At 32.9% G+C, this 72089-nt stretch overlaps 2 protein-coding genes across 3 annotated transcripts; one reads left to right on the top strand and one right to left on the bottom strand.

Annotated features, from left to right (window-relative positions):
- Positions 1-16825: 16825 nt before the first annotated feature.
- On the bottom strand, positions 16826-41203 carry LOC143066973 (uncharacterized protein CXorf58-like). 2 transcript variants are annotated; one of them, XM_076239862.1, is made up of 10 exons: positions 41116-41203; positions 35129-35464; positions 34565-34664; positions 34034-34128; positions 33692-33803; positions 29970-30101; positions 20538-20613; positions 19946-20099; positions 19112-19250; positions 16826-18605 (listed from the first exon to the last, which is right to left on the bottom strand). In XM_076239862.1, exons 2-10 carry the CDS (start codon positions 35416-35418, stop codon positions 18390-18392), a joined length of 1314 nt encoding a protein of 437 aa, XP_076095977.1. In that variant the 5' UTR covers positions 35419-35464; positions 41116-41203; the 3' UTR covers positions 16826-18389. The 2 variants fall into 2 exon arrangements, with proteins under 2 accessions (XP_076095977.1, XP_076095978.1); XM_076239863.1 differs by having other exon boundaries at positions 41119-41141.
- Positions 41204-41403: 200 nt separating this feature from the next.
- LOC143066972 (intraflagellar transport protein 80 homolog) lies at positions 41404-71229 on the top strand. Its single transcript, XM_076239861.1, has 19 exons — positions 41404-41544; positions 46610-46832; positions 47457-47567; positions 47931-47999; positions 48665-48774; positions 48992-49081; positions 53354-53491; positions 53820-53944; positions 54540-54713; positions 54988-55062; positions 55359-55522; positions 58388-58452; positions 59228-59363; positions 59584-59731; positions 63912-64083; positions 64413-64502; positions 65851-66023; positions 69353-69476; positions 69836-71229. Exons 1-19 carry the CDS (start codon positions 41506-41508, stop codon positions 69995-69997), a joined length of 2388 nt encoding a protein of 795 aa, XP_076095976.1. The 5' UTR covers positions 41404-41505; the 3' UTR covers positions 69998-71229.
- The last annotated feature ends 860 nt before the right edge of the window (positions 71230-72089 follow it).

Below are 72089 nucleotides of genomic sequence, written 5' to 3'. Positions count from 1 at the left end.
CGCACATTCTCTCGACACTCATGCATGCTCTTTTCCAAGTTTTCCGTCGTTTCAGTGCAGTCTGTGTTTCTAAAGGTAGCACATTATCATCAACACAATGATCAATGATCATGAATCAATGTCTTCCAATTTCTTCTCCGTCAGCAATTCGGTAGCAACATCGGTAGTAACAATTTTGTTTGCAAAAGGGAATTAAGCTTTCCTGTAAGCACCATCATACTGTCGCAGTTACAAAATATTAAACTCGCTTTTATGCTGACAAAGAGTATAGACAAACTAGGGATAGAATGAGATAAGATACATGTATATGATTCTATCTATATATATGAAATGGGTACAAGGGAATTGGAATGGAGTTTATAAATACTAGTCATGTCCCAGGAAACGATATCAGGATATGATTGATTAGTTGTTAACTAATAATGTTGTTATGTCATCGCTCTGCTTGGCTCAATTTCAGACCAAACATGTCCGCAGATCTGCGTATCATCATCTTCTGCGCTTGCCGTAGCCGACGATGCGCTACGATGTAGACTTTTTACGAAAAAGTCAGTACTTTTCAGTGATTTATCCATAAACAAATTAAGCCTAAAAGAAAGACTTTTATACTGCTTCGGAAAAAGTTAAACGCTATTCTCATATCCTCACTATTGTTACGTTTAGATACTAGTACATCTGTGTGTTTCTGCTGCGAACACGTGCAATTATACATTTATCTATTTTTTTTTTTTTTTTTTTTTTTTTTGTCAAAATGATGTGGATGCTTGAGCATCTGAGCATACATGCAAGCTACGCCACTGCCATAGCAGACAAAAATGATATTTTGTAAAAAAAATTAAGGACAGTTATGGTATCAAAGCAGGTCCAATTGACATAGTCCTTTTGTTTGTTAATTATTACTAAAAAATGACCTGAAAGAGTTTGAATATATATATATTCGCATTTGATTTTTTTTAAATGCACGTTCAATGCATGAGGTGTGTGATTTTTTTCTTAATAAGACTATGACCACAGAGGTATATAGGGTAGAAAAATCAAAAGCACCAATTATAAGCATGCAATTTATCAAGTACTTTGAACTAATTTTGAAACTCCAAAAGTAATTTATTCCACTATTTTCAAAGGCTATATTTGAACAATTTATTATCAGTTTTTTTTAGTGTACTACTAGTAAGTAGAATACCGTGGTAGTAAAGTAGTGGAACAATGGCTTGAAGACGAACTTAATCTTTGTTTGTAATGAGTTATGTGCAGCTTCAGAACCCAGGACATGGTTGGAACTTCAATTGTACAATGTATTTGGTTCTGCTTTGAAAAGAAACACATATCTGAGTCTGTGTACTTTATTATATGGTTGTAAGGACCTATAGTCCTTAATTGACATCCTCATCAGATATCCCTGGCCATATATTTCCTTTTTGTCATATTAATAAAATTGAGAATGGAAATGGGGAATGTGTCAAAGAGACAACAACCCGACCAAATAAAAAACAACAGCAGAGGGTCACCAACAGGTCTTCAATGTAGCGAAAAATTCCCGCACCCGGAGGCGTCCTTCAGCTGGCCCCTAAACAAATATATACTAGTCCAGTGATAATGAACGCCATACTAATTTCCAAATTGTACACAAGAAACTAAAATTAAAATAATACAAGACTAACAAAGGCCAGAGGCTCCTGACTTGGGACAGGGCGCAAAAATGCGGCGGGGTTAAACATGTTTGTGAGATCTCAACCCTCCCCCTATACCTCTAACCAATGTAGAAAAGTAAACGCATAACAATATGCACATTAAAATTCAGTTCAAGAGAAGTCCGAGTCTGATGTCAGAAGATGTAACCAAAGAAAATAAACAAAATGACAATAATACATAAATAACAACAGACTACTAGCAGTTAACTGACATGCCAGCTCCAGACTTCAATTAAACTGACTGAAAGATTATGATTTCATCATATGAACATCAGGCACAATCCTTCCCGTTAGGGGTTTAGTATCATACCATCATAACATATATGAGAAGAACATAACCCGTGTCATGCCAACAACTGTTTTTAGAATAAATGTGTTTAGTTCCGATGCAGAGACCTTATCAGTGACTCAATATTAACGTCAAAATATGCAATCTTTAATGACTTGACAACAGTATCGTAATTATATCCCTTCTTAATAAGTCTATTCAAAGGTTTTGTAAGTTTCTGAGGTGAATACTGACACCTTTGTGCTTTATAAAGAATATTTCCATAAAAAATTGGATGTGAAATACCTGAACGTATTAGAAGTCTGCATGTTGGGCTATATTTACGAATGATGTCTTTATACCGATGATAAGAATTGTTCGAATTTAATATATACGTACTGGAAACGAGGAACAATATCCCCATACAAAAAAACATACTACATAGATATAGGAAGATGTGGTATGAGTGCCAATGAAACAACTCTCCATCCAAGTAACAATTTATAAAAGTAAACCATTGTACATGTAGGTCAAAATACAGCTTTCAACACGGAGCCTTGGCTCACACTGAATAGCAAGCTACATGTTCATAAAAAAAATGGATTTTTTTACAAAGGATAATCATAAGATATACTGGAGATGCCTGGACCTAACCGTTCTATTAATATGTTTATGTGATGATCTGTGAAGGGTATATGTTTATGAAATCCTTCACCGAATACGGGACCACCATATTACTAGTGGTAGACCCCAATGTTCAATAATCTTCAATTTTTACCGAATATTGGCTGTCAAAACAAATGCTAACATTCCAATTTTCAATAACAGTTAACAGCAAATACATTATCACAATAACATATAACAAAAAATTCGTAAGGGTTCCACGGAACCCAGTGTCTCGCCTACTTTTGCTGTTAATCGCAGACTCAACAAAAATGAGGAAAAACATCAATAAAAATTTCCCTCTCGATACTGTCTTTTGATTGAAAGAAGCTTCCAAGTTTGGTAAAAAAAATCCAGGATAGTTTATGAATCTAATAAATGTTTTATAAACTTTAACTGCAGACTGTAGGTAATGTTAACTGGAAGAAAAACTAAGTCCATTTATAAGTAAAATACGGAAAAAGTGAATTTTTTTTTAACAAAATTTACTTCTGAATAATATCTTATGATCAGAAACAAGCTTTTGTCTAAGTTTGGTAGAAATCCAGGACAGTTTAAGAACATTATAAAAATTTTAAAAACTTAAACCACAGAGTGAATGTTTTGTTTCTGGCAAAAAAACTAAGTCCATTTATAAGTAAAATACGGAAAAGTGGAAATTTATTTTTACAAAATTTTCTTCTTGATACTATCTTATGATCACAAACAAGCTTCTGTCAGAGTTTGGTACAAATCAAGGATAGTTTATGAAAGTTATTAAAATTTTAAAAACTTTAACCACAGAGTGAATGTAATGTTTCCTCGCAGAAAAACTAAGTCCATTTATAAGTAAAATACGGAAAAGTGGAAATTTATTTTTACAAAATTTTCTCCTTGATACTATCTTATGATCATAAACAAGCTTCTGTCCAAGTTTGGTACAAATCAAGGATAGTTTATGAAAGTTATTAAAATTTTAAAAACTTTAACCACAGAGTGAATGTAATGTTTCCTCGCAGAAAAACTAAGTCCATTTATAAGTAAAATACGGAAAAAATAGAATTTTATTTTTACAAAATTTACTTCTGGATACTTTCTTATGATCATAAACAAGCTTCTGTCCAAGTTTGGTAGAAATTCAGTATAGTTTAAGAAAGTTATTAAAATTTCAAAAACTTTAACCACAGAGTGAATATTTGTGGACGCCGCCGACGACGACGCCGACGACGACGGAATGTAGGATCGCTTAGTCTCGCTTTTTCGACTAAAGTCGAAGGCTCGACAAAAACCTAATAGTCCAATAACAGCTAACAACGAATAAGACAATAACAGCTAACAGCAAATATATTTTCAGAATAACAGATAACAAAGAATCAAATTGCCCCATAACAGCATAACAGTTAAGGGAAGACACACTGGATCTGCACAGAACACATTTTTTGGAAAATGACGCAGTCATTGGAAAATGACGCAGTCATTGTTCCATAACTGCCGACCTGAACTTCATTACATTGCTCTGCCTACCGCGCTTGGTTTCGTATTTCCTATTTTCCAAACAAACTGGAATCTGCTTGTGTTATCATTATGCATCATTGTGTAGTATTAAACCAGCCAGGACCCAGTTTACACTGGTTTTTGCTTGTATTCCACTACACTCGAACAAAGTGTTGTAGTTTGACGGGAACCAGTTTTAGAATTTGTAAACTACAAAACGTAATCGGTTATTGTTCATTCCGTTTTGGTGTTTCATACCGACTTATATGGTTTGAATAAGCTTAAGACCATTCAAACATTAATGTGATAGGTATATTAAAGATTGTTTTACAAAAGGATTGAACTGTTTTACTTTCAAAGTCGTACTATAGGGATATCTGTCATATACGGATTTCCACTCTCACCGGTTAATTTCTTCTTTTACACGTGCTTTGGAAACTTCCTGTTTAATCGCAAGTTTTAAAATTGTTTTTGAGTGAATTAAACTTATTTTAACAATCATGAAGCGTTCCAGAATCATTTTAAAGCAGTTTCTTCTTCTCTTTGATGATGGAAAATAGGTTTTCTCAAGAAAATACCGCAAACGATCGCAGAGGAATTGAAACGTACAAGTCAAGTCGGCACCTGGTTAAATTTGCATCTAGTCAAATCAGCACCTATTCGACGTCAATTCGGCATCCAATAATATTTGATATAATATTTTCTATTCAATTAATTAATTACTGTTACCAAGTACATAGTGAATATGTTGTTGTGTATTTTGGTAAACCACGAAACGAAAGTGGATATGTAGTGTATAAAGGTAAACAACGAAGCCCTTACCAAAGCTGTTGTTTTAACAATTAGACAATTTGTGTAATTGTAAAAACAAGTCAGTTATTAAAATAAAATGGAAAACTACGAGTCCCTTTCAATAAATCAAACTTTCATGCCAAATAATTAGCAAATTTAAGGTGTTTGTTTTTCAGTAAAGTTTAAACAGCATTAAACCAACAATCCTGTAAAATGCTCAACTGGTTAAAATAATGCAGAAAAATACACAATATCTCATGTATTAGTCCAAATAATTATGACGTCTGGCAAGGCTATTTTATTATTTTTCTGGGACGCCTTCCTACGACGTTCAGGTGCCAATTTAACTAGGTGCCAGTTTGACTAGAATTCTTTGACAAATGTTTGAAACTATCTGAGTTTCATTAGACCTTTGATAGCAGTAACAAAAAGATTATTTACTTAATATTTTGTGGGAGAAGGGGGTTCAGACTGTGTGGCATCAGGTCTGTTTGTGCCCAATACATTTTCGCACCCTACACGTTCGCACATTCACACTCTACTCATTCACGCCCAATTTTAATTCAAATTCAAGTTGAATAATTGGATAATTATGGTTGTTGTTTTAAATTGCTTTGGTGTAAATACTGAATGTATTTATAGCTTGGTATGAGTAAAACATTGAAGATTTTAAAGGAAAAAACACAAAAGATAATTGTTTTTAACAGCTTGGTCCCATTGATCTGAAACAACGAAACAATAAAACATAGAAACCAAAATATAGCAATCCACTAATATAACCAAAACATGATAAAATTTATTCAACACGCAGAAACAAACATAGTCAGAATCTCACTTCATTTTGAAACAAGTCAATGAAACAAGTTATAGCAATACACTAACCAAAACATGATTAAGAGTTATTCAACACAAAATAAAACGTTGACAAAATACCACTTTATTTAGAAAGGATTATTATTATTTTTAGCAATACCTTATCCAAAACATAATTAAGATTTATTCAACACAAAAAAAAAATTGCTGTCTCACTTTATTTTGAGACAATGACAACAATTATACTTATAAGAAAACACTTGCTTACATAGTTATTAAACACAAAACCAATTAAGATTGGGTGCGAACATGTAGGGTGTGAAAGTGAAAGGGGTGAAAATGAGTGGGCGCAAACGTGAATGGAAGCGAACGGACTCAGATTCAGACTATGTACCAGTGAGAAATATACAAGCCTTTCTACGGTATTTATTTGTACAATTCAGCTAGTCTTGACCTATTCATTTGTCTTAAAAAACCAGCCAGTTGTCACCTTCACTTCACACACACACACATATACGAATATCAATTATATGCTTACGATACATGTTGCATTGTTAAACTAATTACGGTATGTGAAAATCAAGACTTGCATAAAAACTATCCCAATATTAGAGACAGTGGCGTCATTTTTCTTCAGAGCTTTCAGCTCTTTGATTGTTCCATAACTGCCGACCTGATTTCTCTGCCTACCGCGCTTGGTTTCGTATTTACTAATTTCAATACAAACTGGAGGAATGTGCTTGTGTTATCATTATGCATGAGCATTGTGTAGTAATCAGCCAGGAACCAGTTTACAAACTAACTGGTTTCTGTTTGTATTCCACTACAGTCGAAGAAAGTGTTGTAGTTTGACAGGAACCAGTCCAGAATTTTGTAAACTACAAAACGTAATCGGTTATTATCATTCCGTTTTGGTGTTTCATACCGACTTATATGGTTTGAATAAGCTTAAGACCCTTCAAACATTAATGTGATAGGTATATTAAAGACTGTTTTACAAAAGGATGAAACTGTTTTGCTTTAAAAGTCGTACTATAGTGATATATGTTATGTACGGATTTCCACTCTCACCGGTTAATTTCTTCTTTTACACGTGCTTTTGAAACTTCCTGTTTAAACATCGCAAGTTTTAAAATTGTTTTTTGAGTGAATTAAACTTATTTTAACAATCACGAAGCGTTCGGGAATCATTTCAAGCAGTTTCTTCTTCTCTTTGATGATGGAAAATAGGCTTTCTCAAGAAAATACCGCAAACGATCGCAGAGGAATTGAAACGTACAAGTCAAGTCGGCGGCACCTGGTTAAATTGCCATCTAGTCAAATCGGCACCTATTTGACGTCAATTCGGCTTCCAATAATATTTATTATAATATTTTCTATTCAATTAATTAACAACTGTTACCAAGTACATAGTGAATATTAGGTAAACAACGAGACCAAAGTGAATATGTTGTTGTGTATAAAAGTAAACAACGAAGCTATTGTTTTAACCATTAGACAATTATTAAAATTAAATGAAAAACTATGAGTCCCTTTCAATAAATCAAACTTTCATGCCAAATAATTAGCAAATTTAAAGTGGTTTTTTTTTCAGTAATGTTTAAACAGCATTAAACAAACAATCCTGTAAAAGACTTAACTGGTTAAATAATGCATAAAAATATCCAATAAGGCTATTTTATTTTTTTCTGGGACGCCTTCCTAAGACGTTCGTAGGAAGGCTTCCTAAGAAGGCGTCCCAGAAAAAAATTAACATAAGCCTTGTGGTCATAGGAAGGTGTCCCAGAATAAAATTTAAAAAGCCTTGCCAGACGTAATAATTATTTGGACTACTCATATATATCATTAAAAATACACCAAAAAATTCATGTAGTTGAGAAAAATAAATACATTCAAAATGTACATGAACATCCAAAAAAGTGAAAGTTAGTATTAACTCTTTTTGCTTTAAAAATTTACAACTGCATTTAAGTATTGAATGCTTTCTTTTGTAAATTCATTGAGGTGTAAAAGCGTTGACCGAAGTACTTTTTGTATGCGTAAGCGCTTCATTCTAAAAATGTGCACACGGTCAACGCTTTTGCAACCCTATGAGGTTACAAAAAGAAACATTCAATACTTATAATTACTTTTTTTAGCTAGGATCATGAAAACACGAATTTTATAACTTTTTTATTCAATTCATCTGTGCACTTTATTGTGGGACCACGTGTTATCATGAATGAAAAGTTTTATTGAGTGATGCAATTGCTTGAGGAATAACATGTGATGTGCAGTTAGCCAATCAGAATAAAGTATTATAATGAAACATATATCAAATGTAATTATAACAAAATACATTACGTTGTAAGAGTTATCTCCCCAAACACTGTTTTTCTTGTGGCCACCTCTCCTTCGTAACCGTAAAAGATTTTATTTTACCAAATTGCTCGTTACATATTTAGGATAAGAATATTCGTTTGAACCATAGCTCTATGGGGACTCCATATGAGAGTTATTCCCCCTTTTTCATTTGATTCAAGCGATATGCATTTTCAACTGGTAAACCATAACTGATAGAGACCTAGGGTCTTCATGAGGTCATTGGTACTAAAAATGAAAATGAGGTCAATGTCAAAGGTCAAGGTCATATTATAAATTTTGATTTTGGCTTATTTTCACTTCTTTTCAAATACTGTATGACATTTTGACAAATAATTTTTCATAAATTATTAGTTGCGACATGTCCTTACTTGTATATTTTGGTTGAAAGGCTGCGCATACAATAAAAGGGAGTTTTTGTCCATCTTACATTTAAAATTATGCGTCAAGTGGTAGTACTCATTAACCAAACATATTAAAGACCTAGAATATTTTGATTCAAGGTCCATGGTTTGTGACCTTGAAATTGAGGTCAAGGTCATAGATTAATAGGACGTCATAAAGCCATAGGAACTAACATTTTAAACTGATTTTTCATATTTCAATATAAAAATAGATCTTTTCTAGTGGAAAGACTTCAATTGTTCTCTGAACAATTTGTTTTTAATTTACATCATATTTTGTGGGAGAAGGGGGTTCAGACTATGTGGTATCAGGTCTGTTTGCGCCCAATACACTTTCGCACCTCGCACGTTCACACCCAAGGTCCGTTCGCACTCTACTCATTCGCGCCCAATTTTAATTCAAATTCAAGTTGAATAATTGGAAAATCATGATTGTTGTTTTAAATTGCTTTGGTGTAAATACTGAATGTATTTTTAGCTTGGTATGAGTAAAACATTGAAGATTTTAAAGGAAAAACACAAAAGATAATTGTTTTTAAGCCCTTTGATCTGAAACAACAAAACAATAAAATATAGGAACCAAAAAAATAGCAATCCACTATTATAACCAAAACATGATAAAATTTATTCAACACACAGAAAAAAAATAGTCAGAATCTCACTTCATTATGAAAGAGGTCAATGAAACAAAGTATAGCAATACACTAACCAAAACATGATTAAGAGTTATTCAACGCTAAATAAAACGTTGACAAAATACCACTTTATTTAGAAACGATTATTATTATCTTTAACAATACGCTATCCAAAACATGATTAAGATTTATTCAACACAAAAAAAAAATGCTGTCTCACTTCATTTTGAGACAATGACAACAATTATACTTATAAGAAAACACTTGCTTACAGAGTTATTAAACACAAAACCAATTAAGATTAGTTGCGAACATGTAGGGTGTGAAAGTGAAAGGGGGCGAACATGAGTTGGTGCAAACGTGAATGGGCGCGAACGGACCCGGATTCAGCCTATGTACCAGTGAGAAATATAGAAGCCTTTCTACGGTATTTATTTGTACAATTCAGGTAGTCTTGACCTATTCATTTGTCTTAAAAAAAAACCCAGCCAGTTGGCACCTTCACTTCACACACACACATATACGAATATCAATTATATGCTTACGAGACATGTTGCATTGTTAAACTAATTACGGTATGTGAAAATCAAGACTTGCATAAAAACTATCCCAATATTAGAGACAGTGGCGTCATTTTTCTTCAGAGCTTTCAGCTCTTTGATTGTGATTTACCAATCAATGATCAGGACCAACATCAGTCCACAAACACAAATGAAAAAAAAAAGCTATTTCAGTACATCAAAAGCACCAGAAATGATAATACAAAAAAAAAGAAGACATACTTGTAACAGACACTACTATTAAACAGTTCGTATAATCTTCAATATAAACGAAGCTGTAACAGTATGCCAGAAGAAGACAAACAAGAGAAGGTGTTTGTCCACTCAATATATAAAACTGTTTAAAGTAAGTGATATATATTGATCAAATAATTCTCAACTTTTTTAATGATCTTTAATGGTGCAAAGAAAAACAAGTATATTCTTTATATTTTTGAAGGTGAAAATTTAAGGCATTTTATAGTTCACTTTGAAGTATGGGTATATAATATTGCTCATTGTTAAAGGCCAGATGTTAACTTCTATGTAATTTGGTTTCTGGTGGAGAGTTGTCGCATTGGCAATTATAACACTCATCTTCTTTCCTAGCGTGACAAAAAACTCTTTCCCTTCTGGAGGAGGAAGAGTTTTTGTCGCTCAAAAATTTATTTTCTCTTTTGTAAACAATATTAATTTTCATTCAAGGTATGCAAGGCATTTATTTCTTATTCTTACCAGGCCAATGGTCAGTCATTTGTATCCCATCCCCTCCTGAAGACCATAAAATCCCTATAAAAGTGTAAAAAGGGAGACAATGTTCGCCTTGAAAGCAACCAGAGAAAATTTTGACGGCAGGAATACATTTATAAAATGTATCTCTCAATATGTGAGAACTTCTCACAAATAATCCAACTATCATAAAATTATTTTTCTAAACAGTCCCTATACAACAGAAACAAACCTGTGAATAAGATAATATGTATCCAGGTTTTCTATTTTCTGTTACATATAGACGCTTTGTACAATATTTAACGCTGCTGTTGCCTTGTCGCGTATTATGCGGTTTACATTGAGGCGAGCCAATGAAAAGGAGAATCCAGTTGTAAGGAATGATTTTTTTGTGGACAAAATTTAATTATAACAAAAAAAATTCTATTTTTTCATAATATACAAGTGTGGACACAGATCAGTGTGGATAGTATGTTTGGATGTTTGACAGTGTTTTCTGACAAAAAGAGTTCGCTGGTTTACCCCCATGCTCTGTGCTGAACTGTATTATACAAAGACAGACAAACTGTACCAAAAATAAAAATAACAGTTTGATATGCTATAGTGTATTGACCCCCCTTTTTCCACGATCCTGGTCCACTCTTGGCACACGTCGTGTCGCCTGAAAACTATTACAGGTAGAAAAGAATATAGCAATGACCAGCCAGTCAAGATCTACAAATGACCCGAAAATGTTCATTGACTCGAGTTGCTGTCTTTAAATTAATGATAAGTTTTTGTGTATTTTGTTTGTGTCTTTTGCCTCTTTATTTTGAAAAATGCTGGAGATGGATAGAAACATTAAAATGCAAAAATAACCAGCTATACAGGATTAGACTAACAGTTCTGCATAGATAAACAGTTAAGTTTTTTTTCTTATGGGAGTTATTGTCCTGACATGTCGATTTTGGCTTTAATCTATTGAAGTTAAAGAGGAACTGTTAACAGACAATTTATCAGCAAAACGCGATAAACAGAATGCAAACATGTTTAACCAGCCACATTAAATATATGCCAGTCTCAAAGCATGACTGTTGATTAACATTCAGTGGTTGTTGTTTGTTGCTGTACATCAGTTTTATTTGTTTTTTCTTTATTTATTTTTTACATACATATGATCAGACCTTCAATTTTCTTGTTTGAATTGTTTTACATTGGTCGAAATGCCATTGATAGCTTGCTATTCGGTATGGATTTTCTCATGGTTGAAGGTCGTACAGTGACCATACTTCAAAAGTTCTACCTTCTTCATTTTGGTCTCTTGTTGAGAGTTGTTTCAATTGCAGTAATGCCACATCTTCTTATTTTTATATATATAATGGTATTAAAACAAGTAAAAATGTTGATAGCTTAAAATCTTTTCATACTAAGAGTCTTTCTGAGAAACTGACTGAAACTATTGAACATACTTACATTTGATTACAAGGAATGAAGCATTCATATCAGTTACCTTCTAAAATATAGTTTTTTTTGCAAATGGTTTACAAGGACACCGCTGACTGATGGGCATACCTGTGTCTCTCATTTTACAATTTTTCGATAGCGGAGACAAAAACCATAAAAGAACTTGACCCGTATTGTATGGTTCATCACATTGTGTTAAAATAAAAAAAAATATTTGGTCAAGCATTACCATAATTATCACTGTCTGAAGTGCACACGCTAAAATATCTTGCCTGATTTACTGACTATTGACTATGTTGATAGTCCTTAATATGAAGTTCTACAACAAGTATAACCCAAACTTAACATGATTCAAGAAAATGAAGTCAAGGATAGATTAACCAAACAAGAAATACAAGTACACCTTACAATCATTTCATACACCAAATAAAGTTGGCATATTGCTCATAGTATGCACGACACATACCAGTACCAAACCATTAAAACTTGTATTGACCAACAAATCAAGAAAATGGTGTAAAGGTCAGATGATACCCGTCAGACAGACATATACATCTTACAACCATTCCATGCACAACATATAGTTGACACATTGCTTAAAATTTGAGAAAAAAGGACCAAAACACAAACTCTTTTCATTGAGCAATAATCCATGAAAATGAGGTCTGGGTAAAAAAAACCAAGCCAGACTGACATATAAAATAAGAAGATGTGGTATCCAGTATGTCATCATTAAATTTTCATACACCTAATAGAGTTGACCTTTTGCATACAGTAAAAGAAAAACAGACCAAAACACAAAAACTTAATTTAATCCACCAAACCTTGAAAATATGGTCAAGGTCAGATGACTCCTGTCAGTTTGATATGTTCACCTCACCATCATTCCAAACACCAACTATGGTAGACTTATTACTTATAGTATCTAAGATATGGATTTGAACACAAACTCAACCTCACTGATCCATGAAATGAGGTCAAAGTCAAGGAAAAACTATTGGACAGTCACAAGGTTGCACATATCAAATATATATGTAGGACTCTAAAGTGCGATGGGGACGCTAAAGTATGATGGTCACGCTAAAGTGTGATGGTCCGCCAAAGTATAGACGTACAAAACGTAGTTGGATTATGACGTTAACAGTCGTTTATACGAACCAAAAATGAGCATACCGGAATATGAAATAAATAATGGACATTTATGTTTACGTTTACATTAAAATATTGATTTTATTGAAGAGTATAAACATCGGTAAAATAAAGGTTCACGTTTTCAAGCGTAAATCAGAAATTGTCCATTAAAACATCAGTGTGAACATTTTGGTTAAATATAACATGTATTAATACTTGCTACAAAAAAGGGGAAAAATAAATTTTATTTATAACATATTTGTTACGAATACGTTGGGTTTTGCATATGCAATAACCTCAAAATTGCCCGGGGCAAAAAGACGATATTGATATTGTGCCCTGATTCCAAATGACGTCACGTCATTGCGTCCTTAACGACACTTTTGTGATACAAAATTTAAAATTTTACCTGTTATGTTTCATTAAATTGTAATAATTGAACTTTGTGTCTCTATTCTGCAGAACTTAGATATGTGATAATCTATACTTATTCCGTCCAGTGGCAAATAGTTCATGCATGTTCAGGACAAAGGGCGTATTGGATGTAGCTTGTCGTTTAAACAGCCTATTAATGTAAACACATCCCCTTGCCAGTTGCAAATACAAAATTAGTATTCTTAATTTAGAAACAGTCAGATAAGACTACCGGTAAAGTAAAAGCCTATCGCATTATATGTTATATCATAGCAGACTAGATTTTGCAAAAAGACTTGTTTTTAACATTAGTTCCCTTGAACCTTTCTCTTTTGTTCCATAGCACTTTAGCATGCTATACCATCGCACTTTAGCAACCAAACAACCATCGTACTTTAGCGTGAGACACCATCATATTTTAGTGTAGACCATCGCACTTTAGCGTTACCATCGCACTTTAGAGTACCATCGCTCTTTAGAGTCCTACATATATATATATCCTATTACTCATAATATCAAGAGTGAAATTAACATTACAAAAAAACAAACTATTTTTCAAGTAGTCGGCAGAGATGGGTCCAATTACTTTTAATGTAATTGATTAAATTACAATTACTTTGTCATTTGTACGATTAAATTAAATTAACGATTACATCATTTCTGAAAGTGTCTGATTAAATTAATGATTACATTGGCAAAGTAATCATGATTACATCTGATTACAATGAATTTAAAAATATAACAGATTTGAATGATGTGAATGAATTAACGTTTAAAACAATTATAGTACTTTTTAGAAAGGATTTTGTTTTATATATTATAAAATGATAACTTCAAACTTCATCTATTTAATAAACCACAAAAGTTCACGACATACATACATGAACATTGAATCACTGGTCATGACCCATTACACTTTGCCATCATTACAATTACAATTATCCCAAGTCTGGTAGTCGCAGAACCATGAAAATGAGATAAAGGGCAATTGACATAGCTTAAATTTTGCAGTATGAAGTCATCTCTATAAATTGATTAAAAATGTTTTTAAGCCCATTGCTAGTGAAAGATTGCTTGTGGAGAAAGTGCAGTGTAATATAATATATTCTTACCATTCTTTCCCCGTTATTGCATTTTTTTTGTTAAACAAAGTGGGCTGATTAAACAGATGGTTGATATCACAACCACTTTGTTTAAACTATTTTTATTACTTACATTGTAAACATTTTTCTACATCAATTTCATCCCAAAATGGTACTCAGAACAGAATCTTGTGCAGCTACTTATTGGATGATTTAAAATTATCACACTTATCCAATTATGTTTAACATGAGTTCACAGGCCACAGGCTGAAATGTCATGCCTGTTTTACTTATCATTATTTATGTTGAAAGTCAGTAACATGAAGGTTTTACCACAAGTATAACACAAGTTTTACATAATCAATGTTCTATGAGGTCATAGTCAGATGAAATGTGCACCTTACAATCATTCAATACAGTCTAAGTACACGGATGCCCCACTCGCACTATCATTTTTCATGTTTAATGGACCGTAAAATTGGGTAAAAAATCTAATTTGGCATTAAAATTAGAAAGATCATACCATAGGGAATATGTGTACTAAGTTTCAAGTTGTTTGGACTTCAATTCATCAAAAACTACCATGACCAAAAACTTTAACCTGAAACTTCCACTTTCATTTTCTATGTTCATTGGACCGTGAAATTGGGGTCAAAAGTCTAATTTGGCTTTAAAATTAGAAAGATCATATCATAATCAACAAGTGTATTAAGTTTCAAGTTGATTGGACTTCAACTTCATCAAAAACTACCTTGACCAAAAACTTTAACCTGACGGACGGACGGACGAACGGAGCCACAGACCAGAAAACATAATGCCCCTCTACTATCGTAGGTGGGGCATAAAAACTGACCTAATCACATAACTTTGAACCATGATCACTGATCCATGAAATGAGGGCGAGGTCAGGTGAATTCTGTCAGACAGACATATAAATGTTGCAAGAAAACCATATACCAAATTTAGTTATTCTTTAACTAGTAATAAGTGAGAAATTCTCATTACCAAAAAACTAGCTCCTGTTGAAGCCCCATTGGTGGCCATCGTCTGCTCTTTGGTTTGGTTGGTGTCTCTTTGTCATATTTCCAATTTCCAATCTCAATTTTATCTTTTTGTTTTTCAAGCAGTCACTGAACTGAGATATAAAGCTTAAAACCAATAATTCAAATGCATGACCATATATATTTTTTTGACTGATTTGCAATGCTGACATATCTAGTTACAGGAACTGCTTCTCATTTTTTGCTAGTGTGTGAAGTCTTCAAGAAATAAATTATAGAACAACAATGGTACCCTATTGAAAATGCATAACAAATATTTGTGCTCTTGTAACCTATAAAAATTGTCAAAGGGAGATAATATTAAGAATATTCACAAATTAAATTATCTCCCTTTAATATGTTTTCATCATTTAAAATAAACTGTTATCACAGAGATATGTCTCGCTTTTTGTAAATTCAAAAATGCAAATGTTGAAATTAAAATAGCAACATTTCAACATGTAAGTTTTGCAAATATTTAAAGTCAATGAAGCATGACTAAGGTACATGGCTTATCAATCTCCATGGAAATGAGATGTGCCAATGCTGATAAATACAACTGCATATACCAAATACCATTGACTTATCATAAGAAGTTTCTTTTAAACAAACCTAAACACTAACTAATTCATGTAAACTAAGCAAAATTTCAAAGTCAATAAACCTTAACTGAGGGGGCGGGTCAAATAATCTCCATGGTAATGAGATGTGCCAATGCTAATACAACTACATACCAATTATCATTAACTTTCTACTACTTATTTCTCCATTAACTGACCAAATCACAAACTTAAACATGAAAACTAAGCAAAAGTTTCAAAGTCAATAGACCGTAATGGATGGGCGCGCCAAATAACCTCCATGGTAATGAGATGTGCCAATACTTTTTAAATACAACTGCATACTAAATATCATTGACTTACCACTAGTGGTTCACCATAAACTAGACCTAATCACAAACTAATACATTGTTGACACCGCCAAGGCTGGAAACAGCCTACCCATGTCTTGCTTTTTTACTCTGTCAAGCAAGACAAAAAAAAACCCAGATCTCATTTTAGAATACATTACAATATTTTAATAACCATTTATATCCAAGTTGTTTTAGTTTTTTAACAGTGTTACTGATATCAGCTGTCTTCAATCCATATATATATTCAATCACTTGAATTAAATGATAAGAATAATTTATAGATGCACTGTATTTGCTTCATACAACCTTTCATTGGAATTGAGCAAACATATTTTACCAGTAAATAAGGTTGATTGAACGGATTGAAAAATTATTTCGTGATATAAATCAGGTTGATTTTTTTATACAGGTAGGCCTCTAATTAACAACAGATATTTTATGTAAAAAAATTTTTAATGTCATATATTATAAATAACATCAGAACCATAACAAATGCAACAAAGATTACAGGTAAAAAATGATATGTGATGTACTTAGTTAACACAAGTTTGAGATTATTACACCTATAAGTGTATTTGATCTTGTTTTGTTTACCAAATTTTCTACAGAATTCTGGTGATCTAGAGTAAAATTGAGAATTTAGACATCCATGGGCATAACTACTTAACCATAATAACAAAGAATCAACTGTATTTTGCAACAGATAAAAAGTTCATTATGCACACTTTTATCAGTCAATTGGTAAATTCAACAGCGAACCTTATGATAAACAGTTTTAATAGGTGGGGAACATTCTACCAATCAGTAACAGAATAAAGATTCACTTGTAAGTGTGGAAATAACAATACTGTCAATTATAATCCATTCAGAAGTATTGTAAAGTTACCACATTAAATAACATCAAATTACAACATTTACAAAGCAACCAGTAGAGCTTTATATGAATGGACAGCGAGCTAAAAAGTATGTAGTTATAAATATGCTATTTATCAACACTTTAAGTGTCAGAAAACAAACACATGTTCTTCATTATAAATATACAAAATATACATGTGTGTATATCAGTCTCTAAATATCACAATTATTAAAATTAACAAAAATCTGTTTTCAGCAGTATCATATGAAGCACCATAAGAATACATACATTTTGTCAACATTATTTTTTTATATATGAAAATATAAATAGATGTATATGAATATCACTCACTAAAAATGCAATTCATGATATATCCTTTATTCCTAGCACTTTATATGAAGAAATTTTCTCCTGGATCAAAACCTTTTAATTATTTGCCAGCACTGTACAGAATACTTATTTAGAACAATGATTTATCTAAAAGCCACTCTGATGTGTAATACATATTTGAACTTTAATTAAATTGAGTACGTGAATATATGAATATTCAAGCCGGAATTAAGAGTTCTTTTGTACAAAGAAAGAACTTTCTTAGGTTTATTTTCAGAAATATTTCTGCTGTTATCTCCAGTTTTCATATTGCAAAACACACAATTATTTATGTGTAAATGTGTATATATTAATTAGATGTAAATAATAACACATAAGTATATTATTTATAACAAATACAAATTCCAAATTCTTATCAATAAATATATAATAACAATAATAAACAAATTTGTACTTTAACAGTAACATAATCGATGTCTCATTAAATGTACGTCTGACATTTTTAATCACAGATGAAAATAGAAAAATGCAAATCTTAACAAATGATTTTGTACACAGACATCAGATCAACTGATTCATCATTAAGCTTAAATTCTTATTCTAAGCTTTTCCTTGTCAAGAAAATGTGCATTTCTCATTTTACTTATTTTGGATATAATCTTAAAGCTAGTTATTCACTAGTGCCACAATAAACATTATCCAAATTATAAAACCCAAATCACTTCAATCATAGCTGACACTTCTAATGTCCGCTATCAAAGCATATAAACATCACATGACTTGATTGAAGTCTGATATCAGTGAAATAAATGCTAGGACATAATCATTCCTGTTGGGAGTCTGGGTGTGGCTATTAAGTCATCGTTGAATGATAATTCTTGTGTCCATTCATAAAGTTTACTAGCTTCTTTTTCCCATTCTTCTCCATCTCCGTCGTCACCAGTGATACCGTACTTATCAAAATAGTCATCAGGTTCTTCTGAAACAGCTGTTGGCTCTCTTGAATCTAACTTTAAATTACTTCCCTCCTACAAAATACACAATTGTTTTTGCATGAATACTGTATAGAAGTCAGGTGATTAAATCTTAAATTAAATTGACATAAGAAATAATAAATTGGGAAACTAACTTGGATATACCTGTACTTGACTAAGTTTCATGACAATATTTCTTGTTTACGTTTGTTACACAAACACTGTCTAGACCACAGTTTATGACCAATTGTCTGCCTCGGTTAAGGTCATAAGACTTTTTTTTAACATGATATGCATTTTTTAGTGCACGCTTTGCTATTGGGTACATTTTCGGTTGGTGTCACTGAAAACTCAGTTACTAGTTATTCAGGGAAATTATATAAGTGCATTATAATTATCAGTAATTTGTTTGTGTGAATCTCAATTAAAAATTTCTGTCTATTAAGGTTTTCGGCATCAGTTCATTTTAAAGTTTCTAAAACTAATCATATTTCTAGACAATGAATTTTTTCCTTATTTTCACACAGGCTTACTTGTCTATTTACACATGTAATACATACCCTGTCTAAACCATACATTTTCCTTAGTTTAAGAGCCCTATTCCTGGCTTGTTTAGATCTACGACTAGATGGTTGACTGAATGACTGTGAATGTTTGGATTTAGGAGTGTGCATTGGAACTTGAGGTATAGATGCAGACCTGTAATTAAAGTCCATTAAACCATCAATTAAATACTCAACTTAGGCATGATTTATATATAAGTGTTTAATGTCTAGTGGTCAATATTTCATGCAAATTATGGTCAACAAATAAACAATAATCATTTGATAAGTTCTGCTAAGTAATTCTTCCAATCTTACATTATAAAAGATGCTAAACCTCAAACATGTATCATTTCAACTCAATTACATTGGAGAAAGTAAAGAAGTTAAGTAGTGATTCCATATATATGTCAGGATTGAGTTGCGGCTTTAAAATATTGATAGTGTAAACAAATGTATGTAATAACCTTAGTATCAATGGTTGTCATTTGTTGATGTGGTTCGTAAGTGTTTCCCATTTCTGATTTTTTTAATTTAAATTAGACTTGGTTTTCCTGTTTGAATGGTTTTACACAAGTATTTTGGGTGTCCTTTATGAACCAAGGCTCAATGTTGAAGACTGTACTTTGACCTTTAATGGTTTACTTTTACAAATTTCAACTAAGATGGAGAGTTGTCTCGTTGTCACTCATACATCATCTTCTTATATCTATGACAAAATGGTACAGTAATTTTTAAAATAATTCTTTAAGGTACCAAATTTTGTTTTTTTGCATCAGTTATTATATCATGCCTGTAAAAATACAGGAATAAACAATATGTCTTGTCCTTTCATCCATTAAGAGCTCTTACCGTAATTCTGATATTACTCGAATATGCTGACGTTTGATTTCTTGTGAAACAGGTCTTTGAACTAATACAGGTATTTCCAACTGCAGCTGTGGTGACATTCTTTGATTATATAAATAATCAACAATATCATAAAATATTGTTCTTCTAGACAAATCTGTAAATACACAATTGAAACATGTTATATTAAGTTTTATGTTAACCGTATCATGTGATATGTTCAAAGTGATCTGCAAAAGTGTTACCATAAGGTTAAATTTTAGTCTGTTCCAGTTTGTAGTGAAATTTGCAGACATACTTACAGAAAAAAACAATGGACAGACAAAACAAAAGGTTTCCATAAATTTTTGAAATCAACATAAATATTCATACAATTTACACATTTACTGATATTTGTAATCGACAATCAATAAAAATAAAATTGTCAGACTTTTTTAATGCAGAAAACATGTGCTGTTGTACAAGAAATTACCAAAAACAAATGTATTTCAAGACTAAATTTCACAAGTTCTATAAACAGAATCAATATTGTTTGACAATGTCTAGATCAATCCTTCATCTTTTAATATCTTAATATAATTATTTTAATACATACCATCTAATGTCAGTTTCCTCCAGTAGTTTTCTTTTCCACCCATGGTAGCAGGGGATTCATCAACATTTGCTAAATACTGAAAAGGACAAGAGGATCAGTTGTGTTCTGGGCCAGGGATGGGGTTGATTACTTTAAAATGTAATCGATTAAATTACAATTACTTTGCTTATAAAATGTAATCGATTACATTACAATTACACCTTATTTCAAATGTAATTGATTATATTAGATTACTTTTCTTTAAAGTAATCATGGTTACTTGTGAATACATTGTATATTGTAATATTAAAGAATTTCTAATAACTTTTTATCCTCATGAAAAAGCTTATTTTGGTGATCTTTTTTAAAGTTAATTTATTAATCTTATTTAAAAGAATTTAAACAAGTACAGACTACAGTGTAACGTGTAATTTGATAAAATAGCTATAGACAAGTGTCCTTTCTCTATGTAAAAGATATAACTTTGTTTTTTTCTACAAATTTTAACCAACTGCCCAATTCACAAAAAACCTGGACAAATAATGAAAAATTCGTAAGGGTTCCACGAAACCCAGTGTCTCGCCTACTTTTGCTGTTAATCGCAGACTCAACAAAAATGAGGAAAAACATCAATAAAAATTTCCCTCTCGATACTGTCTTTTGATTGAAAGAAGCTTCCAAGTTTGGTAAAAAAAATCCAGGATAGTTTATGAATCTAATAAATGTTTTATAAACTTTAACTGCAGACTGTATGTAATGTTAACTGGAAGAAAAACTAAGTCCATTTATAAGTAAAATACGGAAAAAGTGAATTTTTTTTTTTACCAAATTTACTTCTGAATAATATCTTATGATCAGAAACAAGCTTTTGTCTAAGTTTGGTAGAAAGCCAGGATAGTTTAAGAACATCATAAAAATTTTAAAAACTTAAACCACAGAGTGAATGTTTTGTTTCTGGCAAAAAAACTAAGTACATTTATAAGTAAAATACGGAAAAGTGGAAATTTATTTTTACAAAATTTTCTTCTTGATACTATCTTATGATCATAAACAAGCTTCTGTCCAAGTTTGGTACAAATCAAGGATAGTTTATGAAAGTTATTAAAATTTTAAAAACTTTAATGTTAAATTATTTGAATATATAGCATATAATTTGGTTTATAATTGTTTCGACAGCTGCATTTTATTGCTCGTTTGAGAAGTTCTTCTCTTAATGATCCATAACGACTTTCGGGTGATTGTTTTTGTTTCTGTGTCTCGTCGAGAATTTTATAGCTTAGCAGTCAGATAGCGGTCAGACCATAGGCGTTAAAATAATCATTATTGAAATTATTTTGATAGATAACGCTGTCTTCTTCTTTTGATCAGTTTCGTTAGCAGTTCTTGTCTTACCAAAAATAATATTCTGGAATTAATACAACACTTTTAATATATATGCAAAGTGTAGTTTTAACTTTTGAATGTTTTTTACGGATTACTTAACATTATGGCTTCTCGGAGAAAAAGGAAATCTACAAGTCGGTTTTCTCCGGATTCAATTGAAATCAGCAGACAAGAAAATGACTGTTCGTCTTGGACAGTTAAGAAGTTCAAGGAAGAACTGACAAATATTGGAATAAACATTACTTCAAAATTAAGTAAAACAGTGTTACAACAAATTTATTTTGATAATCTCAAATCAGTTTCCGAACCTGAACAATTGTCAAATGAAGACCAGGAAGTCTCGCCAACTTTACCTAATGTGACCAGTAATTCGTCTAATGAGCTTCCACTTTTGATCGGAAATTTAACCGAAGTTGTTATAGGATTAAGGGATTCAATGAATTCTAACACCAATAGGAATAATTCTAATACTTCTTAATCAGCGGATTTTTCCGGGAATATACAAGATTCAAGACGAAATAGATTTCAACAAGTGCACACAGCAGATGAGCATGTGTTTTCATTATACAAATGGTACGGTGTTTCTCCTAGTGAAAGCGATTGCGGGATAAATCCCACCCTTAACACATCTACAGCTACTATTAACGGAGTGCCGTCATCATCTGTTCCTTTTTTGGATATAATTTCACCAGCGCTTAAAAAGCAAATTATTGAAGGTAGGGACGTTAATTTAGCCGGATTACTTATGAAAGATTACGAATCCGTTCAGGCAGCTAGTACTTTACTTACTAGCAGTGGTCTTGAAATTAATTTGCCAGGAAAAAAGGATATCCGGCTACATAGAACGCTTACTATTAAAGAGTTCGTTTGCGCTTTTGGCAAATATAAACGCGTCATGTGTAGGGTTTTTCCTCAACGCAATGAAGAATTAGATTGTTACTTAGCTAACATTTTACAAATTGAATCTAGCTACGGTGAAAAATTTTACGAATATCATAAGCTTTTTGCTGCCAAAGCTGCAACTGCACTTCGCGATTTCAAAGTTAAATTTGACTGGGGAGTTAAAGACAATGACATTCTTACGCTTTTAGCACCTCATGCAAGGCCAGAAGTTTGTAGACTTTGTTACGCTATTGATCACGGAACAAATTTTTGCCCTCTTTCTTCTCAATCAGTAGAACGTAGTACTTATCCGAGGAATAGACCATCTTCCGATCGCGTCGATAGGAGGGGCAGAACACGAGTTTTGCACGATGGGAAAGAGGTCTGCAATAACTATAACACGGCAAGGGGGTGTGCCAGACCGGGTTGTTCTTTGACTCATATTTGCAGTTCTTGTTTCGCTTTTCATTCCGCCTTTAACTGCAACAAAGATACTCAAAGGAACAAATCTTCTAGAGGGTCGACTACAATCAACGAAAATACAAAATGACTAGTAACAATTCCTGTTATCGAAAATTCACCTATCAATGTTAACTTGTTACGTGATTTATTGCAAACGCATCCAGATATAAATTTTGTTAATTATCTTTGTAGTGGTATTAACGAGGGTTTTGACACTATGAATAAATGTACTGATTTACCGACACTTGAATGTAAGAATAACTTTTCTGCTCGCTCTCAACCTTTATCTGTGCGGGAACTTATTAACAAAGAATGTGAAAAAGGTTTCTTGTCAGGTCCGTTTAAAATTCCACCGTTTAACTATTATCGAGTCAGCCCTTTGGGACTTGCTGTCGGAAAGTACTCCGGGAAAAAGCGTCTTATATTGGATTTATCAGCCCCACATGACGATGATGATAATTGTAGTATTAACGACTTGATCAGTAAGGAAGATTGTTCAATGACGTATGTCAGAATAGATGATGCAATCAAAGTTATACGAAAATTAGGTCGTTTTTCATTGTGTTCAAAGTTCGATATAGAGGCCGCTTTCAAACAATTAGGTATAAGAAAGGACCAGTGGCATTTATTTTGCATTAAATGGTGTAAAGAATACTTTTTCTTTAATAGACTAGCGTTTGGTTGTAGAAGCTCGCCAATTATTTTCGATAACTTATCCAGAGCGATTTGTTGGATTGCTACTAATATCTACAAAATTGAATATATATTTCATCTTTTAGACGATTTCTTGACTATAGATAAACCTGATTCTTGCGCAGAGAGAACTATGGCATTAATGACTACTCTTTTTAAAAGACTTAATATTCCACTGGCTAAACACAAGGTTGTAGGCCCTTGTACAGTTATCGAATATTTGGGTATTATACTTGATACGGAAAAGATGGAGACCCGCTTGCCTTTAGATAAAACAAGTCGCATAAGTGAATTTATCAAGAAGTTTTTAAACAGACAATCTTGTACTAAACGTGAACTTCTACAATTGTTAGGGCATTTAAATTTTGCTATGCGGGTTATAATTCCGGGTCGTTCTTTTGTCTCATACCTAATATCTTTATCAACAACTGTCAAGGATCTCAAAGACAAAATATATTTGACCGATGAATGTCGTACCGATTTGCGTTTTTGGTACTCGTTTTTGGTAAACTGGAATGGCATTAATATGTTTTATGATTCTGACTATACTAGTGTTAGGGATATCGAACTATATACAGATGCGGCTTCTACCATTGGTTATGGTGGCTATTTCAAGGGAAAATGGTTTTGTTCTCCTTGGCCGGATGATTTAAATTCTCCATGCGAAAAGAAATTTTCCATGGCTTTTCTAGAACTCTATCCTATAGTCGTTGCAGCCATCTTATGGGGTCATTCATGGACAACTAAAAGAATCTTATATCGATGTGACAATGAAGCCACCGTACATATTGTTAATAAAGGTCGTTCCAGATGTTTATTGATAATGAAACTTATGAGAACTCTTACTTTGTATGCCTGTATAAATAATTTTTGTTTTCGCGCCGAACACGTTCCTGGAGTTCAGAATAATATCAGTGACTCTCTTTCTTGTTTACAGCTAGAGTGGTTCAAGATACTTGCACCTTTAGCGGACAAAGTACCTCACAAGTGCCCGCCAGTCTCACGAGTAATGTGGCATTAAAGTCTACAGTATCGGATTTATGGCGACATGTGTTATCAACTAGAACATCTCAGACGTATAAAGTTGGATATCGAGCTTATACTGCATTTCTGGCTAATAACGGGGTTGTCTGGTTAGGTAAACCTATGCCTCCGATTTCTGAGGATATTTTGATTTATTTTGTCGCACATTGTTACAAAAACTTGAGACTTTTACATACAACCATTAAATTGTATTTATGTGGAATTCGGTTTTATTATATCCAAAGTAACTGTGACCATCCATTTGATTATACAAATGAATCGACACTCCTTAGACTCAATATGATAATGCGCGCCGTCAAACGTATACAAGGAGAGCATAATTCAAAACCACGTCTTCCTATTACTTTTCAGGTACTTGGGAGAATTTGCAATTCTCTTAGAGCAGGTGTTTTCTCTACCTTTACTGATTGTATGTTAGAAACGGCCTGTACAGTAGCCTTTTTTGGATTTCTTAGATGTGGTGAATTTACAGTTTCAAAACATTTTGATTCTACTGTAAATCTAAGTGTAACGGATGTTGAGATTCTCGATTCTTATGCTATTTTACACCTTAAAACCTCAAAAACAGATCCTTTTCGTAAAGGTGTCAGTATACAGCTTCACAAATCCGATCATACCATTTGTCCTTTCTCTGCTGTCCAAAAGTATATTGCAATCAGGAAGGGTAGAGAAGCATCTTTTTGTTTTTCAGATCCATTGTTTGTCAAAGAGAATGGTAACGCTTTAGACCGGGACTTTTTCATCAGAAGTCTAAGACATGTACTAGATATTTGTGGGTACAACTCAAGCTTATACAATGGTCATTCCTTTAGAATTGGTGCCAGTACATCGGCAGGATCCGTTAATATTCAAGATCATCTTATCAAAACACTTGGTCGGTGGACATCAGACAGTTATTGTCGTTATATTCGTATTTCCAATGACACTATTCGAAAAGCACAGAAGTCTTTGACATTGTCTAAAAATACCTGAGTGATATTTGATATGTGGACATTATCGAACTTGAATGGATTACCAAGGACAATGAACTTTAATGTGAACTTGTTGACCATTACAGAACTTTTATGCGAATTACTATACTTGATATGAAGTATTCAGCCATACGAAGAGTTGCTGTTTGTCTTGCGATACACTTGGACTTATATTTGTACATTATCGTTTAGCAGAAGAAACAATGTATTTTAACTTTAAGAAACAATGTATTTTAACTTTAAGTCTTATCTATATAGTGACAATTATTTGAATTCGAATTTACCGATTTCATAGAATATTCAGCCGTTCGAAGAGTTGCTGTTTTCACCTGATACATGTTGGATTTATATTTCACTGTGTTTACAGAACTTGTGTCATTGAGTTTTTTGCCAAAAAACGTGTATTTCAATTTAGAGCCTGCTTGGAATGTGAAAAGAAACACATGTGAACCTTATAATTTTCTTAATATTCAGCCATGTGACGAGTTGCTGTTTTATTTTTCTAGATACATTCAAACTTTACAGTTATGTTTTGTGCATCATATTTGTATATATTCATTTTGTTTCTCTCTCTCTTTCTCTCTAATACCTTTTCAGCACATGCGACTTGAAGGCTCCCTTTATACCCCCTTTTGAATTCCACCTCACTTAAAATCTTACCACTTGGGGGATTTCTCAGCTCATATATATATTTTTTATAATTTTTCATATAATCTGAGCAATGGCCATTCATTGCATTTTTTATCACTGGTCAGTCTTTTAAATGACAATTTTTTATCCCCCAAGTTCTATCAACTTACAACTCACATTTCATTAGTTATACTACAGTTGATAGGACAAGTCACGTCGAATTTCCTGTCAACCACTGTTTCGCAAGCATCAATAGTTCGCGCAAACTACGCTTTACAACAGCTCAGGATTCAGGGAATTCGACGGGAAAATATTTTCATAATTAGCAAAAATATTTTCAAAATTAGCTGAGATGATTTCCCAAGGGCAATACCTATATAATTTTATTTTTTGTAATAAATTTATATATCTTTTATATTTGTCAGTTTTTCTCTGTTGAAATGTATTCGTTTCAGTCAGGCAGTTTGTCTCTGTTATAGCACCACCAGCCACTTAATTACAGACTTGGTACAGGTCATTAAGGTCAATTACAAGTGTATACCAGTTGTAACCTACAGACGGTAATCAATGAGTCCTTAACTATGTCACAACTTAGTTATTTATAGTATACCTTCATGGAGAAACTGTGTGGTATAAACCACAGATTGAATGTAATGTTTCCTCGCAGAAAAACTAAGTCCATTTATAAGCAAAATACAGAAAAAATGGAATTTTATTTTTACAAAATTTACTTTTGGATACTTGCTTATGATCATAAACAAGCTTCTGTCCAAGTTTGGTAGAAATTCAGTATAGTTTAAGAAAGTTATTAAAATTTCAAAAACTTTAACCACAGAGTGAATAGTTGTGGATGACGCCGACGACGACGGAATGTAGGATCGCTTAGTCTCGCTTTTTCGACTAAAGTCGAAGGCTCGACAAAAATCAATTAAGTATAGTTTTATTGTCTGTGAGGACATAATTGACACATCCATAAATGTTTTTACAGGTGTTAATCACTACTTCCATTTTTTTTTAACAAACAATAGGTGAGCTTGGGTATTAAAATTTTATTGTCTTAATTGCAATATCAATAAAGTTATAATTTGTTTGAAAATTTGGAATACATACATATCATAATATTTATGGAAAACAAAATTTATTAAAATTGTCAAAAAATAAAATATGATTTTAAATTCCATTTTAAATCAAAAGGGCTCATGCAATTGTGTATGTCAACCCTAAAAAAAAAAACTGAAAACTAAATGTTTTCTGCTTTTGAATTTCATTGCAGTTTTATAAAAATATTGGGCATACTTATATGAAATTGGAGTTAAAATCAGAAGTGTTCAATCAATGAACAAAAATGCTTTCAAGACATATTCTTATATCATAAGAGCTCAATCTCACAAACACTGGAAAGCAAATTCCTTTAGTAAACTGTTAACAAAATTTGTTATATAGATGATACTATTTATCACATTAAACAAAGTCCCATCATAGTGAATACTAGTTTCATGTTTTTTTATTCATGCTTTACATTTTCATATTGTCTATCAAATACTATTTTCCTATATACCAGTATACAAGATTTGTAATCAGCAAGTAATCATATGAATGTAATCTTACAGCTTTTACATTAATGCTAGCAAGACAAATCTTTGTTTGGCTTGCTTGCTTTGTTTGTATCAATGTTTGCTCAAGCATGGCAATTAAGATAGGCGGGGTTTCAGCTTGTATACATCATACTTAAATTTTATTGGACGTTATGTTTGAGGTTAAGGACACTAAATTTTAAAACATCACATGACAAATATTCTCATATGTTTCCTTACCTGTAAATATACAATACAGTCAGGATTCTAATTCGTCAAAATTATCTCCCCATTACGGCAGTTCATTTTCACAATCGTAGAAATGGAAACCAATTTTTTTTCGAACATATGCATTTTCATCATCCAACTTAAAGATTGTCGTCAAATACTTTTAGTAAAATAGCTATTCGAACACACACCTACTCTGATTTTGTGATTCATTGGATAGGTATTTCACTTGACCCCTACATTTCATCTTTTAGTATTGTGATTTTTTTATGTTATAAAGTCAACCTGTAGCTTTGCTATATAAAATGATAGAATCTGAAGCGAGACGATGTATCAAATACTCTTCCTTTGTACGTTTTCAAAACAAAATATTCATCTCAAACACACCCTAACATAAAAAAAGGTGCACTCGATTTTCTCTTTTCGATACAATTGTTACCCATTTATTGGAATTTTTTTCTTGAGTTACATAAATGAAAGGGCAGACACGGAAACAACTGAACTAATAGATTGATATTTTATAAAAAAACAAACAATATTAAGTTTATATTTTTCTTTCATTGACCAATTATTGCATTTTTACAGGTGAGGAAACATGTGAGAATATTTGTCATGTGATGTTTTAAAATTAAGTGTCCTAAACCCCAAACGTAACGTCCAATAAAATTTAAGTATGATGTATACAAGCTGAAGCTCCGCCTATCTTAATTGCCATGCTTGAGCAAACATTGATACACACAAAGCAAGCAAGCCAAACAAAGATTTGTCTTGCTAGCATTAATGTAAAAGCTGTAAAGTAATCTAAAAGTAATCATGATTACACCTGTTTTTGGCAATGTAATCGATTACATTACGATTACTTGTAATCAGAAATGGCATGATTACTGATTACATAGGATTACACTGCAAAATGTAATCGATTACAGCTGATTACAATTACTGACTACGATTACCCAATGCCTGGTTCTGGCAGGAATTAATAACACCTTCATATGCTACTCTTCATCTCAAATTAATTTGGATCATTTAATTTCCATAAAATTTAGAAAAAATATTTGCTTTGACCCTTTGATAAAAATAAAGAGATTTCAAAAAACCTGAACCACACACTTTATTGGAAATTTTTTATTGAATAAATAGCTATTTGACAAACACAAATTTTTATCATTGACAAGCAGAACATTTCTATAGCAATAGAATGTGATTAAAACATTCAGCTGATTTTTACAGATTTATCTATTATGTTATGTACTATCTTAAAGGGGCACTAGCTACAAGATATATAAAAAAATCACTTTACTTGTGATACAAAAACACCTGCAAAATTTGGCTCTCTTTCAAATAATTGTTTGCACCCTGTGAAACAGTTTTTGAATTAAAATGAGGTGGTCATGGAATTATTGAATACATTTATTTCCTAATCACTTGAAGACCAAATATCCATTTTTCATTCTATTTTCTTCATTTAACTTTGTATCGTAATATATTGTCCGGAATATGCATGAAATATTTGCAAATGGTGATTAAGGAAACATTAATCAACCTTGATATTTTCGTTAACACTATAGAAATAAATTTTGTTTTACCTGCATATAATCTTTAAGTGTGGTTACATCAACTTCATCCGTTATCTTATACTGTTGTTGAAACATGGCGTCTTGTAACATTTGGTCGTAGAATTTTCTGTTTCCCATATTCCGTAAAGAATCTTCTGATGCCTGTTTGTGTAGATGAGTATAAGATCTAATATATGTATATAGTTTGTTTTTTAAGTATAAGCTTGGTGATAATAGAAAAGTGCCTCTATTAAAAAATAAAATAAACTGTTATCACAGAGATATGTCTCGCCTTTTTGTAATTTTAGTTTTAACATATTTATTTATAGTGGATTGGGAAACAAGTTTTCCAACTTATATTAATCCCTTTCCACTTTGCGGGTGCGAGTGCTGCCTTGTAGCGGCATTAGCCTGCTCTTTTTCGAAATCTACAAGGGTGTCTTTTATGTGCAAGAGGTATGGCTCTCTCTTAACACGGGTCAGCCATTTATCGTCCCCTACTGACAGACTATCATCGTTTCCTCAAGACCATACTCGCAAATGTTGTCAAGGGAGAGCCGAAAATTCAGTCCCTGAAATTTTCATTCCAGAACGGGAATCGAACCAGGAACCTTTGTGTTAGAAGTACTTTAACATCTTACACAAGGTATGCAAATATTCAAATTCAATGAACCATGACTGAGTAACATGGCTCAACAATCTCAATGTAAATGAGATGTGCCAATGCTAATACAACTGCATACCAAATACCATTGACTTATTATAAGTCGTTCCCAAACCTAAATACAAACATTAACTTGTAAACTATGAAAAAGTTTCAAAGTGAATGAACCACTAAGAGGGGGTGGGGCTAAATAATCTCCATGGAAACAATACTTGCAGATGCCAATAAATATGCATACCAAATATCATTGACTTAACATTAGCAGTTCATCTTAAACTGATCTAATCACAAACTAATACATGTAAACTAAGATAAGTTTCAAAGTCATTAGACTCAATAGACTGTGACTGAGGGACGAGGCCAAATATTCTCAATGGAAAAGAGATGTGCCAATGCTTATACAACTGAATACCAATTAACATTGGTCTTCCACTAATGGTTCCCCTTGAAATGACCTAATCACAAACTAAGACTGATAACTTTGAAAATTTGTCAAGGTCAAGAGACCATGACTAAGGGAGTCGAACCAAATTATCTCCATGGAAATGAGATATGCCAATGCTTATACAACTGCATATCAAATATCATTGACCTACCACTTGTGTTTCCACATAAACTGACCTTATCACTAACATAAAACACGTTAAATAAGCAAGTTTTCGAAGTCAATAGACCATGACTGAAGGGGCAGGGCCAAATAATCTCCATGGAAATGAGATGCACCAATGCTTATACAACTGCATCCAAATATCATTGACCTTCCACTTGTGGTTCCACATAAACTGACCTAATCACTAACTAATACATGTAAAATAAGCAAAAGTTTTGAAGTCAATAGACCATGACTGAAGGGGCAGGGCCAAATAATCTCCATGGAAATGAGATGTGCCAATGCTTATACAACTGCATACCAAATATGATTGACCTACCACTTGTGATTCACCATAAAGATTAAGGCATAAACTAGACCTAATCACAAACTAATGCATTGTTGACGCCATCGCCGCCGCCGGAAACAGCATACCTATGTCTCGCTTTTTGACTCCGTTAAGGCGAGACAAAAATTAAATGAATATCAATATCAATAAATATTTTAGGTAACAAATATCCTTAGGTATAAACAGACTAATGTAAAATGGTGTCTAAATCTACATCATTTTCAGAAATTGTACCTTTATACAAAATAAAAACTGAACATCATTTTGTAAAAAGTTAGAATGATGAAATTTAAAAAATCTGGAAGTTCATGCAAATTAAGAATTTACAATAGACAGTGATGAATATGTGTATATCCTAACTGAAACAACATATCTAGCAGCTGTGGTTACTGCATGTATAATTTGAACTACTCCATTTTATTGATCCCATTTAGTATCAATTTTTTTTTTTATCTCAAATCTCCCCAAAAGATTGACTCTTCCCTGGACAAAGCTGTTATGCATTATGATGGTAATAGTCAGGTAGCCGAGATCTGCCTTACTGTGCTCAAGAGATCTCAAATGTCAACTGAGAGGAAGGCCTTTTACATAATATACAAATGTAATTTCATACTTAATATCTATAGTTTGAAATTAACATATCTTAGGCCACACCAATTTAATTTCTTGTTCTACGGATTTTTGGACTCAAAAATTTGGGGCGAGCGAGCGATTTGAAAATTTTAATAAAAAAATATTTAATTTGCAAATTTTTGAGGCGAAGCTTGAAAAGTAAAGGCGAGCGACTATATTTTTTTTTGTAAACATAAAATAGTAGGTTTTGACAATAATTAAACTTGATTTATAACTTGTACTTTGACATTTCTTTAATTTCTGAAGTATTTTTTCCCTATCTGTATAGTACTGGAAATGAACTCAAAATACTGAGTAAAACTTATCCCTATACACCAAGAAATAATTAAATCTGGTCTATGTATGTGTGACTGACAATGAGACAATTCTCCATCCAAGTCATAATCAGTTTGGGGGCAACCCCTTAATGTTATAAATATCCCTTTTACATGTTTTATGAGGGATCAATATAAGTTATAATATATTTGTTTGTACAAAAGGGCTCATATTTTCTCAAAGAACTATATATCTATCTAGTATTAAATGGTCAAAGCATGTCCAAGAATTTTGTAATATTCCTGGACTAATTAACCATGTTAAATTAACACATTTACTTTAACAGTTTAATATTATTCAAAATAAGTGGACCCCTCTTTTAGAAAAAGTTTAAAATATGATGTAACTCTCCTCTTTTTGAGTACAAAATTCTAACTTTTCAAAGGTTTTGTATAGAAGAACTATACAAATCCTTGGTATTTCTATTTTCTTTTCTACATCAGTAAAATGACCCCTTGTCTAAGGGAGGGTTGTTCTCAACCTGACAATAACAAACACAGGTCAAAGTACGGCCTTTTACACAGGGCTTTGATACAGACCAAACAGCAAGCTATAAAGGATCCCAAAATTATTAGCGTACACAATTCGAACAGGCAAACCAACGATCTAATTTATATATCCAAACGGGAAAAATTATACCAATGAACAATATCAACAAACGGTAACTGCTGAACGACAGGCCCCTGAATCAATCAGGACAGGTGCATAAACATGCAGCGGCTATAGATAGTTTTGTTTTGCCAGCATAATATAATTGCAGTTGAAGGCAAATCCTTCATGTGTTCTTTGTACTTTATTCTAACAACGAGCATTTTTTAATAGGGAATATAAGTAAGGGGGAAATAAACCAATGTTGATATCTTTTTATAATATTTACAAAAAAAAAACGGTGCGGGAAATAGACATGATTACATTTCCGGATGCGGGAAGCGGGAACAAAAAAAAAAATAAAAAAATTCTGTTTTGAAAAAAATAGGTGCGGGCGGGTCCGTCGAACAAGGAATCAAATTGGTGTGGCCTTATATCTTTTTTGCAAATACTTTTTTCTGCCTAAAGTTTTGAGCAATTTTTACTTCACATTCGAAGTTCTAGGACTTTCCATTTCCATGTAAATAAATATAAGATCACTTTGTCTATGATAATGAATAGAAAGTTTCACCATGTTAATGTAAAAAGGACTTTGAAATTTAGTAATGATTTACCTCAGAGGCAGGTTTAATAATTCTTCTTCCACTCATGTACTTTAATCCTTTTCCTTCTGTGTGGATATAAATCTTGAAAAATATCATTGGTGGAAATTCTGGTCCTCCAAACCTTCAGAGAGAAGACACAAATATCTTTAAAATATGTCGTATGTGTCTGTTCTTAAACAAAACACTCTTTTGAATTAGCTATAGAAGGGTAAAATATGACCTGGTTCGTGGACAAAAATGTTCACGATTAAATCAAAGAATCAAAAATAAATAAATTATGAATTTAAGCAAATAAGAAATACTTGTATACACAACATGTACCAATTAAAGTGACCTCAGAATATTATGTACCTGAATCTAACTCTGACTTGTTGAAATTTATCAGCTAACAGCTCTGCTTCTTTTGGACATACTTTTCTCAAAATTTCTTTTGACAATGAATTTTCCTGTAAATAAATAATACCGTTATTCAATCAAAATTGAAAGTAGAAAAATCTTTAAGTTACTCTACTATTAAAAGTGGTAGGTATATGTTTTCATCCGTTATTTTCTTTTCAATCTGATAAATACAAATGTAAAGCAAAGATTTCAATGTTAAATAACATTTTTTTTACTAGTATATGTTTTATGGGATATGTTTACCTATATATGGTTTTGTTTTTGAAATGTCTTTTGTGTATGTTTGCATTCATATAATTTGTCACAAACTTATTGTTTCGAGTTTATACGACAATAAATATTTGAATTGAATTGAAAAAAGAAAGTTGCATACAAACTTTAACCATGTAAAATGTATAAAAGGACATTGAAAGTCATTGATGCTTTACCTCAGCAAAAAAAATTAAATATTTCTAATGAATAAAAGATAGAGTGAAAACTTACTGCAGCACAAACAGCATGTTTTAATAGTTTAAACATTTGTCTGTCTCTAAAGGCAATCCATTGTCTCTCAATGATTGTAGCTGCTGCTTGTCGAATTAGTCTATAAAAAGAAATATCAAAATAAAGTCATTAGCTAATATAGAACATCTACAATCTTCTATCATCCTTTTCAAAGTGAACCTCTTATTTCTAGAAAAGGCTATCGCTTATAGGCATAAGACACACTGCATTTAATACAAAAGAGTTTTTACATTGAATCTTTAGCAAATTTAAGTCACACATTGCAACTTTAAGTAGTACTCTCAAAATATAAAAGAAATAATTTCATCATGACTTGATTTCAAATAAGTTTGAATTTAGTTTGACATATTTGAGATAAAAACACAATATTTCATATGCCAAATTTTTTTTCAAAAATATATACAGGATTAAAAATTAGGAGTCGATTCTTTAGCTTAAAATAGAAAACCAACAAATAACAGTACAAAAACATGTTGTGAAAGTGTAAAACAACTTGTACATTTCAAAGTACAGAATAACATGAATAATGAAATCACAACTTACTCTTTTTCCGATCTTTGAGCCTGAACAAGTCTAGAATTGGATTTTGCTCTGCTTGGATGGTCAAATTCTTTAACACTGACAGGCGTTGTTGTCAATGGTCTCGCTCTGCCAAACTCTTGTCCCTCCAATGTAGCTACAAAATCTCCATGAAGACTCCTAGTTGGACTTGCAGATTTTCTCTTGAATTCATCACTTTGTGCTGATGGTAATTTAACATTTATAGAAGCTCTGCTGGTAATACTTTTAGCATCTAGACTTTTGCCACTTTTGCCACTCGGAGAGTCTCCCATGGTAAGTTTGTATTGTTGAAAAGAGGTCCTTACTTACATTGGAAATCTGAAAGATACACATTCTACAAGTTATTTGATTTAATCAAAATAAATATTATATAAACCTTCACTAGAAACTATATTGGTTTTATGCATGGATAGTGATGATCAATTCATTTTTCAGTACTTTAACTTCTTCATGAGGAAAAATTATGAGTTCCTGACTAAATGAAAACTCTAAAACATACTCCTGAAAACTTATCCTAACTACTTGAATTGAAAATGGGATCAAAACCATATGACATATTACCATAATAAATCAAAGTGCTGGATAGCACCTCTAGAAAGTTTGCAACGACTAATTAGCATGTATTGAAGGCCTGCAGAGCTCTGTACTAAAGTCATATGATTTTATCCAATTATAATCTCAGCGGTAAGACCCCTTTTGTTACTATCTGTGATACCGTGGTTGTAAAATGGCATCTGGAATTTCTTATCAGTCACATGATTTTATCAAGTCTGGTAATTATAAAGTACCTGTGTGAAATCCGAGGTTTATTAATAAGAAGGTGGCGCTGCATAAATTTATATAATATCTCTACCTTCAGAATGAAGTCCTATGATGTAAAAAACTTGAAAAACAGACGAAAATTGTTCATGATCAAACTACAACAGTTTATCATAGAAAATTGTATTTACATGTAGTTTAGCATATTTTTGCTTTTTACCGTTTGTTTTAAACTGTTCTAAAAGTATTTTCCGGTTAAAAGCGGATCCCGAGTAAAACAGTTCAATACTGATGAATCGATCAGGTTTCACATGATGTTTAACAAAATAATGTAGACAAATCTAGACATAGATTTTTTACTGTTGAAATATGTGCAAAGTTCATCGAGATTGAAAAAAGGATATTTACTTTCAAGTATTCTAAATTTATGTATATATATCATATGTCATTGATTACATTATTGCAACTGGACAAATATTAAAAATGGGGATAATATGTTCGTAAATATATATTTTTTTTAAAAGTGTTTATTGTGGAATACTTGTATTGATATAACAAGCTACAGCAAAAATTATAACAAACCGACGAAATGAGCTTGAATCTATCTGTCTTACGGCAAATTCATTTTTACACAAATTAGTTTATGTATCAAGAACTTAAATCAAAGGATAGAACCGTTTAGAATTGTGAATATTTTAATTGACTAAAACACGAAAGACTTAGATTATTTGTATTTAATAAAGGGGATCCAAATGTATTTTTTTTTTTTGTACAATCATCTTCTTAACTTACAGAAATGACTTTTTAACTGTCTGTAAATATTGAAATTGAAAATGACCCAGCCTTGTTCTCAAATTTCATATGTGATAGCTGTTGGTTTAAACTATTAAGATCAACTAACCAAAAATAGGAAAAATTGGGACTAAAATAAAAAATGACTCTATCCGGCAGCGTACATCAACGGAATGTAACGAATGGACTATTTGGGTTACTTCAGACATATGGACCATAATTTGCTATTGGGCTCCGTTTCCTATAACTATAGAAAAGTGATAAAATTTGAATTACTGTAAGAAAAGTTGTAACTACATCTAAAGATGCCATTATTTTTATTAACATACAAGTTTATGCTACTCTTCCCTAGAAAAAAAATTGAAATATACAAATTTCAAAGATTCTACAACCGTATTTTTGTGTCGTTTCTCGCGTTACTTTTTGCTTCCGAAGAGCATAACACTGACCGATTTATAGATAATCGTCACCGGCAAATTCGTAACTTTTGCTTTCAAATAACAAAGAACATCCACCAATAAGAATAGTGAGAAGAAAATGCCGAGAACTATAAGTATTTATGTAGCAGATGTAAGAACAGTGGCGTGATTTTTGTGTCCGATTTCGTAACGCAAATTTTAGATGATGTAATCTGCTTTGTTGTAATAGAATTCTTAAAAACAATATGCAAATATGAACTCTCGCGAGATGTTCAAACAGGTAAATCAGAGATGATTTACATTCTTGTTTTGATCTTCGTAATAATTAAGTAAGAAAATGACGTTATCGTTATGCGTTACATTTCACACGAAACAGAAGTCCAGTTATTTATTAAAATTGTTTTTGTCCTTAAGTTCTAATCATTTCCGGTCATACGTGAAACATGTGACTAACATGTGATCACGCCCTTACAGCCGGACATACGATATACTAGTTCTAAACATTGTTTTTGTTTCCAACGGGATGTTAGCAAACATAATCTGTAGACTTGTTTCGACTTGTTTAAAAAGGAAAATACAATTTTCAAAGAGATTGCGCCGGGGGTCTATTATTATTCCTATGTGCATAATGTTACATACGATCTTGTGTGAAAATAAATGCCCAATGACTTGACAAAATCGATTTCAAATTTGACCGACGTTTAAACACACTACGTTTCCCAATAACGATGTAAAGGGTCCTTGGAAAATTCAATCGAAATTACGTCTCTTATCATGGTGCCGATGTTCGTTGGATTGATTTTGCTTCAGCAGTAAATATTACTGGATATTTTAGGTGAATAAAGATAATTAAATGAAAAATGCATGTTAATATACCGTTACACTAGGAATGTACAAAGTTGGTAACTTTGTCACAATTTTTAATTATTTTTTTTTATTCATGTTCTGCAAACACTTTTCAGAAACGCAATAAACTTGTCAAAGGAAAAGTAAACTTTAACCAGGCATGACTTGAAAGGAAGTACTTTATTGATTTTAGCCCACTTAAGTAGGTTAAAATGTGGAAACCATGTAGATGGTGTACAGGTCACAAATATCACATGGTGCCTATTTTAAAGATTTTAATTCCAAGTTAAAAGTTTTTTTCTTTACTGGATTTAAAGAATTTTACATTGCCAATGATTTGGAATAAATTTTATATAACTGGAATTTCAAAACCAAATATAAATATATTTTTTTGGCCAAAACATCAAGATACAACGATTATGGTATCCTGTATCAATGAAGAAAATATGGAAAATTCTGAATAAATTGTACTAATTGTTTTCAAAACAAGCACATATTTAGAAGTTTTATAATACTGTTACATTTAAGATGGATTTTAAGAAAAAGTATACTGTTCAGATCATTTTAAGCAGATTTTGCAATAAAATAAAACTAAAAAAATGCTTTCGGTTTCTTATGGTTTCCTGTCACGTTTAAAAAAAACTTTAATATAACATTGAAAATAGATTTTAAATATTAACATGAAGCAAGTAACACTAGTAATGGTGTTTATTTATGCCTTTTGAATTATAGTGTGCAAAATAAAGAAAATAAAGATTGGTTTCCTGTTTGGTTTCCTGTCACGTAAACGGTGAATCAAAATGTATTAATTTTTTCTCGAAAAACTCAATTGTTCCATTCATACTATTCTAACACCAACACAACCCACAAAATAAAAGTTAAAATTTTAGAACTTATAAAAAAGGATACAAAAAGAAACCAAAGGCCGAATACCAAATTATGGTCCATATATACGACAAAAACCTATCTGTTCGTAATTTTCCGTGAACACAAAAATGACCAAAAAGTGTCAGTGATTTGATAGATCACATGCGGAGAATCAACTTCCATGGCTGATAATAAACCAACTAAACGAGTTATCGAAAGATGGGCGGTAACGCAGATAAAGCCTTTGAAGTGACGATGATGTTATTCCTCTCAATATTACTTCCATGCTATATGGTATAAGTTTTGTCATTGTTGACGACCGCATGGTGGCCTATAGTTGTAAATATATCTTCCTCCTTTGAACTCTTTTTGATATCATTGGTTCATTTGCAAAATATACATCTATTTTTTTTTTAAATAAGACAGCTCAGTATATAGTTAACTGAAATTAACACAACTGTAATGAAAGTGAATTTATATTAAAGGCTTAAGCTTTTATCAATAAAATTAGAACGTTCATGAGATACAAATGATGCCCCCACTAGCATAAATGTTATAAAGGGTCACAACTCAAGAACTGTAAATGTGTATTGCATATGTTATTGTTTATAATAATGTTGTTTGTACATGTATGCTATATCCTCCTGGGACCCTAATTTTGTAAGGCCATGCAAAAATTATTGTTGGTTTCTCCTAACCCTGCTGGGTCTGTTATTTTTTCTCTCTCTTTTTTGACAATGAAAAAAAAAAGGTTGCTTTGGTTTCTATTGACATTCATGACATTGATCAATGATGCTTTTTAAAAATGTATGATAATCTCTTAAAATTGTTTCAACATTGCTCAGTTTATTCTCAATCCTTCAAATTCACATAGATTATACCACAATACAATATGAAACAAGCATAAATTACAGGTCAACAACAACTTTCTCTGTAGACCGAAACTGATTTTTCACCAAAAAAAAAGTTGTACCTGCCTGCCGGGCCTTGGATAATTTTCACATGTATGGGGAAACTAATATTTATTTTTCAATGGCCTAAATAAAAATATTCTATTCAATTCTATACTTTGTATCATGACGTCAAAATTTTATGGGAACCTGTGGGATGTCCAGTAATGGCGGACAAGATGTATACTAGAGGTGAGCAATCAGCAATCATCTCAATTTTTGATGAGATAGCTATAGTCGCCTTCACGTAAAATTGGCACAATAATTTTTGTCAAAATTTTGTTAATTATCAGCCGCGTTCACTCGAGATGATGTTTTTCAATTAGCGGAAGAAAAATCCAGTCCAAATATCCACTACTCAGTACTGTCCTACCTTTTATTGTGTTTGCACTGTATAATCCTGATCTTCACATTTTTCAAGACTATTTACATTGTAAAACCGTCATCTTGGTTTCTATGAGGATCCCTGATTTACATAACATTCGTTACTCTCCGGTAATATCATTGTCATTGATGATACAATTTCCCGTGCTATTTGCATAAAGATGATGAAAAGCTCCGAGAAACACGAGAAAACGGACAGCACATGGAGTTCCACGGTAACACTTCCAGTAATAACAATGTCGGATTCCACCATACAAAATAATCTTTGATTATGTGAAGGTCAGGATTATACAGTGCAATCACAATAAAAGGTAATACAGTAGTTGATTTTTGGAATGATATTTGATTCCGCTAAATGAAAAACGTCATCTTGGATAAATGCGGTTGTTAGTTAAAAAGTTTTCAACCAAAAACATTGTGCCAATTTTACGTGACGGCCACTATAAATGATCGTAAGGCAAATGATTAATTGAACATTTCTCATTGTCTCTGCATTCAGTTGTTAATGAAGAAATCAGGGAAATAAAACGACTGAATTATTCTGGTTATTTAATTATTCAATGTTTAATGAGGGCATTAAGAGGGAGTATCTGCACGGAAGAACACGAAATAAGATTGCCATTTCACGATGAAGAACAAAAAATTTCTTGCACATTGATCTTTTAACCGATTTCACGAATCATGGTTAATAAAAAACCTTTTTAACGGCTGCACGTGTAATAACAATGGCAAAACACGTTGCACTAAAATAACCCTTTATCGAACCTGTTTAATTCTCAATCTTTTTAATTAAAATTTAAATAAAAAATATGAAAAATTGTGGACGAATCGACCTGTGGTTGTGACTGTTAAGCCGAAACATCTCGAAAGCAAAGTCTTGTTGTGAAGAACGTTATATTGGTATTAGATATGCTAGCATAAACAATATACGTCAAAATATATAGAATATTACCACATTTTGGACCTCGTCGCCGTCTCCATAATAAACAATATGGCGGGATTCATTGGTTACATATCCCGGCATGCAAAGGGAATAAAACATAGATTGTGATTTCCACCACTTTTTAATTTTTTTTTAACAGGATATGCATTTAAAATAAAAGGAAAATGTATTGTTTACAACTGCTATTCAATCTTAAATACTGAATAGATAAATTTGTATCTGTATTTCAAATTACAACTACATTATAAATCATAAATCTTTTCTTTATTCACAATATTTTACTTTTCGTTTCCGGAGTTAAGGACGCATGCGTTAAATTCCTATATTTTTGCAGCTAAAAATCAACATTGAGATATCAAATGTGTTAAATTCTTTGAAATCGATTATTTTTTTGTGAAAATGAGACTAAAAACAACTTTACAGAAAGAGCCGAAACATATCCTTTTAACTGCCTGTACAGTTCAACTAAAAAATGCTTGAACAGTTCTTTTCGAACTTGATATAATGTATAATTTTTGCTGTCTGAAATTATATCCATGTATTTGTCTTTTGAAGTCACATATATTCAATCTGATCTCAAAGATTATGAGGCAGATGAAACCTGTTAAAGGGGATGAATGATACAGTTTATCGGTCGTTCAAACTGTCAATATCACTGCTCCGCTCTTACCCCTTACCATGCGGTACCGTCATATCACAGGCGTACCAAATCCACCGTTTTTTGGCTCCAATACACTTTATCGCTTATCCCGACTGACCCGGCCGCTTGAACTTTTGACGCATACAACAATCACATTTCCATTGTGGCGTCAGATATTTTGTTTAATGACGTCAAAATTCAATAGGAACCTGTGTGATATCCAGTAATAAACGTATTTACACTTTTGGTATTTAGCTGTTTTTTTTTTTGCCTCCGAATGACCTTATATCACCTCTGAATAACCTTTTGACGTCAAGCAACAATCACTTTTTAGTTGTGACGTCAAATATTTTGAATTATGAAGTCAAAGTTTTCGGGAACCTGTGTGATGTTATGTAATGGCGGACTAATTTGCGTACAAGTGTAAATACGTCTATGGCCGACAAATAGCTATAAGGTGTATGGCGTTCCATACTTTTAGAAGTCAGCTTTATGATACTTATTTTGAAAGTTATGCATGTTCCATCAACCTGAGGCTAGCTATAGTCATGGGTCTTATGTATAAATTGCATTTTGAGCACAAATACGGACTTGGAAATTTGAAATCGTATGAAACAGGGTTCTCTGGAGGGGTGGGCTTCCCTTTTGTGTCTTACACAGGAAGTTCAGAGGCCTGAAACTTGCAAAAATAGTGCAAACCTGCAAGCCTATAACTACTGATTGTAATAATTATTGAAAAATGAATTGGAAAAGACTACTTCCGGTTTCGATCCATTTGAAGTAAAAAAATGGAAAAAATCGTGAAATTCCTTCCATATTTTTTAGTCCAAATGACATTCTGTAGACTGCCAAACCAAGATCAGATTCACTCCCACCTCACCTGACAACTGTTGGGGTCAATTTGTTTACTGGGGTCCACTCTACATGCAGGCTACAGCTGGATAGATACCTCTACCAGCATCCCTGGGTCTTCGGGGTCAAGCTTAAGGATGAAAAATTGTCAAAATTGATGCTTTTTGCACCTGATGACCAACTTTGGGGCAAATTCTGAAACTGAGAAAACACTTTCAAAGACACATAAACCGCCTGATAAATCGATTATCAGGTTATCTGCATATTGATATCGTAAAATATCAGCTGGTGAGCTGCTTGACACAATATGAAGGCTTTTTTTATCTCGTTTGCTGTGCACACTGGACAAAATATTTTACATATCAACATGCAGACAACCTGATAATCAGTACTTAGTAAATACCCTAAAGACAGGGCCGTAACTAGGGTTCGAATTCAGGGGAGGCAGGGGTTTGGGGGCCGCTGATTGAGCCCCTTTGAGCCCGCCGATTTTTTTTTCTCTCAGTCATTGGCTAAAAATTACCCGTTTCCCTTCGATTTCCTTACTTTAAGAAACACCAGTATTCAGTGCTTGAACCTGGAAGCAACTTTTATGCAAAAACAAGCTGAGATTGCTGTTCGGGTGAGCCAAGGCTAGTTCCGTCTTGAAGGCTGTACTTTGACCTATAATTGTTAACATTAAATACATTGTGACTGTGGATTTTTTTCTCAAATGATATGACTAAAATTACCCGTTTTCCTTCGATTTCCTTACTTTAAGAAAGATCAGTTTTGGCTTGCTGGATCCTTGGAGCAATATTCATGCAAACAATTATTATCTGTATTTTCTGTATTTAAAGATATTTTTTTAGAAGCTGGTAAGTTAAAAAAAACCCATATAAAACAAGATTATAAAACGCAAGATATTTTTTTTTATCGAGGATCTTGAATTTCAATAATGTTGAAAGTTGAACAGACGTATATAACTACAACCAGGCACTTTCTATACTAGTCTAGTATATACTTAGTATAGAAAGTCCCTGCTACAACGAATGGGAGTGTTCACCTACTAAGGCATTGACCATAATGTTCTCGTACGATCGGGAAACTTAAAAAAACGACCCAACAGCTGATTCAGCCGGTAACGAATTTCCGATATCTTAAAAGATTCACAACACAAAAGGAACTTCCTCTGCTTAAATAATTGAGCCCCAAATAAATGTGAATAGTTAAGTTTTCATTCAAAATTATCGAAAGCATAGTTTCATATGTGTTCTCATACGAATACTGACCCCCCTCAATACTGAATAACAGACGGACGGCCACACGAAAAAGAAAAGAAAACAAATACTGAAACGGTTTACTTTCGATCAAAAATCCGAAAAATGACAGACATATCACGTATCATGATTACACTGTTAAAACTGTTAACTTGTGTTGTTTATAATACAAAGTTCTTCGTGTACATATTGTCAATATTTTATTTTTTTACTTCAAAAAAAAAAATTGTGTAGAAAATTCAGGGGAGGCACTTGCCTCCCCTGCCTCATAGGTAGTTACGGCCCTGAAAGATTTTTAGTTTTATATTATATGGAAATTCAAGTCTCAAATTTTACCAAGTTTGGTGCCAACATTATGATATATATTATAATCCCAAAGTGAAGCGTTTTAGTAAAAATAAGCTAATTAACCTTTGAAAAAAATTCTCTCCGAATGAAAAATTGAGTTTGGCGTTATAAAGTCGCTGTAAGGCACCAAAGCAGAAGCCTTTCCTAACGTCTAATTATTTGGTCTACTTGCATTGTAAATGTAATAGAAGGGGGTCAGGGTTAAATGTACATACCTTATTGCAATTTGGTTATCAGAATACTTGACCCAAGATTGAGCAAAACTTAATATAAAATCACTTTTCATTTGTGGCATGAACATTTATGATGTCCAGTAATGGCTGTTCTTTGTCCCTATTTGATCATCAGGAATAAGGGTTTTGGAAGGGTCTTATTTGCCAGTCTTGTCCTAAAGTTACAGAAATAATTTTGATCATTTCATTGAATCAGGTTCATATCACCATTTTGCACTTGTGTTAGTTTAGTCATCCCCCTTTTCTGTAAAAAAAAGCGGAGCGAAGCGAGGCGAAAATTTTTTTGGACCATTTTATGATGAAAATGATAAATACCCTATCTGTTTCTTACTATACCATATTTCAAGAAACGATAGTAACATCCTAGTGGGTTTCATAATTTGGAAACCCGGGAACAGATAAGACACAAAATGACAAGCAAAAACTTTCAACATTGAAAACTAACTACAGATGAAAAACACGGACCCCAAAAAAATGTGGCGACCTCCGGTGCTCCGAAGGTAAGCAGGTCCTGCTTCTTGCAAGACACCCGTGGTGTTTCTCACGAGGGTCATTTTAAAATCAAATGAGAGGTTTCTACGACAACGGTAGAAGGTCATTTGTAACACAGATACCCTAGGTGAATCAATAGTCTTTTGGACGAAATGACAATGGGAATACGAAATCGAACGGCTACTTTTAAGTCTTGACTTATAAGTAAGGGAAATAAATCTAAGATGTTTTCAAGGTGATTTTATTGAGCCTGTGTAATTGCTGGGCGAATTAGATAAAACGTTTTGGCTTTCGTTATCCGCTGCCTTCTTGCTAAAATAAAAATCTAGCTTCTTCATTTTTATTTTGATTTCTACCGGGGTTAAACTTTGTGTCGTGATTGTAGTTGCAAGTACAGACACCGCCAGACACGATAATCCGGAAAGACTAAAGACTATCCGAAATTCAATTTCAGGATTTTTTTTTTTTTTTTGTGAAAAACATGTGCAAGCAAATGATTTTTTGCGTAAAGGCAGCTAAAATTTGAGATTGCCTTTCTTTGTCTTTTGTTTATGTCGGCGTTGCAGTCCTTCTACATCATTGTTGATACGTATACAGACACTTATCCCAGTCTGGATGGACCATACCAAGGCCTGTAACTATGTGATATTGGCATAGAATAAATCTTCACTAAAGGATTCCTTGGTGTCAAGTATAACATGTTAGCAAATAAATACATGTAGCACTAACTCTATGAAACAAATTGTGTCCGCCCTATATCTAGAGAACCGTTATAATTTCATACTTTATACTTGACATGTATATTTAACCAACACCAAATGGTGTGTCCTAATGTTTGTACAACTTCCTAGGTCAAAGTTCAATGTCAAAAACTGGTTTCAGGATCCAACACTCCTTTGAAAATTGTGTCGACTGTATTTAGAGATCCGGTTTAATTTCATTCTTGACATGTATATTAATCAACAGCAGACATGCAGAGGGTGTGTCATAATGTTTGTACAACTTCCTAGGTCAAAGTTAAAGGACAAAATCTTGGTTTCAGTGTCCGTCAGTCCATTGTCTGTAATTGTGGACGGTTCTATATGTAGTGAACCCCATGTCCTATGGTACAGATCATTTGCGCTCTATATTTTGAGAACTGTTAAGATTTCAAAGTTTTAGATTAACCCATTTTTCCAGAATTCACCTAGTGATCAACAATGAATTCACATCACACAGTCATATCACTATTATACTATGAAAATAAGATCAGAATAATTATCAGTTTAATTAAATTGCCAAATAAAACACTGTAACTAAAAGACAGAATAAAATCACTCTCAGCACATAATGTCAAAAATGAGACTTTTAATAACTTGTAAAAAAGTGCTTCATATCAGCTAATCCATACAAACTTTTTACCACACATTATTTACAGCAGGGACAACAGAGATGGCTCCCACCTCAGTGATGTCTAGTTTTTTTGTTGCAGAAGATCAAAAAGGCAAATCACACATTACAATGTCCATACAATCCAACCCATCTTCTTGTATATTGATCTGAAATTTGGGGTTATATATATTTTGTTTGTTACTTCAAACTTATCTTAATTATTGCACTCCTTATTTGAAGAATAAAAGAAACTTATCTTATTGGTTATGAGCTGTCAGTAAATTAAGATACCTTAACATTTTCCACATTCTGAACTAGTCAGCTGTGTAGGATGGACAACTCCAGAAGAACTGTATTCCGGTGCTGATGATCATCTGGTTCTGAAGTGGAATCTGAGTAACAATGAAACAAATACCCTTGTTAAGTTACCAGATGATGTTTTCCCTACTGATATGCACTGGTTTCCTAAATCTGCTGCTGGGGGTGGAAAGAAGACGGGATCAGACCTCTTTGTTTTAACATCAACAGATGGTAAGGTTTTCACCAAGAAAATAAATACATCAGTTATATTTGGGTGTTTGTTTTAATTTAAATAATTATACAATGCATGTATGACATACACACTGAACTTTCTTCTAAAGTCTTCAAAATACACAAGGTTGGAGGTTTATGTTACATACATGCAATGGTTTATCTGAAATTAAGTCCACAGCATTTTGTGCCTGTACAAATATAAAAAAGAAGATGTGGTATGAATTCTGTTTTTGTAAATGAGTTGTATTTTGTATGTGTGTGCGGTCTACTTTTCTATCTGATTTGTTTGAACTGAAAAATGCCCTGATACATCTGTTGACTAACTTGACTTTATGATTGAGTGACTGGTTGAGTCTTAAGTCTTACAACTTATATTCCATGCATATTTAGGTCCATAAGGCATTTGATAATAAATAAAACTCATGGAATAGTAAAATTACATTATAAAAGTGTCATAATGGCTGTTTGTGTATGGTGTTGTGATCTGTTAAGATTGTGCTGTATAGCCCAGCAAAAAGGTAAAGGTGAAAGCAGGGCTATTTGTTTGTTTCTGTTAATTATTATTATTTTTTTTCTATTAATTATTACTGTATGAATAATTTTCCATATTAAATTTTAAAGGGAAAATTCACCTTATCAGTAAAACAGGAAGAGTTGAGAAAAGTATAGAGGCACACAAAGGAGCAGTATTAGCAGGAAGATGGAGTTATGATGGATCCGCACTTGTGACAGGTAAATAGGAGATTATATATAATGTGTTTAGGCTTTTTTGAAGGCCCTAAAGATGAAATTAATTTGATTTTCTGAAAGCCTATTATTGTCAAATCTTTTAAAATTTTAATTGTTTTTTCATATTATTTAATTTTTCCCTTAGCTTATGAACTCTGCTTGCATCTTAAATATCTGATTGTACTTGACATCAAGAGTAGTTGTCTGATCTATAAATTTACCAAATGTATCCTTTACCTAGGTATTGTTAATGAACAAAAAACACTTCTTTTAGAACTATAAAAGTCAAATAACCAATATTGACGTTAAGAAATGTTAAATTTAATATTTTTCATAAAACATCATTTTGCTACTAAACTTTTTCAGCTGGTGAAGATGGTCAAGTAAAAATTTGGTCAAGAAGTGGAATGTTGCGGTCAACTTTAACACAAAACAGTCAGTATAAACATCAATATGATTTTCAAAATTTGTATTTACTTTTAAATTTACATTTTAAAATTTTTATCAGATATTTTTCGATGAAAACCTATTGAATTATATATAAAATCCCAAATCATTGTATTGCCCCAATCTATGTTCATTTCTCAAATCTGAGTCTAATCATTGCATCATTTGAAAATATATGTCAGTTTAAAAAGATCCTCCTCAAATCTGTTTTTATAAAATAGAGAGTGGAAATAGGGAATGTGTCAAAGAGACAACAACCTGACCAAAGAGTGAAATAAACAGCTCCACCAATGGGTATTCAACACAGGGAGAAAATCCTGCACCTGGAATTACGAAATTTCTTTCCTCAAATCTTTTGAACAAACATATATTGACATCAAGACTTCATAAAGTATAATTATGATCTATACAAAAACAAAGATTTGAGAAAAGAACATAGATTTTAGGCTGGGCATAGATTTAAGGCTGGACATAGATTTTAGGCTTACATATAAACACATAATTTTGTATAAAATATTCCTAAATGATATAATTTGAATGTGAAAAAATATGTATATTCCAGTGATTTTATGTCAAAAATGTAAGTCATTTATCGACGGGGATTCTCCATTTGTCACATGTTCACTGAAATTGTGTAAATTGTTTGTTTTCAGGTTCTTCAGTCTATGGTATAGCATGGGGACCAGACTCTGACCAGGTTCTCTTCACTAATGGAAGACAGTTGGTGATCAAATCATTACAACCTAATGCTAAACCAACAATGGTGAGTCTATCTTCTGACATTTATTAGCAAGAAATGAAACATTTTCACTAAAACTAGAATGATTTGTAATCTTAGCTTTTGTTTAATTCAGATTTTAGATATGTTTGCATTGGGAAAATTTTGTTGGTAAATGCCTATCAGAAATATATGTAAATTAAACATTCACCAATTTTACTAATACAAGGTAAAGTGATAATCTATGACATTTACCTTTTAGTGGAAAGCCCATGATGGAGTAATACTGAATGTGGACTGGAACCCAGTGAATAATTTGATTCTGTCTGGAGGAGAAGATTGTAGATATAAGGTAACAGTTGAATGATATTTATTACATATTTTTAGAAAACACTTTCATTTAGAATATTTTTGTTAGAATACTTTAAAAAAATTTAACTTTGGTTTTTATACGACCGCAAAATTTAAAAATTTTTCGTTGTATATTGCTATCACATTGGCGTCGTCGTCATCCGAATACTTTTAGTTTTCGCACTCTAACTTTAGTAAAACTGAATAGAAATCTATGAAATTTTGACACAAAGTTTATGACCACAAAAGAAAGGTTGGGATTGATTTTGGGAGTTTTGGTTCCAACAGTTTAGGAATTAGGGGCCAAAAAAGGGCCCAAATAAGCATTATTTTTGGTTTTCGCACAATAACTTTAGTTTAAGTAAATAGAAATCAATGAAATTTAAACACAATGTTTATGACCACAAAAGGAAGGTTGGTATTGATTTTGGGAGTTGAGGTCCCAACAGTTTAGGAATTAGGGGCCAAAAAGGGACCCAAATAAGCATTTTTCTTGGTTTTCGCACCATAACTTTAGTATAAGTAAATAGAAATGTATGAAATTTAAACACAAGGTTTATGACTATAAAAGGAAGGTTGGTATTGATTTTGGGAGTTTTGGTCCCAACAGTTTAGGAATAAAGGGCCCAAAGGGTCCAAAATTAAACTTTGTTTGATTTCATCAAAAATTAAATAATTGGGGTTCTTTGATATGCCGAATCTAACTGTGTATGTAGATTCTTAATTTTTGGTCCCGTTTTCAAATTGGTCTACATTAAGGTCCAAAGGGTCCAAAATTAAACTTAGTTTGATTTTAACAAAAATTGAATCCTTGGGGTTCTTTGATATGCTGAATCTAAAAATGTACTTAGATTTTTGATTATTGGCCCAGTTTTCAAGTTGGTCCAAATGGGGGTCCAAAATTAAACTTTGTTTGATTTCATCAAAAATTGAATAATTGGGGTTCTTTGATATGCCAAATCTAACTGTGTATGTAGATTCTTAATTGTTGGTCCCGTTTTAAAATTGGTCTACATTAAAGTCCAAAGGGTCCAAAATTAAACTAAGTTTGATTTTAACAAAAATTGAATTCTTGGGCCTCTTTGATATGCTGAATCTAAACATGTACTTAGATTTTTGATTATGGGCCCAGTTTTCAAGTTGGTCCAAATCAGGATCCAAAATTATTATATTAAGTATTGTGCAATAGCAAGAAATTTTCAATTGCACAGTATTCAGCAATAGCAAGAAATCTTCAATTGCACAGTATTGTGAAATAGCAAGAAATCTTCAATTGCACAGTATTGTGCAATAGCAAATATTTTCAATTGCACAGTATTGCACAATAGCAAGAAATATCTAATTGCACAATATTGTGCAATAGCAAGAAATTCCAATTGGATTTCAATTGGAGTTATCTTTCTTTGTCCAGAATAGTAGTTGAATCAACTTAAATCATTGTTTTATACAATATACAATGTATATTCACTTTTACTACCAACTGATAGATTAAAACAATCTTTACCATTCAGTAATAACAAGCACTTTTTTTACATTTTAATATTTTATGATGTATTTAAATGAGTAGTTATTGTTGCAAACTTCATTAGAAATTTGAATTGAGATCAGTTTTGAAATAAGGGAAAGGGGGATGTGAAAAAAAAATTGGGGGGTCAATTTTTTTCATTTCAGATTTCATAAATAAAAAGAAAATTTCTTCAAACATTTTTTTGAGAGGATTAATATTCAACAGCATAGTGAATTGGTCAAAGGCAAAATTTTTTGTTTAAGTTCATTAGACCACATTCATTCTGTGTCAGAAACCTATGCTGTGTCAACTATTTAATCACAATCCAAATTTAGAGCTGAATCCAGCTTGAATGTTGTGTCCATACTTGCCCCAACCGTTCAGGGTTCAACCTCTGCGGTCGTATAATGCTGCGCCCTGCGAAGCAACTGGTTCCATTTTGAAAATCATCAGCAAGAAAGAATTTGAACTCTATTGTCTTGGGCAGACCAATGTCTCTGATATATAGTCTTGACGGTGGACTTGACCTTGGGCAGACCAATGTCTCTGATAAATAGTCTTGACGGTGGACTTAACTTTGGGCAGACCAATGTCTCTGATAAATAGTCTTGACGGTGGACTTGACCTTGGGCAGACCAATGTCTCTGATAAATAGTCTTGACGGTGGACTTGACCTTGGGCAGACCAATGTCTCTGATATATGGTCTTGACAGTGGACTTGACCTTGGGCAGACCAATGTCTAGATGATAAATAGTCTTGACGTTGGACTTGACCTTGGGCAGACCAATGTCTCTGATATATAGTCTTGACGGTGGACTTGACCTTGGGCAGACCAATGTCTCTGATATATAGTCTTGACGGTGGACTTGACCTTGGGCAGACCAATGTCTCTGATAAATAGTCTTGACGGTGGACTTGACCTTGGGCAGACCAATGTCTCTGATAAATAGTCTTGACGGTGGACTTGACCTTGGGCAGACCAATGTCTTTGATATATAGTCTTGATGGTGGACTTGACCTTGGGCAGACCAATGTTGGGCAGACCAATGTCTCTGATAAATAGTTTTGACGGTGGACTTGACCTTGGGCAGACCAATGTCTTTGATATAGTCTTGACGGTGGACTTGACCTTGGGCAGACCAATGTCTCTGATAAATAGTCTTGACAGTGGACTTGACCTTAGGCAGACCAATGTCTATGATATATAGTCTTGACGGTGGACTTGACCTTGGGCAGACCAATGTCTCTGATAAATAGTCTTGACGGTGGACTTGACCTTGGGCAGACCAATGTCTCTGATAGTCTTGACGGTGGACTTGACCTTGGGCAGACCAATGTCTCTGATATATAGTCTTGACGGTGGACTTGACCTTGGGCAGACCAATGTCTCTGATAAATAGTCTTGACGGTGGACTTGACCTTGGGCAGACCAATGTCTCTGATAGTCTTGACGGTGGACTTGACCTTGGGCAGACCAATGTCTAGATGATAAATAGTCTTGACGGTGGACTTGACCTTGGGCAGACCAATGTCTCTGATAAATAGTCTTGACGGTGGACTTGACCTTGGGCAGACCAATGTCTCTGATATATAGTCTTGACGGTGGACTTGACCTTGGGCAGACCAATGTCTAGATGATAAATAGTCTTGACGGTGGACTTGACCTTGGGCAGACCAATGTCTCTGATAAATAGTCTTGACGGTGGACTTGACCTTGGGCAGACCAATGTCTCTGATAAATAGTCTTGACGGTGGACTTGACCTTGGGCAGACCAATGTCTCTAATAAATAGTCTTGACGGTGGACTTGACCTTGGGCAGACCAATGTCTCTGATAAATAGTCTTGACGGTGGACTTGACCTTGGGCAGACCAATGTCTCTGATAAATAGTCTTGACGGTGGACTTGACCGTGGGCAGACCAATGTCTCTGATAAATAGTCTTGATGGTGGACTTGACCTTAGGCAGACCAATGTCTCTGATAAATAGTCTTGACGGTGGACTTGACCTTGGGCAGACCAATGTCTCTGATAAATAGTCTTGACGGTGGACTTGACCTTGGGCAGACCAATGTCTCTGATAAATAGTCTTGAAGGTGGACTTGACCTTGGGCAGACCAATGTCTCTGATAAATAGTCTTGACAGTGGACTTTGTCTTGGGCAGACCAATGTCTCTGATAAATAGTCTTGACGATGGACTTAACCTTATTTTAGTGCCCTAATGTACAGATGAAGTTTTAAGGAATAGGTCTGATATGCAGTAACAACACATCTTAGGTCAATAATATAATGTATTTTGATTGAATGTTATAGTGAAGTATATATAAAAATAAGGAGATGTAGTATAATTGTCAATGAAACAAATATCAAAATAACAAGGATGTAGCAATTACAGATCACTGCATGACCTTTAACCCATACTGTATATCTGTTAGGCATATTTTATATTGTCTGCACATTATTTTTCTGCTCCAGTGGTTAGTTTGACTTTTGTAGATTATATCTGTTTCTCATCAGTATTAATGTCATTACATGGACTGATTATGAACACCTCTATGCCCATAAGAAAGTTTCTATACACCATTATACCTCAGTTGGAGAGATTATTGGCCTTTAAAATAATTTAAATATTGCCACAGCAGATACTTTACTTTATTGGACTCCTGTTATGTTATTATCATTCCATCAGTAGTTTGGATGTGAATTAATAATCTGAAAAGGTTTACTGTTCAGATGTTATTAATAGATATGCTAATTTTGTTTCAGGTATGGGATACCTATGGTAGAGTAATGTATAACAGCTCTGCCCATGATTATCCTATCACTTCAGTTGCCTGGACCCCCGATGGGGAATTGTTTGCTGTAGGATCTTTTAATACATTGAGGATTTGTGACCAAGCAGGGGTAAATTCAATTGTTTAAATATTAAAACTTTACCCATCTTGTTTATTATTTTAGAAATTAGATAGCAGTTAATGCAAGATCTAATATTTTGAACAGCTTTGTTGCAGAAAAGCTATTGTCATTCATTTCAAGGTAAACTAACAAGATAAGGAAATACAGCTAATATGAGGACTTTCTTTGTTTAAAAATACTATGTTACAAATTAGGAATTAGTATAAAGAATTTTTAAACTTTACCAACACCAAATTCTTTAAAAATATACCCAACCCTCTTGTAAATCTTTAATAATTAGCGTCATACTCGAAATAACAGATCTTTATTTTGACAGTGGTCTTATTCCTTGGAGAAACCTAACACAGGGAGTCTGTTCAAACTAGCATGGTCTGGAGATGGCACACAGGTAGCAGGAGCTTGTGGGAATGGTCAAGTACTTATTGGTCATTTAATAGAAAGGTAGGTCGTGAAGAGATGTAAGGTCAATTTCCCTAGTATTATGTTACAGGGTAAATATTGCATTCATGCAACCTTAAGTTGCTGGCTTGATATTTTTCAATTGTTCATACTTGATCTCTTCTAATGAGAGAACAAAAACAGTGAAATTGAGCACAACATTCTCTACATACTAGCTACCACAAACAAGAAATATAGAATGCAATGTTTAAATCTTTAGTTCCCACTGCAATATAAAATGCTCACAAGCACGGAAGGGTGAAAATGGCCCTACCCTTTTAAATGCATTAAGTTTATATTGTCCACTTTCATTAAAATGTTCCTCATGAGAAAAAGGTTTAGAGAAAATGGCCCTACCTACTGGTCATTTTAATGGATTAAGTTAATGGTTTCATGTTTTAGGACTTTTTCAGTTAACTTCATCCTGTGTATATACTAAATATTGTAATTGAAAGATTCATCAACTTTCAGTCTAATATTGTGTTATACAAGTGTTTCATATTTAAGAAATGAACAAAACATATATACAGGGGTAGTAATAATTAATTTGTGTAACTTCTTTATTTATGATTTGATAATATTTTTTTTCTCATGACAGGCGACTTGAATGGAAGAATTATGAAGCCACCGTTGTTAGTAGTAAACAAGTTGACGTAAGGAATGTAGTGAATGATGTTAAAGATAAGCTGGACTTCCGGGACAGAATCATCAAGTTATCGTTTGCTTTTTCTCATCTCATTGTTGCTACTTCATCACAGTGCTATATATTTAAGTAAGTTTTTTGCCTTTCATTTTTTACTGTTTGAGTTTAGTTTATACATGCTTTAATTATTGTTCAAAAGGACAATCATCCTAAGTATGAAGTTAATTTGCCGATGTAAGTTAATCAGCTATCAGTTATCATCATTGAAAGGATAAAAGGATTTAATAGACACATAGGCATGTGCTGGAATCAATGTATAAGATACCAATTTATTTTTTATGGGTTCTTATTCTTGAAACTTTTTTTTCTCTTTACAAATAAAATGACTTTATTTGAATTTCAGTGTTAGAAATTTCAACACACCAATGATATTTGATTTAAAGGAAGGCAATGTGACACTTATCCTGCAAGCAGAGAAGTAAGTTTGTATTAGTGTTCTACATCCTTTAAAACTCTTCTTTCTCAATTATACTAATATTGACTTCAACTGTAGTATAAACTCATTATACACAATCGGTGCTCACACAACAAAACTTCACACCTCAATTCAAGTTCAAAAATATTCCACATTTGTTACTAAGATTAAACTTAAATTTAAAAGAATTAAAGAATTTTCCATTTTTTCCCAATTTTATGACCAAAATAATGGCTCCTATCAGTCTTCTCCTCATTGTGCATCAGTCATCAAATTATAACTCCATATTTTCATTTCAGACATTTTGTGCTTGTTGATACAGCTGGTGTGTATGTCTACTCCTATGACGGGAGAATGGTATCTTCACCTAGATATGCTGGTATGAGAGCCGATGTTCTCAATTACCAGACAGTGGCACTCAGTAATGACACAATCGCTATAAGAGATAAAACAGATGAAAAAGGTTGGTTTTAGTGAGACTGCAATATCAGTCAGAGCTCAGACATAAACAAGTCTATTTTTGTTTTTGACTTAAAGAAGTCAAAACATGTATTTATCATAAAAATGTGTTTTCAATTTTAGACTTATCTAAGTCATAAAATGACAGACTTGTTTAGGTCTATTTATGTTGATGAAAAAACTTAATTTCACTTGGTGGCCAAACTACACAACCTATGACAGCAAAAATCTATCTGAGAGTTCACAAGGACTTGAGCTATCTATATGTAATTGTCTAATTGAACATCCTTACTAAACACAGATGTTTTTCCTCATTAAGTGTAGTTCCAGGTGGTTGCACTAAAAGGTTAATTAACATTATCTCCGATTTTTTAGACTCTCATTCATATTTTTCTTTAGAAGACAAAGCATTTTCTTTCAATGTTGTCATTATTTGATTTAGATGCATGACCTCCTTATAAATATGCGTGGGTCTTGAAGTTAACCAATTTTTATCACTTATCGACTTGTAGGAGTCGATATTTGCAACTTTTTGATTCTGGTCAATTATTTCTTGCTTAACAACATTTGACTTATTAAAGTCGCATTTTGTCTTGCATTAAAGGGAGACTAATCCTAAAACTTACAAATTTAGACCTCTATAAGTCAAAAGCAGATTCAGACTTATTTATGTCTGAGCTCTGACTGAATATACTGTACAACTTGTGAAAATTATGATTAATACGGGTAGTATTTTGATAATTTTGCTTTCCATTCAATCATTTCAACCCCATAATTACTAAGTATACCTCCACTCATAAAGTTGGGGATATGTCTGTTTGTTTGTCCAACAAATATTTTCTATGCCCTTTTCTTAAGGAACCACTGTATAGAATAACACCATATTTGGTCAGCAGCCTGACAGTTGTAACTTGTGATAAGCCTGTATTATTGTATGGTGTACAGCTCCCTCTAACAGAGCTTACTTGACCCTAACATTGTTTCATTGTGTATTAATCAACATTAATATTTTATGATCAGGTGATCCTTTCAGTAACACTAGAGTGGGCACGGGTGGACTGCCCACGGTGGGCCGGTGGAAAAAGCAAAATCCAACCGGGCTGTTGTGTACTATAAGTAATAAGTCAAATATATATCTATAATACTAAAATAACGAGGTCCAATTTGTCATAAAAATTACACCACTACAGACCCTTTTGTATTCCACATAATTAATACTGCCAATAATTAACAAGTTCCCGGTCGAATCGGATACCGATACCAATAGAATATTCACCTGTTACCTATTACCTTATCTGTACGTTCCGCATCTGACAGGCGCACCACCAAACGGTGTATTTAGGATTTTGCTGTATACACAGGTCATAATCACAGGGTTGACACTACTAAATTTAATCATTGTCACATTGTTCCCTATTGTAGTATTTTAATCAGTATGACTTTCTAAGATGACAATACGAATACTAAAAATCTGGACTTAATATATGGCGTATAGGTACAGTTTTTAATTTGTTAGCCGGCATGACATAAAACAGCGAATCAAAGAATTCAACTTTATTTATAACTAATATAGAACAATACTGTTGATTAAAAAATACTCCATTCCAGGCCCTTTTGTTTACCAAATAATTAATATTACCAATAATTGATAGGTTCCAGGTCGACGGATTCAAACAGAAAGATTTTGAAAGCAGAGAAAACTGTGCATCTTATAATCGGAATGACTTTTTCAGATGACAATACCGATACTAAAATAAGGCATACGCATAGTCATACTTGAATTCAGTCACTGACCCTTGATATCACGGGTGTGATCTAGTTGACTATAAAATTAGCTTTTATAAATCAAGTGTCAATACCTTTTTAGCTCACCTGGCCTGAAGGGCCAAATGAGCTTTTCTCATCACTTGGCGTCTGTCGTCGTCGTCGTCGTCGTCGTCGTCGTCGTCGTCGTTAACTTTTTACATTTTGAACTTCTCCTAGAGAACTACTGAATGGAATGAAACCAAACATGGCATAAATGTTCCTTATGAGGTGCTGACCAAGTGTTGTTACTTTGTAGCCGATCCATCATCCAAGATGGACGCCAGCGGGGGACTTAGTTTAACATAGGACCCTATGGGAAATGCATACAAATGACTTCTTTAAGAGAACCACTGAATGGAATGAAACCAAACATAGCATGATTGTTCCTTATGAGGTGCTGACCAAGAGTTGTTACTTTGTAGCAGATCCATCTTCCAAGATGGCTGCCAACAGGGGACTTAGTTTAACATAGGACCCTATGGGAAATGCATACAAATGACTTCTTTTAGAAAACCACTGAATGGAATGAAACCAAACATAGCATGATTGTTTCTTATGAGGTGCTTGACCAAGTGTTGTTACTTTGTAGCCGATCCATCATCCAAGATGGCCGCCAGCGGGGGACTTAGTTTAACATAGGACCCTATGGAAAATACATACAAATTTCTTCTTTTAGAGAACCACTGAATTGAATGAAACCAAACATGTTTGTTCCTTTCCTTTTGAGGTGCTGGCCAAGTGTTGTTACTTTGTAGCCAAATTTTATCTTTTTTTATATAATTTCAAAAACCCAAAGAAAAGTCAGGTGAGCGATACAGATACAGGCTCTTGAGAGCCTCTAGTTTCTCAAAGATTTTTTTTATTCATAATCACTTATAAAGAGGGATAGACATTTCAGTTTTTTACTGGTATTAGTCCAAAAAAAATCATAGCAGTCACCCTATATGAAATTTTTTCAAACTTGAAAAATTTAAGAATTCAGATTGATCTGGTCTTCAGTAATGTATGAGGATCTTTTTAAAAATCATTAAAAGTTCTCTTATGTTCATTTTATTTTTTCCAGTTGTGTATGTATTTGATGCACAGACCGGAAAGAATTTGGGTGATGGTAAACCCATTACACACAAGGTAATTTGAAAATAATAGATAAAATCTTAAAAGGTCTATATTTCAGTTAACTGTCATACTCATATATTCAATTTTAACCCAGTTGAAAAAAGGGGTTGGTGTCAGCTATTTTGCATGCATTACCAATCATCTATTTTTAAAGGGTCCTCATGAAGAAATCTTAAAATCAGTAGGCTCAGTTGGTAATATGACAGATTTTCCAGCTGATCTATCAATCAACATTGCAGCTATTATAAAGAATATAATTAGGAGTAATGTCAAATGAGATGAGACTAAATAATCGTGCAAACTCTAAATTGTCTTGTCAAAAATCATTGATTGTTGTTTTTTATCTTTACCATTACAAAGCTGTGGTTTTTTTTTTACAAAATTCTAAATTCATGTCAGCCTTCTAATTAACAGTATATTGATGAAGTTCAAAATAATATTATTGAGTTATGGCTGTTGAAAATTATATCCATAAAATTGTATGGCCTTTATCCCTTTGTTCTACTCTGCTATGCTACATGTTTGGTAGAGAAGCCATTTATACCAATGTTGAAGACTTTGGTTTAACCTGACTGAGGATCCTGTCTGTGACCTCAAGCACTGGAGACTATATAAACAGAAGGAGATGTGGTATGATTGCAAATTAGACAACTATTAACCAAAGTTCAAATGAAGTGGATGTAAGAAAATCAGCATGCTACAAGATGAAACATTAAGTAGATTTAAATGCCAGGGTGATATTAATTCCATATTTCATAATAACAAGTGATTTAAAACTATTTTTCAGTTAGAGGTAATGGAAATAGCGCTTGACCAATGTGGACCAGCTACAGAGAGACGTCTAGCAATAGTAGATAAAAATAGGGATCTCTATGTGACATCTGTTAGAGTCTTTGGGGGAGAAAGGAAAACACATAAATTAGGTAAGGAATCTAAGTTTAACATGTCAATCACATACTCTTTATATGTTAAAATCCTGATTTATAGAGGGTTTTTTTTTGCCCTCTCCGTAGCGGTAGGCATTATGTTTTACCTTTGTCTGGTTTTAATTATGAATGTAGAAAAGTTATATGTAAATTTATAAATGATTAAACATAATATGTTGATGAATAAACGTTTGAAATCCTGGTTTTTACATTTCAGGAAACATGATTCAATCCTTGGCATGGAATGACTCAGCTAATATGTTGGCAGCATTTGCAGATAGTAAATTTACAGTATGGTATTACCCCAATGTCGTATTTGTAGACAGAGATCTTATAAATAGAACAGTGTTTTCCAAAGATGCAAGGTAAGAGATCTTATAGATAGAACAGTGTTTTCTAAATTAAGATGCAAGGTAAGAGATCGTATAAATAGAACAGTGTTTTCCTAGGATGCAAGGTAAGAGATCTTATAAATAGAACAGAGAATAGAGAATCGTTCACCTAAAAATTCATTAATTCTATAGCAATCATTTATAAAAGAGATCATGATTCAGCATTGAAATGAAGGAATAAGTAAGATTTCTTTTATTAAACAGATTTATTACATTGGTTGCAATGAATTACATTGATTTCCCAGTTAAATAAAAACCAATAATTATACCCCACGCAACGGGTTGCGGAGGGTATAATGTTTTTGACCCGTCCGTCAGTCCGTCCGTCAGTCCTGTTTCTTGTCATCGCAACTCCTCTCAAACCACACAACAGAATTTCACGAAACCTTTTCAGATAATAAGGACATACTATGTAGTTGTGCAAATCGACGGGAAATTGCGATTCAATTTTTTTTCTAGGAGTTACGCCCCTTTGAACTTATTTACTTTAATGTACAACTGCAACAGTTTGTCATCGCAACTCCTCTCAAACCACACAACAGAATTTCACGAAACCTTTTCAGATAATAAGGACATACTATGTAGTTGTGCATATCGACGGAATATTGCGATTCTATTTTTTTTCTAGGAGTTACGCCCCTTTGAACTTATTTACTTTAATGTACTACTGCAACAGTTTGTCATCGCAACTCCTCTCAAACCACACAACAGAATTTCACGAAACCTTTTCAGATAATAAGGACATACTATGTTTAAAAAATGTGTCCGGTGACCTGCCCAACCAACCAAGATGGTCGCCATGGCTAAAAATAGAACATAGGGGTAAAATGCAGTTTTTGGCTTATAACTCAAAAACCAAAGCATTTAGAGAAAATCTGACGGAGTAAAATTGTTCATCAGCTCAAGATCTATCTGCCCTGATATTTTCAGATGAATCGGACATTCCGTTGTTGGGTTGCTGCCCCTGAAATGGTAATTTTAAGGAAATTTTGCTGTTTTTGGTTATTATCTTGAATATTATTATAGATAGAGATAAACTGTAAACAGCAATAATGTTCAGCAAAGTAAGATCTACAAATAAGTCAATATGACCAAAATGGTCAGTTGACCACTTTAGGAGTTATTGCCCTTTATAGTAAATTTTTAACCATTTTTCGTAAATCTTAGTAATCTTTTAGAAAAATCTTCTCCTCTGAAACTACTGGGCCAAATTAAACCAAACTTAGCCATAATCATCATTGGGGTATCTAGTTAAAAAAATGTGTCCGGTAACTCGGCCAACAAACCAAGATGGCCGCCATGGCTAAAAATAGAACATGGGGGTAAAATGCAGTTTTTGGCTTATAACTCAAAAACCAAAGCATTAAGAGCAAATCTGACAGGAAGTAAAATTGTTGATCAGGTCACGATCTATCTGCCCTGGAATTTTCAGATGAATCGGATAATCGGTTGTTAGGTTGCTGCCCCTGAATTGGTAATTTTGAGGAAATTTTGCTGTTTTTTTGTTATTATCTTGAATATTATTATAGATAGAGATAAACTGTAAACAGCAATAATGTACAGCAAAGTAAGAACTAAAAATAAGTCAGTATGACCAAAATAGTCAATTGACCCCCTAAGGAGTTATTGCCCTTCATAGTCAATTTTTAACAATTTTCTTAAAATTTGAAGATTTTCAATAACATTTTCCACAGAAAGTACTGTTATAGATAGAGATAATTGTAAGCAGCAAGAATGTTTAGTAAAGTAAGATCTACAAACACATCACCATCACCAAAACACAATTTTGTCATGAATCCATCTGTGTCCATTGTTTAATATTCACATAGACCAAGGTGAGCGACACAGGCTCTTTAGAGCCTCTAGTTTTCTAGGAGTTATGCCCCTTTGAACTTATTTTCTTTAATGTACTACTGCAACAGTTTGTCATCGCAACTCCTCTCAAACCACACAACAGAATTTCACGAAACCTTTTCAAATAATAAGGACATACTATGTAGTTGTGCATATCGACGGGAAATTGCAATTCAATTTTTTTTCTAGGAGTTACGCCCCTTTGAACTTATTTACTTTAATGTACTACTGCAACAGTTTGTCATCCCAACTCCTCTCAAACCACACAACAGAATTTCATGAAACTTTGTAGATAATAAGGACATACTACGTAGATGTGCATATCGACAGGAAATTACGATTCATTTTTTTTCTAGGAGTTACACCCTTTTGAACTAATTTGCTTCAATATACTTCTGCAACAGTTTGTCATCTCAACTCCTCTGAAACCACACAACATAATTTCATGAAATTTTGTAGATAATAAGGACATACTATGTAGATGTGCATATTGACAGGAAATTATTATTCAATATTTTTTCTTATACAATTTTTTTTTCTTACACTTATTTAATTTCTCCAATGACAATGTGGGGACGTGGGGTATGTGAGCGTGCTTACTAAGGTTCTTTAATTTCAAATGTGAAATAAATGTAGTTATTTCACTCTCTGACGTCATACAACAATAGGCGTTGTCAAGACATCGATAACGGCGGATTAAAACAAATTGTGAATGCGTAGAAAAAGATATAGTTTCTTAGATGTTTTACATTAATTTCTTTAAAAAAAGAATAGCTAATTAAAGAATTCAAATATCGAAAAATATTCAACTCATGACCTAACAACACTGACAATTAACTCATGCGATACACGCATTCGTGAATTAATGTTTTGTTCGGTCACTGGTTGAATATTTTTCTCTATTTGAATTCTTCGATAAGTTATTCTATAATTTTTGTTTGAATGTTTTCCAATCCATTACACATATACATTGTTTAGTTGTAAATGCTTGAGAATAATTATACCCCCGCTTTGAATAAAAGGGGGGTATACTGTTTTACTCTGTCTGTCCTTCCGTCAGTCTGTCCGTCCCATGAATATTTTTCGTCACATTTTTCTCAGGAACTACACTACCAGGATTTCTGAAATTTGGTTTCAGGCTTGATATAAGTCAGCTATACTGTGTGATGCGTTTTCAGATTCATCACTCGACAACTTCCTGTTTACCGAACACTTGTATCATTTTTACACCTGATAGCCAAGTTGAAAATTTTTCGTCACATTTTTCTCAGAAACTGCACTACCAGGATTTCTGATATTTGGTTTCAGACTTGATATAAGTCAGCTATACCGTGTGATGCGTTTTCAGATTCATCACTCGACAACTTCCTGTTTACCGAACACTTGTATCATTTTTACACCTGATAGCCAAGTTGAAAATTTTTCGTAACATTTTTCTCAGGAACTACACTACCAGGATTTCTGAACTTTGGTTTCAGGCTTGATATAAGTCAGCTATACCGTGTGATGCGTTTTCAGATTCATCACTCAACAACTTCCTGTTTACCAAACACTTGTATGATTTTACACATGATAGCCAAGTTGAAAATTTTCGTCACATTTTTCTCAGGAACTACAATACAAGGATTTCTGAAATTTGGTTTAAGGGTCAATATAAGTCAGCTATACCGTGTGATGCGTTTTCAGATTCATCACTCAACAACTTCCTGTTTACCGAACACTTGCATATTTTTACACTATTAATATTATCCACTTGCGGCGGGGGTATCATCAGTGAGCAGTAGCTCGCAGTTTCACTTGTTGCTTCTGTTTGATGCGTTTTATTTTCACTATGGTTGACCTCACTTTGTTTTGAGTGTGTTTATAAACAGATGTTGACAAGTGAAGTACACATGTACTAAACCTTATACCACCTCAGTGGTCTCATTGTAGTGTGTGTGTGTGCTGGTCTGATTGGAGGAGGTTATGGGTTCAAACCAAAGAATTGAAAATTGGTATTTGTTGCTACTCTAATAAGCATACAGCATTTAGTTGTAGGGGCAAAGTCTTGTATGCTTGGGTTCAGAAAAATGTATCTGGTATGGTGACATGTTATCCTGCAGAATATTACCTTGAGAACAAGCATAATTAAAATCAGACTCAGGGTGTCAGTCTGGAACAAAGCAGGTTTATAGTATATCATATTATTATGTTCTTCTTCTGAATAAGCATTTAACTGGCAACTGTACTTTAAACAGTCATCCATACATCAATGCATCAACACTTCTAACGAATGTATATATGTTTTATTGTTTTACAGTGAATTTGGTAAGAACCCTCAGATCTTACAGTATACAGGAAATCATGTTGTGATACGGAGAGCTGAAGGTTCTATAGTCAGTACAGTCACCTCACCGTACCCATCAATACTACACAACTATGTACAGTCATCAAGGTTTGCCGATGCTGTTAGACTGTGTAGGTTTGTTAAAGTAAGTAAAGGTTCTTGGATGCTAATTGGACATACATAGACTTGAAGGAGGTGTTGGGATAATGCCGATGAGACAGGAACCATACAAATCCAGGAAAGAATTCATGTCACAGTTCAGATCTGTTATTGTCATTTAAATGTTATATATTAAAAAAAGTGCAAATTTTAGTTGGATTGGGCACACTGTTATGTTTCTCTGAAAAGTCCAGAAAATTAAGAAAAAGATGGAAGCTTTCAATTATATAAGAATGTTCATATTCAGAAATATTAAAGAAACAAAACAGTTATAAATGTTATTGTAAAATGGTTACATATCTATCTTATTTACAGGATGACATTTTATGGGCGTGTCTTGCTGCAATGTCTGCTTATGCTAAAGATCTCAACACAGCTGAAGTGTCATATGCTGCCATCTTAGAGGTAGGCTATATCTGTCTTTACTTAACATGTTTACTTATTGGATTTTCATTCATCTAGTTTTAATAGACAACTTTCGAGTTTGATGCATTTCCGTCAAAAACTCTGGTTTTAGTGAACATCAGTCGTGCGTTTAGGGGCATCGTCACCTCTGTTCTAATGTTGAGCGAGTGGTTGGACAAACTAAATTCTCAAAATTAACAATCAGCACTGCTGTGATTAGGGAATTGTGATTAAGTACTTACAAAACAAAAATTAATTCTAGTTTATTCTGCACAATGACGATTTTTTTCCGGTGACGGATGAACTCGAAAGTGGTCTATTTTGTTATTTTTTCAGTTTCTTGTAGAACATGACATATTTTATAGGATTATTAATGTACTATTTTGACAAGGAATAAATACTATTGATGAACATTGGTGCTACATGTTGTTGTATGTTAAAACTTTTGAAATGACATTAACATTGACATAAGTATGAGACCTTGTTTTGGTAGTGACATACATTAGAAACCCTGTAGTAGAAGTAGTGATGATAGGACAGAAGTGTGAGACCTTGTTTTGGTAATGACCTACTTTAGAAACCCTGTAGTAGAAGTAGTGATGATAGGACAGAAGTGGGCTCTGCAAATAATTATTTGGGTGATAATTTATTGATGTAGAAGAAGTGAGCTGTACAAATAATCATGATTGTCAATGAAACAACTCTCCAACCATGAATATGTTATCGCCTAAAGGTCAGGCAGATTAACTCTCTGTTAACAGTACCAAAGATCCATGCAATAAGAAAATCTTATGAATTTATAAAACTTTTAAAACACAGAAGTTAAAATTGAGAATGGAAATGGGGAATGTGTCAAAGAGACAACAACCCGCCCAAATAAAAAACAACAGCAGAAAGTCACCAACAGGTCTTCAATGTAGCGAGAAATTCCCGCACCCGGAGGCGTCCTTCAGCTGGCCCCTAAACAAATATATACTAGTCCAGTGATAATGAACGCCATACTAATTTCCAAATTGTACACAAGAAACTAAAATTAAAATAATACAAGACTAACAAAGGCCAGAGGCTCCTGACTTGGGACAGGCGCAAAAATGCGGCGGGGTTAAACATGTTTGTGAGATCTCAACCCTCCCCCTATACCTCTAACCAATGTAGTAAAGTAAACGCATAACAATACGCACATTAAAATTCAGTTCAAGAGAAATCCGAGTCTGATGTCAGAAGATGTAACCAAAGAAAATAAACAAAATGACAATAATACATAAATAACAACAGAATTTATTTCCTCAAGAAGAGATGCTTCTTGCAGATGACATAAAGTTTATGTTGTTTTTGTTTTCTTTTTCAGGCGGAGAAAGTACAGTTTATTGTGAATATCAAAGACATACCAGTAAAAGAAGCTCGGAATGCTGAGATGGCCTTATTATGTGGAAGTCCACAAGACGCTGAGGCTATATTGCTGACCGCTGGACTCACATTCAGGGCAATTATGTTAAATATTCAACTTTATAATTGGGATAGGTAGGTCAACTCTATACTGCATTATAAAATTCTGATACAGATGTGTTTTATTTTGTTTTTAGCTCACCTGGCCCGAAGGTACAAGTGAGCTTTTCTCATCACTTGGCGTGCGTCGACGTTAACTTTTACAAAAATCTTTTCCTCTGAAACTACTGGGCCAAATTAAACCAAACTTTGCCCCAATCATCATTGGGGTAACTAGTTTAAAAATGTGTCCAGTGACCGGGCCAACCAACCAAGATGGCCTCCATGGCTAAAAATAGAACATAGGGGTAAAATGTAGATTTTGGCTTATATCTCTGGATCCAAAGCACTAAGAGCAAATCTGACAGGGTAAAATTGTTTATCAGGTCAAGATCTATCTGCCCCAAAATTTTCAGATGGATCGAAGAACCTGTTGTTGGGTTGCTGCCCCTAAATTGTAAATTTTAAGGAAATTTTGCCGTTTTTTGGTTATTATCTTGAATTTTGTTATAGATAGAGATAAATTGTAAACAGCAATAATGTTCAGCAAAGTAAGATCTACAAATAAGTCAACATGACCAAAATGGACAGATGACCCCTTAAGGAGTAATTGCCCTTTATAGTCAATTTTTAACAATTTTTTGGAAATTTTGGTTATCTTTTACAAAAATCTTCTCCTCTGAAACTATTAGGACAAAGGAGTAGGGGCATTAAGGCCTGGTTTTAGCCCAAGAAAATAAAATGTTTGATAACTTTTTCAAATAGGCACATAATCTTTAGAAATGCATAGGGTTAAGAAATATAAATGAAAAACATTAAGATTCTTATGTGATGACGTCACAATTACGTCATAATATGTACTGTTTTCACAAAAACGATGAAAATTCAGAATTTATGCATTTTTCTATCTTTATTTCTGTTGTGGAAACATCGTGCGCAGCCAAGAAACAACAAAATAATTTAACTGAAGCTTTATTATTACTATTGACAAAATCTCACCAAATATAAAGTTGTTTCTTGGATGCGCACATACTTTTCCAATCGAAAATATACTTAAAAATTTGATGAAAAACAAGGAAAATCACAAAATTTTACAAAATATGCAAATAAAGGCATGATTTGTTGCCATGGTAAATTGTTCAATGTCCAAAATTGTTTTGATTTTCTGAATACCTTCTACCTGAGATACTTTTCAGTAATTTAAAAATATGTATGATAATTTTTAAGTTTGCAGTAATTTTTGGGCCAAATAAGGGCCTTATTGCCCCTACTCCTTTAACCAAACTTGTCCACAATCATCATTAGGGTATCTAGTTTAAAAAATGTGTCTGGTGACCCCGCTGGCAGACATGGCTAAAAATAGTACATAGGGTAAAATGCAGTTTTTAGCTCATATCTCTGAAACCAAAGCATTTGGAGCAAATCTGCTGTGAATAAAATTCGTCCTAAGGTCAAGAATTATCTGCTCTGAAATTTTCAGACCAATCGGGCAATTTGTTGTTGTGTTGCTGTCCCTGAATTGGTAATTTTAAGAAATTTTGCAGCTTTTGGTTATTATCTTGAATACTATTATAGATAGAGATAAACTGTAAACATTAATAATGTAAAGGAAAGTAAGAGCTACAAATAAGTTAACATGACCAAAGTGGTCAATTGACCCCTGAAGGAGTTATTACCCTTTATAGTCAATTTTTAACAATTTTCATAAATTTTTACAACATATTTTCCACTTTCACTTCTGGGCCAAGTTCATTATAGATAGGGATAATTGTAATCAGCAAGATTGTTCAGTAAAGTAAGATCTACAAACGCATTAACAACATCAAAACACAATTTTGTCATGAATCCTTCTGTGTCCTTTGTTTAATATGCACATAGACCAAGGTGAGCAACATAGGCTCCTCTAGGTTTTACAGATGTGTTTTATTTTGGTTAAATTTCTTTAGTGGAAAGAGGATTTTCCCCATGATATTGATAAGTCCTGAATGCAATGAAGGCATGGTAATCTGGCATTGTTATTATGCTTTTGTTAATTATTATCACAATAGGACAAATTCTAAAATTATGTATTTTTATACGCCCGTCAAAATTTTGACGGGACGTATTATGGTATACAAATGTCCGGTGTCCGTCCGTCTGTCCGTCTGTCCGGCGTAAACATGTCGCACCGTAACTTGAGAACGACTTATCCAAATTTCATGAAACTTTATGTAGTTTGTTTCTTATGATGGTCAAATGATCTGTATACTTTTTGGTGAAAATAAGATTTAAACTTTTTGAGTTACGGCACTTTGTAACTAAAACAGGGGTGTGTTTTTTTTCACATGTCGCACCGTATCTCAAAAACGTTTCTTGATTATTGCTTAAAACTTTACACACTTCTTAGTTATATTAATCTTAATATCTGTATACTTTTTGGTGATGATTCAAATTTTATTCTTGAGTTTTTGAGTATTTTGTAAAAAAGGGGGAGGGTTTTTTTACATGTCGCGCTGTATCTCAAAAACGATTTATGATTATTGCTTAAAACTTTACACACTTCTTTGTTATATTAATCTAAAGATCTGTATACTTTTTGGTGATGATTAAAAATTTCATTTTTGAGTTATTGAGTATTTTGTAAAAAAGGGGGAGGTTTTTTTTACATGTCATGCCGTATCTCAAAAACGATTTATGATTATTGCTTAAAACTTTACACACTTCTTTGTTATATTAATCTAAAGATCTGTATACTTTTTGGTGATGACTCAAAATTTTATTTTTGAGTTATTGAGTATTTTGTAAAAAAAGGGGAGGGTTTTTTTTTACATGTCGCGCCGTATCTCAAAAACAATTTATGATTATTGCTTGAAACTGTACGCACTTCTTTGTTATACTAATTTAAAGATCTGTATACTTTTTGGTTTGATTCAAAATTTTATTTTAGTGATATTTGTAAAAAAAACAGGGGGGGGGGGGGGTTCACATGTCCCGCCGTGTCTCAAAAACAATAAATGGTTATTGCTTAAAACTTCCACACAAGACGTCGGGCGTATCATGCGCTCATGGCGCAGCTGTTTATTTGTTCTGTTTTGGAATAAATCTCTTATGGTCTTTGAAGGCACATTCCTCTTACCACTAAAACCACCAAATTATATTTACAGTTTATCACATTTATAAAAATTTGAAATGTCCATCCAAATTTATAAGTACAATAAAGGACACCATGATTTCCATAATGGTTTTTGTGGCATAAAACCAATTCTTGCTATCTCAATTAATCAGTGTTTTTTTTTAAATTTTTCAAACAAAGTAAAACGAATGTAATAAGATGTAGCTTGCATAAAAATGAAATCTATTGAATTTTATAATACTTTGAATTGCAGAGCATTGGAATTAGCAGTTAAACATAAAACCCATGTAGATACAGTATTAGGATATAGACAAAGATATTTAGAAAGATTTTCCAAGAAAGAGAACATCAAAAGATACCAACAGTACAAAGACGGAGTAAGTTATCTTAAAAAAAATCATAGAATTACATTTCTTTGTGACGGCTAATCTAGGAAAAAATGTATGGGAGTGTGTGACACCACATAATATATGATTTGTGTTTGGTGGAACCAAATACAATTATGTTACAAATAAAGATAAAATTATTCGGTGTTGGAATATTAAAAAGTGTTATTAACCCCCCTCCCCCCCCCTTAGAAAAAACAACAAAACAAATAAAAATAAAACAAAACAAAACAAAAAACTACCTTGTCCAAGTCATCCAAGTCTAGTAACAGCTTAACTCATCAATGATCAGAAAGTGTATGTTTAAAACAGATTTGTATAATGGGAATGTTTATTTAAATCTTTTACAGATTGAAATAGACTGGGAGAAAATAGAATCTAAAATAGAATATGAATATCAGAAAGAGAGAGAACGACCAACACCTTCTTCCCAGCCTGCCTCCACAGGTTCGACAGGAAGTTCTGTGTCACGGACAGGTGGACCAAGACCAAGGGTTACTGCACAAACTTAGTCATTTATTATAATTATGTCCATTTCAAAACTGTGATACTGTTTATTTTATTGTGGAAAGAAAACACTACATGTATAATGAAGTTGTTTAATGAAGAAAATGATAGCAAAACTTTTAAAGTTAAAAGTTACTGTATTTTATTTTATGTACAGTAAAAAATGAGAGAAAGTTGAAATAGTTAAATGTTGGAATATCAAATAATCATGCTTTATTGTTACAAATCAGACATACTAGTTCTATGTCTAAAAAGGCAATGGGAATCAGTTGTAGCATTGTTCCAATATACATTTATATTTATATACACTTCTTGTTTTTAAAAATAGACTGTTATCTAGGTTACAGCGTTTACAAAGGTACTTAAAGCTTTTTCGTCAATGGTTTTAACTGTGACATTCAAAATGCAAATCTTGCAATAAGGTAGAGGAAAATTTTTCAGCATGATAAAAGTAAATCATTAAATGTGCTATGCAAAATATTACTAGTCAAATCTGGAATAAATTTGTGTTAGGGAAACAGAAATAAAGAAGTAATTCATAAAAGAAAACATTTTAATAACAATTTATAGATAAAATTCCAACTTATAATCATTCCAATTATATGACATTTTCACATTGCTGTTTTGAAATTAAGAATGTTTTTTATTGTCTACTGTGTTCTAGATTTTTGTATTTATTTTCCCATTCTCAAGGAAGACATATTTTCTTCATTTATAAACATTATGATAACCAGTTTTGGATGGAACTGAAATTGCACATCAAAAAACAATTTGCATTAAAATATTCTGTTGTAACATTAAAATTCTTGTTTCTAGCCAAAGTTTGATCAACCTGACATAGTCTTCTGTAGTAGATTTTGTATAATCTCATTATCTCCAGCAGTTTATATCCAGATTAGGTTCTGATTTTTCTACATTTTTAACCTACTTGAAAATTACGTTTGTAAAAGTTCGATGTTTGTTAGGGAAACAACGTCTCATTAAAGTCCAAAGAAAAATTAACTGAATATGAAGAGGTCCTGATTGGTTAAAAGGTTGAAAAAACAAGCCTTATATTATATTACAACTTTGTAAGCTTTAGCTGCAACCTGTAATATTTATTGAATTATTTATTCCGTCCAAATATTTTGTATTCATATGACATTTATGATGTATAATGTTTGTTAGCAAAGAATATTTATTTTGTTTACTGAAGCAGGTGGAAATAAAATCTCATAAAATAAAAGGTTAAATCTTTTTTGTGCCTTTTTCTTTGTGTTTATTTTTTGTCCAATAAAACAACCATTTTTCAAATGCATGCTAGTCTTGTATGAATTTATGATTCAAGTTCAAAGTGCATAGAACATGTTTCTAGAAGCTGTGATTATATTCTTGTATACTGAAGAAAAAAAATAGTTGTACAAATCACTGTCATCAAGAAACTGTTTTTTATATTTGGATATTCTGATTATTACAATTTACTGCTTATTTATTACTCATGCACAAGATATAACTACAACAACAAAAATCAGACCTTAAAAAAAAGTTTAAATGGTATTTTTTTTTAGCAAACTTGGCTTAATGGGCCATATAAACTATTGCCATCACTTAGCACTCATCATTGTTAATGCTTACAGTTCATTTTAAATCTTCCCTGTAACCACTGGACAAATTCTTAGTGTATCAAGTATAAAGTTTGTTTTTATACCCCCACATTCAAAAAAGGGGGTATACTGTTTTACCTCTGTCTGTCCATCCATCCATCCGTCAGTCCGTCCGTCCCATCAATATTTTTGTCGCATTTATCTCGGGAACTACTTGACAAGGATTTCTGAAATTTGGTTTCAGGGTTTATATAAGTCAGTTATACCGTGTGATGTGGTTTCAGATTCATCACTCGACAACTTCCTGTTTACCAAACACTTGTATCATTTTACACATAATGGCCAAGTTGAAAATTTTCGTCACATTTTTCTTAGGAACTACTTGACAAGGAATTCTGAAATTTGGTTTCAGGGTTTATATAAGTCAGTTATACCGTGTGATGCGGTTTCAGATTCATCACTCGACAACTTCCTGTTTACCAAACACTTGTATCATTTTACACATAATGGCCAA

Source organism: Mytilus galloprovincialis, chromosome 3, assembly GCF_965363235.1.
Source record: "Mytilus galloprovincialis chromosome 3, xbMytGall1.hap1.1, whole genome shotgun sequence".
Classification (NCBI taxonomy): Eukaryota; Metazoa; Mollusca; class Bivalvia; order Mytilida; family Mytilidae; genus Mytilus; species Mytilus galloprovincialis.
Note: the sequence above shows the minus strand (reverse complement) of the source record. Positions and strands in the feature narration are given on the sequence as shown.

Excerpts from the sequence above, each read along its gene's own strand:
- LOC143066973 (XM_076239862.1), bottom strand. The coding sequence starts at position 35,418 with ATGGGAGACTCTCCGAGTGGCAAAAGTGGCAAAAGTCTAGATGCTAAA. Across the intron at positions 34,665-35,128 it reads GCTCAAAGATCGGAAAAAGA|ACTAATTCGACAAGCAGCAG; the intron begins GTAAGTTGTGAT and ends TTCTTTTTATAG. Across the intron at positions 20,100-20,537 it reads GAGGAAACTGACATTAGATG|ATTTGTCTAGAAGAACAATA; the intron begins GTATGTATTAAA and ends GTGTATTTACAG.
- LOC143066972 (XM_076239861.1), top strand. The coding sequence starts at position 41,506 with ATGAGACTAAAAACAACTTTACAGAAAGAGCCGAAACAT. Across the intron at positions 53,492-53,819 it reads GGATTTGTGACCAAGCAGGG|TGGTCTTATTCCTTGGAGAA; the intron begins GTAAATTCAATT and ends TTATTTTGACAG. Across the intron at positions 69,477-69,835 it reads ACCAACAGTACAAAGACGGA|ATTGAAATAGACTGGGAGAA; the intron begins GTAAGTTATCTT and ends AATCTTTTACAG.